Here is a 72,089-nt window from a genome sequence, read left to right on the forward strand (position 1 = left end):
ATTCTTTTACTTGACCAAGACAACAAGCGATGCCCATGGACATTTTGACTCAGTAGGATAACGACAAGTGTTCATGCCATAGTATTTGCAGACTGATTGTTCAAACCATCGGATTTCTCACCATCCGAACCAGCACTATGTTTACTGCTCCATTTAGTGACCTCTATCTCAGGGAGTGATAGGCTACCATCATCACACAAGGCAGGAGGGGAAGAATTGACCTCAGATTTGGAATTGCGTGATAATCGGTCATTTTGAATGGTGCTGATATCACTGTCTATATCCACAGTGGTTTCAACTGGTTTCATTTGGTTTACCAATTTGTTGTCTTTGACCTAAAGCTAACAACTTCACTCAGCCAAAAGTCCAACGGTTTCCTGGCATACTCTCGAATTTCTGATAATGGGCCTTCTTAGATTAGAACGGAAAGACTACCTACCACCAGATATGGACCCTCATACATCATTTGTAGTTTTGGGGCATACCCTTTCCTCCTGTTACTCATCCCTAGGCCTTACAATGTCACCAACTTAGTTTCATTCTTAGCAACATTAAGATAATAATTAAACTTCTGTCACCTCACCACAGCATTTGGCCGTTCATATGCATGCTCGCGTGTGTCTTGCAGTCTATATATCCTGTAAACTGATTACAAAATATTTGGGAATAACTTCCGTAGCATTGGGCATTTCAGCCACTAGCATTGCTTCAAGGCGGAATAAGTTTCCATCCTGAACATCAGCATATTAAGTATCTCTCCCGTAGATGTATGGGCAGTGTGCTAGCATGCTGATGTAGCCAGGACTCAGATTTTCATCCAAATAATATTTTCTCTCCTTATATATACACAACCAAAGAATGATTAAAGCGTTTTAGTTGGTCATCAATCTGTGGGTGACGAGTATTATACATCTTATGTGTTCCCAACAAAAAACACGTTTCCTTAAAGCCATTTCTTGGGTATAAATCGCAGCTTAATTTCAGTAGGCTCATTGCTTCGAATGACTGATACAACACGAGGCATAAATCTTTCCACGCAGATACATATATCTCTGTGCCATAAAAATACCTTTCATGAATACTTTGGACATAGCATACAGTGAGAGAAATACTGTCTATTTTACAGTTTCAAGTGAGTTATTAATGAAAAATTCGTTTCTGTACTCCGTCAGTGGCGTCGACAACATAGCCGTTGGCAATTTCAAACTGCTGTCATCACAAAGTGACGCGCAGAAGGTGCTAATGACCAAACATTTGCTGTGTTCACTGGATCACCTACAATAAACACAATACAAGAAAATCCTCAAATAAACATTAGTCAATTGGTACAAACCTGAAAACGGGCAAATGCACAATGCACTGCCGCGATTTAGTTATGATTTTTCCGTATTTTTAAGAGACTATGCTTGTGACAATGCGCATGAGGTAGAAGTCAGGTATGTGTGTACTCGCCTCCATGTCTACACTATGTCATAAGCTCGATTCTACCCGGTAGTGTGCAATCATTGGATCTCAGAGGCAGAACCCTAACTTTGTCGGTATACTATTTTTTGACCCCAAAATATGACTTTTATGGTTAATGTTATGATGGCTCATCAAAGGCCAACTGAATGAGACCACCTGTGATCGCCTCCAAAATAATATACACAAACCACGGCATGATCACAGTCGATCACGACCGGCAGAACAAAACTGGCTACTGTTCATCTCATCCACAGCACAGTCGTGACTTTGATCAACAGGATCTACGAATGTTTCAAGGCAACGGCCTCAAACAGCAGTGTCTTACAACATTACATTCAAGTCTGTTTGCGGCAGTGTACCTGGCTGGCATTGGACAGCTCAGTACTGTACACAACCATTTCTCAGTGTAATGTACATGACGGTAAAAACTACCGTATCTTTTTGTAATATCGTCTGTTTTGTTGCCTTATAGTATATATATATATTGTACTCAACTAAAACTGTCTGGATAAGTATTTCCTGCAAAATTGGGTTCTTATCGAAGCTAATACTGGCAGCAACACGATTTCAACATTGATTTGGCATCCATTATTGATTGCCAATTCTGAACCCTGGGATCACAAACGATGGGTTTAAACAGATTCGACACAAAATTCTATCCAAATCACTATGATACTCTACTGGTGAACCTGATGAAACTTTCCATCAAAACTTTTGGCAACTGTAGAAGCCTCCTTGTTAGGGACTGGGTAAGCCTCTATCCATTGGTGAAATAATCTCCCACTACAACAATCTTACAATTTCTAATCCTTGATTCGTGGAATGGACCAAATGAGCGACCCCTACGGTATAGATCTGAAATAGTGCACATTTAGAGACCTGTGAAGGCTTGTTACGAGAACACACATCACACTGTCTTATATACGCATGCACATCAACACTCATATCTAGCGAGTAGTACCCTCACCTGACTGTTTTGGGGTCCTCCAAATAGATATCAAATCAGGTCCAATAATCGTTATCATTCAAGGTAACTAAGAAATTTACCAGGTCCAAGGAACATATTGAAAATGACAAAGGCAATGGGGTCATCTTGAACCCACAAACTAGTGGTGGTACCATGTGTCTGGAATGGGTAAGCGTACCCTGCCAGCTAGCCGCACCCGTCAAGATTGACCCAAAGCAACAAATCCATTGTTATTTGGTGAATTCACCAAATTACTTTTGTGAGTCAAAATTTGGTATGCTGTCACTCATCATTTGAGTAACAGACAGGTCATATTTTGATACAACATCTCCGTATCTACCGTAGAACTTCTTAAATGATTTCACTTATCTACTTTCTGAGAATCCTTGCCTCACTAACTTTTGAGCTAATAGGCTGTGTCTAACTTGAAAGTCTTCATATGAATTGCATGCTCTACTGTATCTAAGGAGTTGTGAAATATACACACCATAAGCTGGAGATGATGGTATATTGCTTGACAAAAAGGGAAAGTTTATGATTTCAAAATTGAAATCGTCTCTTTTGTCATACAGCTTAGTATATAGTGTATTTTGTCTAATTTCAAACAATACGTCTAGGTATGAAGCCGAGTCCACACTTTCAGTTGTTTCTTTTATTTCTAAATCATCTGGGTAGATGTGGTGTAGACAATTGGATATACCAGGATTGTTTAAACTGATGAGATCATCGATATATCTATGGGTGTTGTTAAATCGCTTGGCAATCCTTTTACACCAAGATTTCTGAAGTGATTGTTTGAACTCTGATTCATACGAACACAAAAATAATTCTGCTAGAAGTGGGGCGCAGTTTGTGCCGATGGGAATGCCTATGGTTTGCCTGAATGTCATGCCAGCACACTTGATAAATATGTTGTCAATTAGGAAATATAGCATTTGAATCACTCAACATCACTGTATTTGAGTTTTAGCATCGCTGTTTTTGGTGAAATAGCCCAAGTTGCGCTTGATGGCAATGTATTCATACCTACGACTACCATTCTTGTAAAAGAAGGCTTTCTTCACGAGAGATGATAGCCTGTTTTTAAGTTTGTTATGTGGGATGGTTGTGTACAACGTTGAAAAATTAAATGTGTGGACTGAATTGTACATGTTTTTGTTATTTTGTAAAATATGTAACAATTCTTTGGGTTCTTTAATATCCACATTTCATTGACCCCACTAGTTTCATAAACTTTGTCACAATACCGTACCAAACCAGATTTAATGGTTGATAAAATGATGGTTAAAAGTTGTGACAAGCGTTTTGTTGTACACTAACTGGAACCAGCTATGAAACGTTGTTTATAGGGATTCTTATGGATCTTAGGAATCCAATATAGAATAGGTAATACCTTGTCATATTGCGCTAACATGATGCCAAATTCACTCAAAACTGTTGAATGGTTCTGCAATATTTCCTCTTCAGATAAGGTTGAAAGAGAGTATGTTGTGCTACTCTCATCATATGACTTAATCTGAAGTTCGTTCTTTAAACATTGAATGTTATATTGCTTGCAGACAAAAATGATATTGTTTGATGCTTTGTCTGCAGGCACAACAAATTATCGTGTAACATTTTGTTCATCGGGTCCTAAACGCTATTTTCTAAGTTTTCTAGACAAAGCATAAAGAAAATTTTCACTGGCGCTTTACACAGTGTTGCATGACTATGCTTTCTCAAAGAAGCAGGTCTTTGATGCTGAAGGAATATGACTAGAAAGCCTATTCCATAAGGAAGCAGCGGCATTCATCTGTGTAGTCGTAGCTCTCGTTTTTCTCCGACGAATATGGATTGCAAAGGGATACTCCGAGTCGTGCAACGGGAAAAAAAGTTTTCCGTCGCAACGTACGAGAGCTAGCTATGGCTGCTGCTACGGCGACATATGAGAAAGAACGATCATCATAATTTGAGTCTTGTTGGTTTAGTTTTAAGAGAAATTTCGTCAATTAAATAGAGAGATCTGAATTCTGGTTTATGAAATCGAAAACTTTAGTGTATACACAGTTCCTCATGACAAGACCAATTATTACGCTATTAATAACAAGTTATTAATAGCGTAAAACTGTCAGTAAAATTGTCTCGGGTTCATTGGAGGAGAAAGGAAAAAATTGAGCCGTGATTCTTGAAGTTGGCCGGCAATGTTAGCCGTAAATTGCGTACAGCCTCCGTGTGTTCCCGACGTTACACGGGCTAGCCTGCATATGAGCATTTTTTCAGTTTGTCTGTGAATAAGTCAGCATATCAAAATTAGACTACAGTATATCAAAATTGGACCCCATATATATCTCACATGGATATACTAGGCTTACATTAGATAAAAGATAAAAACAGTTAACCGCCAGCTAAGTACAAAGCAGGGATCGAGGTACAGGCCCGGGTACGGGCTGAGCGAATCCTTGTCCGAATCCTTGAACGCTAGCGCTTACAAACAGGCGAAGTTGGTCAGTTTTTGTTTTATTGTTATGTCCATTAGCCGAAATGTTCTGTGTCTGTGAATGCTGGCCGGACCCTTGTCCATAACAATGGAGAAAACATCAGTTTTGTAGTCATTCAAGTCACTTGAACTGGACCATTGATACATGTCATACCGTCGTACCGATCGACACGATTGCAAGCGTAACACTCGGAGCTTACGGACATAAGCAAGCGCGTTCATGTATGGCCGTGGTTTGAGGGACTGTGGGCTTAAATACTCGAAATTATCGTGTGTCGCAGCGCATTCTTTTTTATTTTCCACCAAAAATGATGACTTTGGTATTTTACATCATAAAATGCACTTTTAATAGTTTGCTAGTATCCGTTTCAACTCACATCGTTTGGTGTCACCATTCTCAACTACCGAAAATCCAGTTGTTGTGGATTCGCGAGGTAGGAATGCAGAGAAATACTTAGAAGAGCCAAGTGTAGAATTTGGGACTCAGTGGAGATAATTTGTTTGCGTTCCTGCCAGCCTTATCCTAAGCAGTCTTTGTAGTTTTATCGCCCTCGTTAACGCTGAATATTCATAGACGTGGGCACTATACGGTTCTCGAGGCCTTGACCGTATAGTGCCCACGTCAAAACTTGTATGGCCAAAGCTGGAATGCCCTGAAATCTCACTGACCAGCTCACATCTAGACACCAAGCACTCCAAACAATTACGGGCCACACTACAAGCTGCCTTATCACTGCCACCATGATCCCTACCAAATTGTTTACACGCCCTCAGAGGCATACAGCTCATGGTATCAGCATTCTGGTGTCGCTTACCAACTCTCTGCTCTATTTTGAAATCAAACTTCGAGCCAGTGAGCCAGCTGCTCTTCCAAGTTATTGAATAAAAACAACCATGTCAGCGAAGAATTGTCACACAACAAGTGGTCAGCTAGCAAATAGTGCTGAAATGCTTGACATAAGTCATAACCACCAATGATTCTCTGCAAGTAACAAAGAAGTTTCTCTCTCTTCTACGTAATATCAGGTCGTATAAGAAACATCTCTCAACTCTGTCTTTCATCTGACTCAATAATGCTTCCACATCTATCAAACTGGCATCCGTATCAAAGACAAACTGTCCTTTCAAAAAAGAGAATGCAAGTACAGGCACTGATGTAAGAGCCTCTTCAACCATTCAAAGGCTAACTTGCAGTCATTGGACCGCTGAAACAGCACTAACACGATTGGAACTAAATTGGGATAATTGGAATGGCAAAATTTCTCAAGAAGTTTAGAAATTTTTTCTAATATTACACCATATTAGCTTACCATCTTTAAATTTTATTCAAAATGTACGATGCTGTTGAAATGTTATTAGTAAGAATCAGTACATGATAGTATCTCATGCAATATTGTTCAAAACATATGAACAATATTCATATTTGAATGAAAATATGAGAATTTGTCTGTAGTTCCTTACTACTGAAACACTGGTAATAATCTCAGTTTGTCACTTTCCTCGACCAAAATGAAGTTGTTCAATTGATTTACAGTTAAGTCAGTCAGGGTCATATAAAATTTGCCGGGACTCAATTTAATTAGTATTTATGAAGCCCTAAATTCACGAAAAAGTCAGGGACATTTCAAAAGTGCCCTGACTCAAAAGTCGTAAATTTGGGAAATTCTAAGCATTTTGTCTCGTTTCTTTAGTACATTTACACCAAAATGAACCTTTTTCATGAAAATGAATCCGATGAAAGAGGTTTGCGATAATTGTTGTGTTTTCGTTGTTTTGTTCGATGAGAACAATATTTCAAACTTTACACTATTCTATCATTTTGTAAAATTGCAGCTGTAAAAATTTCGATTTCGTTACATTTTCCTAATATTTACTTTCATTCAAAAAAAGACCACTGCTGTTCTATACCATTATTCTTTCAATAAAAGCCCTATAAGGGGCAACCTTTATTCGTTTCACATCCCCTGTATTAATGTGTTGAGTCATAATATAAGTCATAAAAAGATTGGTGGAATTTTACTAAAGACATATGAATATGCAATTAACAACTCAGTGACCTTTTTCTTTTGTTCTACACTCACTAAATTCTTAACAAAGCGGTTATACAAGTCCTTCAAATGCGCTGGCACCAATGGTATTGTACTACTCTGTATTACTCTCTCCAGTGCAGCTACTGTCTCCTGCAAGCCACTACATTGGTCTCCTGAGTGGCACTCTCTGACCTATGCCTGTCAATGTCAACATGAAACAGAGACGGCTAATATCCAGGGCACTAACACGAACCAAACGCAATACAGCTAGTGTCTGTGCTTCCTTTATTCGGGTGTATATATATATATATATATATATATATAATTATATATATATATATATATATATATATATATATATATTATATATATATATTGTATATATATATATCAGAACCTGGGTTGCACACAAACAGGAAGTAACCTTATGACCTGGTTGTCACTAATATACCTGCAGTACAATTACCTATCTTAGAATGACGTATCCTGGTGGCGGGTTCTACAATTGGTGTCAACTCAGAGACAACTTCCTGTGGCATACCAGCCCCCTGTAGCTACTTGGCTGACCCCACTAACCGAGTCATTATACTCCTTATCTGTCCACTTAGAAAATGAGGAAATATTAACAGGGATGATTGCCTCATGACCTTGGGGTAAACACTCATACGAATCAACCTGTAAACAACGTCTATCCCTACTATCACTACACAGTTTCCCATCTTCATTACCCTCAAGATTTTTTCCATTTTCAGTACTATCGCAGGTCACAACCACAGGCTTAACTGTAGACTGTTTCCCGGGCTGAACGGCTACCTTATTGTCCAACCCTGTGGTATTTAAACCCTGGCTTTTATTTCTGGAGCACTCAAATCTCTCTTACCGGTATTTGGACACTTCTTACGAATATGCTACTGTGACCACAAAGCCCGCAACTAAATTTCTTACTAGAAACTCTCATTCTTTTCCTTTTCAAGTCAGCCACACCAACAACTACTTGTTCAATCAGGGAACGAAGGTCGCTGACCTCACCTTCAGCTTCAGCTGTTTTCTCAGTAACAGAACGATGACCAGTCACTCTATCTTCCCACACAATGACAAGTAGTTTTCTTCAGCTACAGCTGCTTTTACACAATCTTCCAGTTTGGATTTTGGGATCTCCCAGTTTTATTTTTTTTTCCTTTTAATGGTTTACTCCCCCACAGTATCAAAGTATACCTCAATACACGGTGGTTCCCACATCTTCCCCTTGCTTCCGGTTAGGCCTTCCAAACTGTTTCCCTAACAACCCGTGCAAAATTTTATAGTTGCTGCCCTAGTTGCCTACAGATATTATTAACGAAGATATCGTAAACCTGCTGGAATTTTTTCACTCAAACAACTCACACTGCCCATCAAAACTCAAATCGCCACCCTGGCCAATGTTGGTCGATGCCACCTTCAGTGCTATGCCCTTAATCTAGCCAGGTCTGTGTCGAAAGCATGAGGTAGCATGGGCTCATCTGTGTTATAGCTTCCAAGTGAACGTTAACGAGCGTGCCAGCCGTTCAGCAGGCTGAGTAATTTGGTCAGAATGGTATATCGTTTAGGACTGATACCAGAGTAATACTCTTTAAGTGTTTTTCTGATAATTGCAAAGATGTAACTTGTGTGCATTGATTAGTGAAAAATTGGGGATTTTAGCTTTGAAGAGCATGTTTTTGAGGTCATGAACAAATGCGAAGAGGGGCAGAACGACGTAGGCATACGGATGTTGAGACGTGTATGTAGTAGGTGACGATAAATTTACAAAAAAACAGCAACATCCGATCAACATTGGACAATATTGTGTTTACAAATGCTGTGGATACATGTTAGGCTTCATTTAGGCAGTTGCAAACGGGATCTTTAGACATAGAGAGACTGGTTAACGTGTTCAGTGCCTTATAATAACTAAAATAATGTTAACAGCTAGTTTCGTATGAATAACATACGTATTGTAAGATAAGGTGGACATTTGGCTTTGGTAAGGGACTGGACGTAAATTAGCAGGGGGGGAGGGCCGGGGGGATTTCGTAAGAGAGTGACCAAAAATTTATGACCCTCCCCCAAAGTAAGGCTGAAAAATTTATGACCCTCCCCCAAAGCAAGGCTGAAAAATTTGTGACCCTCCCCCAGTTTCAAAAAATAGAATATTACAAATTGACCGAATCTTCAACGATCAAAAATTGAGGTGGGGATTTACAACACAGGCAATATAGATCGATACCAGCAAGAGATGTCTGCAAATTTTTTATTTGCTTCTGCTTGTGACAAGAACAAGTCTAGAAATGGATGTCAGCCTTACCTAAGAATACTTTCAATGACATGTGTCAGTCCCATTTGACCAGCATGGGTAAAACTAATCTTGTAGAAAAATCTCGATAATTCTATGCTACAGATTTTTCAGTACTTTTAATGAAAGGAAACCCCTGATTTCTCTGCCTACACAATATGCATTTTGATTGTTATGATAATGGTTTAATATACTGTTTAACTCTTACACTGTTTAACCCTTTCACCACCATAGTTTTGCCCAATCCCATTGTTATCAATGGTGAGTGTGGACCTGTTTACAGGGAATTGGGGGTGAACAGGTTAACTTAGTAAACCAATCACAAGATAAAGGAGTACTGGTATTCTTGTTTCCAGTGTGGTATGGATGGATTGTTCTGGGGAACACCATAGGATAAACTCTATGATTAAATTAATCCATTGTTTGATTTTCTGAACAAGTTTGATGAAATGCTCTATTTTCCACTTTGTCAGCACACTAGTAAATGTGGAACAAACCACAAAAAACAGTTTAAGACTTCACTGGACACCAAAAAATGACACCACTGCTCAAGTGTCATCAAGCTAGGCTGACAAACTGAATCAATACAGAGCATATCATGCTAAAATACGGCAGCTAATACTGAAAAATTCTGAAATCTTATGAATTTATATAACTCTGACCTGCAAAGTAAACAACAAACCTAACATCTTGTCCATACACCATTGTTTCAAATAACAGTGATTGACAGGCAAAAATTACAAAACAGCAGACATGGAATTTAGCCATTTTCATTGGCCATTAAAGGGACAAAGTCACTCATTTTTGACAAAATTTTGGTCATTTTAATTTCCGTTGAATATATAATGCTTTTCTGCTGCTCACTGAAATGGGCTTAATTGCAATCTCTGGTTGTCACAGCTCAACTCATATGCATGCATGGATATAACATGTGGTCACTTAATAATTTAATTTAATTTAAGGTATGTACCAAAAATTGTCACAGTAAATTTCACATGTTAATGTGCTTTATAAAAAGTGAGAATTGAATTGCAATAACCAGAGAGTGAGCATATTTCAGTGAGAATTCAGTGAGAAATGTAAATGGCAAAATAATATCAATAATGAGCGACTTTGTCCCTTTAACTTGGTACATATCTAGTACAGATTCTTGTTATTCAAGTGTCAAGCAGCATGACCATTACACTATTGAAGTATTAAAATGGTGGCAATGAATATTTTTATAATTGTTGCATTGACAAGATAGTACTGTAAAATGTTGACAAAAATAGCTTTTGTCCAAAGTATCATAATATTAGCCATTTCTGAACAGGGATGTAAGATTACACCACCATGTGAACTCACAAATATTTCCAATATGAAAGTGCAGTCCTCTGCTGAGTGTTGAATCATGTACCGATATGTTGTACACCATGGAGGTAGACACCAAGCATAGCATTATGTGAAAGAGTTAGTCTTGGTACTCCCGTAGATGACCACTAAACAAGATTGGCAGTCCACTTGTTTCAAAGCTATTTAAAAACTTTCTTCTGGGCCTATTTCACATCAAACTTGACCCTCTGCACTTGACCTGCAAGCTTGGTACTTACATGTATTCTGGAAAATGACAGTAATTTCAACGTCATTTTAAGTCAGAGATTCGTCATGTAATTCATTAATTTCTCTCAATTATTTCTGTCCGTTCTTCCTGACTGTCAAAATTGATTGAGGTCTAAGTATTGAAAGTACTTAATTTAATGATGATTTTCACAAATATGTTTCACTTACAACTTGACTAAATTGTCACTACTTCCAAGTGTGACTGTGAACATCATTCTAAAAATATTCAAATACCTTCAATGCATACAAGTTTGTTTACAAGTTTCGCGCTGTACCAAGAAGTTCTCTGGACGTACACTGTACATTTTACCCTATCATTTTCAGGAAATAAAGGTCTGTATGTTTAAATGATTGACTTATTGGCTTGTGAAAAATATATTAAGGATGAGAAGGATAGTGATATTGCAATTCACAAGTCTCGGTGTTGTCTTCCCAAGCAGGAGTGTATCAGTATCACCATGGACCTAGCTCTGCATGGCAGGGCTGTGAGTTACCAGCGCGCGTTATACGGCCTCCTACCACAGGCCATATAACGCTGGTAACACACAGCCCTGCCTTGCAAAGCTAGGCTACCACACTCTTTTGGTAGTACCGTGGTATCATATATTGCTTTATGTAGCTGCAGTTCCGAAACTGAAGGGTTTGCCTTTTTTCGAGTTTAAGCTTTTAGATTTTAGGGTTTGATCAAGTTGACGTCCTACCTAAACAGCAGTCCAAATATTGAGGTACAACGGCAATATTGCTCTACGCTAGGAGGATATGTGTACCACCGTCGCTACGCAAAGACTACTTACCCAAAGAGCTCTCTCTCTACCGGGTGCATAGGCCTTCGCGTTGCGACTGTGGTTGCACCTGTGTGATGAGTATGCCGTTGTTGGAGGCAATCAAAGCAGCCAATAGTTGAATACTCTTACCATTCTCGTAGGGCTTAGACTACTACACCAAGTCAATGGCATTCATCATGCCAAGTAGGCAGTAAATATGTACCCTTTCACTTTGGCTTTGAACTGCAGATGTGGAATGTTATGATTCAACAGACTGTCCAATAATTCCAATAATGAATGCCCAAATTGGCTCATATTCATAATGGGATAGAGCACACTAATACTCCATTAAGAGTGATTGTGATAAGTAATGCTCTTCAAATGTTTTCTTTTATATTATAATTAATGCACATGCATGTGCCTGCCATTTTTTCTAAGGAATTATAATTTAATATTTATCAAAATATCAGTGAAATTCATAATTTTGGAATGCATCACATTGACAATTGAGGGAATACTGGAAACATAATGTGACACTGATCTCAATAACAATGATATATGGTCATGTACAATGTATTGAGCAGTTCAATCTCTACATGGGGAGCAAATATGGGAAAGTACAACATATGTTTAAAATGTGTTCCTGGTACAGATATAGAACTACATGTGTGCATGACCCCATTATTCACTGGATTTAATAATATTCCTGATAGACCTGTGTAGAGAACTGAAAATACCTGTACATGTGCTCATTGCACTCATATCAAATCCAGTTTTACAAAATGTACTATTGTGTTCCAGTAGACAATGAGAAGGTTTGGTCATGTTGCCCTGTTTGTGGAGAAAGGTCAACAGAAAGGCTATGCCTATTCAAGCAATAATTTAAGCAAACAATTCAAAGTATGGTCATGGATTGAATGCTATAGTGTGAAATTATGGTGTTTTAACATTGACAATACTTTGTCAATTTTTGTGCCCCGTTTCTTTGCATTTTAAACATATCACAGAAAGCAGCCTAGATAATAGGGGATAGACTGATCCTGATTTGACACAGAAGTGGCAAACACTATTTCATGACCAATCAAATCTCCATATTCTTAAATGACATTGGGATATAACCATATTTAATCAAGTTCAATCTGGATACGTGATCAACATGGCTGATTCACTGTATAAATTACCCACATTAAATTTCAACAAATGTCATACATCCTGCCAACACAACACAAATGAACATTATCCATTCCAAAGATAGCACCCACGTGGTAAAGCCAATATAAAATTGAAAAATGCCACAAGTAGCGATACCAATCAGATGACTGTACCTAAATATTTAAGTACACTAAAATCACTTTTCTGGAATCAAAATTATTAATTATCACTCCAAAGCTTACTCTTAATTTCAAACAACAGTATCTCTAAAAACTCAAATTCATGTACCTATAAAGTGACTGATGCAGGATGGAGCTTGGCCTTAAACTTTAAAGGGAAGTGGCTTATGAAAGAGAGGGAACTTTTGTTGATCAACAAAAAGTGGAATGAGAAATAATATTGTCAAATAGTTAGTTCAAGATTGACTACATCAGTGGAACAATGTAAGATATTGTGGTAATATCCAGCAGTGTTTTTGTTAAGGGCGGTACCTAGGTAAATGTTACAGGGGTTCCTCAGTCATTTTACCAGGGTTAGCCTTGGTATATCAGTGCAGTCATACGGGCGGACAACAGAAATTTTATGAGGGTTCCCAATGTTCCCCAATCTTAGCAAAAACACTGTCCAATGTTTATTAACGAAACACACTACATGTACACTGGGCAGCCAGAGTGCCACGGGTTAGCTGAGGAACAATATATAGATTGGATTTGCTATAAACTTAATGGCGATAAGAATAGCAACAAGAGAGACAATCCTATTTAAGATAATGGTGGGGAAGAGATGCACAGAGAGTTGGGAATGAGCACTTAATAGAAAGTAAGAGGCAGTGTGCGAGTGATGTCATGTGAGCATAATTGTCTATACAAACAATTTTGCTTTCTACCCTTAGTGCACCGACAACAAGCCCAAAAATTTGTGACCCTCCCCCTTAGAGGAGCTCAAAAAATTGTGACCCTCCCCCAAACAGAGGCTCAAAAATTTGTGACCCTCCCCCAAATCCCCCAGCCCTCCCCCCTGCTAATTTACGTCCAGTCCCTAATACTGACGTCTAAGATACGAGGTGACGCATTTCTAGACCTTACAGCGTGAGTTGTTATGCGTGCTCTTGCTGTCAGTTGGTGGGTTTGAAAAAAGCGCCATTGCAAATGCAAGAATTTAGTGCGCACACAAGTGGTGCGATCATGGTTGATTGGCTAGTTTTGATTAACGTATTCACCGTGGTAAATATAAAGCCTACTTGTCCTGAAGAGTTTGGTACATTGTCGATCTCTGTGTAGCAATAACGACTTTTCTATTGACATTACACATGTCCCTTATTTTATTATCCCACTTCTTGTTATTTCATTTGCTAATCAATAGCATCAAGCTTGTGGTCGATTTCCCTGACACTCATGCCCTACCATTCACGATTTCAACTTCAGATTAAGAGTAAGTCGTTATACCAATTGCAATTGGAGAAAGGTTCTGTCTTTAAGGACAAATTGATAGATAGCAAGACATGTCGCTATGACAATCTGGCCATCTCACTTATATTATGTATTTGTAAATTTCGTATATCTCACTTCTGCTTTCTATTTCGATATCTTCTTATCAAAGGAGGAAAAATGTGATAAAGAACGAGTCGATAGTGCATTAAAGACGGGAGCAGAGAAGCTTCAATCGGAATGGAATGAAGAAGAGTTAGCAAGGCAAAAGAGAGAAGAAGAGAATATTGTTCAGCAATACATTAGATTTGTTATAGATAAACGGCTCCCTGTTGTGAAAAACTACAAATTTGGTGATATGATTGGGGCAGAAGAATTCAAAAACAATGGACTTGACATAAGCGAAATAAAGAGTGCTCGCATAGGTTCGTAACATCTAATTCTTACTTAAAAACACTTGAGACAGATTGTGTATAAGCCATTAACTGAAAAATGTATAAAATTCTAGGTTTTAACACTGTTATGCAAAACAGCTTCTTAAGAAAATAGTTGGCGAAGAGGATTGAGGCAATACGCACTGGCTTTTTATGATATTTAAAAAGTTGTTTTGTTTTGTCTCATACAGTACAGTACAGTACAGTACAGTACAGTACAGTACAGTACAGTACAGTACAGTACAGTACAGTACAGTACAGTACAGTACAGTACAATACAGTACAGCACAGTACAGTGCAGTACAGTACAGTACAGTACAGTACCGTATAGTACAGTGAAGCACTTAACTGCAATGCACTGACTACAATGCACTGACTGCACTGAGCTGAACTGAACTGAACTGACCTGATCTGAATGTACTGTACTATACTGAACAGTAATGTACTGACTGTACTGTACTGTACTGTACTGTACTGTACTCTTCTTTGCTTTACTGTACTGTACTGTACTGTACTGTACTGTACTGTACTGTACTGTACTGTACTGTACTGTACTGTACTGTACTGTACTGTACTGTACTGTACTCTACTCTACTCTACTCTACTCTACTCTACTCTACTCTACTCTACTCTACTCTACTCTACTCTACTCTATTGCACTGTATTGTACTATAGAAATAACGGACGACGCGCTGACCATTAACGTTTATTTATGGGCATGGGCGAGAGGAAAGCCAAAAATTAACGGGCGAGGCTTGCCAAGCCCGTTAATTTGGTCAGCGCGGAGTCTGTCATTTCCATTATATTATCAATGAACCCCTAAAAACCGTAAAAATTAACGAAAATTTCCCGTGCGAACGACAACAGGGCCCCAGAACCTGTCAGTGAGTAGTGGGCGCGCTGCAAAAATTTTGTAAATCCTGAGAGTTTTTTGAATCAAGGGCTAAACTTGGCCCACAAGTTTGATTTTGAATTTTGTACAAATAACAGTTTTCGTTTTACCTGTAAAGTTACTATGTTTACGATATTATTTATATTCACGGGCATGAAAACAAACATTACTGTGTATTTGTGGGCAGGCGCATGGTTCAGCTTGAATTCAAAACAAGATGGACAATGCATGGTAATATAATGTAATATTATATACTCTACCTTCGTATAATAGTAGTTTGGGGGACAGGACCAAAGGCTCTACAAGAAGCGAGGGTATTATGCACATGTAAAATAGAGACAATATCTGGACGTTTTATTCCACTCTGCTTTACGCTCTTAAGCTTTCTGATTTAAGCAGCAGCAGTGAATGAACGATTCGGGCAATGCTGAGGCTTTGTTTTTTCTGGTCGTTATTCCCTTCTCCAAGTACAAGAAGTTAACATGTCTGACAAACAAAAGCCATCAGGCATTTTGCATCCAAGAACATGTTATATGTGCTGTTTAACATCTCACGATTACAGTGGCTATTGCTAATACTGTGCCAGTGGTTAGCACGCTAAGATAATCGCAATCATACCCATAATTATAAGCATAGACACAAAACAGCACTGAACAGGTAGTAAAGCACCAGTACACACAACAAAGATCAAATTCATGAAAGAAAAATATATGGACCTCTGGCCAAAAGGCCAGGAAGTGCTGTCAGGTGTTTCGAAAATAGTAAGCGTGTCCTGTCCTACTTGTGGCACCCGCCATATATCAATCTGTAAGTCAAATAGGAAGTGGTCACCAATTAAGATCCAATGTCACTGATGCCATAAGCAATCATTTGTCGAAGACATATAGCAGGTAAACTAAAAGATTCAAATAATTAGTGTTGCGAGGTAAGTATAGCGACGATGAGCAGTATTCGATAGAGGGGGACAGCTTGATAAGAGCGTTTTGGACACACGTCAGACCCAGATATAATATGTATTCAACTAATATATACATCATCTTAAAATTCTAAGTCGCATAAGAGTGCGAATATATGCAAATAAAATGTCAGGAGTGATTTCATCGATTGCAAAGATATAGAGATTAAGGATTGTTTACTACAAACGATACAGTAAAGGTCAGGTGTACATAAATTATCATTGTTGAAGTTATCCTCACTCAAATCGTCACATGTGCTGCATATTTGGATTCAAAGCTTTCAAACGGGCAAGTATTTTGACGTAAATGATAAACTGTCAATTACTGTTCATGTTTGCCAGTGTTACACAAGGAATAAAGTCTGCCTGTCTCACAAAAACCAAACAGGAGTGAAATTGCTCTCATTATTTCAGGGCACAGGACATGATGCATGTTTGGTCGACTATATCTGTTTGAACAAACGACAATACTCAATACTCGTTCTGAACGATCGTCTGTAGACAGTGCTATAACATTGTATAGGGATATACTTCATGAACTTATCGTTCACAATCGTTCATTCAATGATCATTCATTATGAATTGATTGTCACAGCGAGCGAGGCTGATTTTGCGACCGACATTACTGAACTCTTAACTGTGATCAAAAGAGCATTTGTCTGCTGGAAACAAGTAAGCTATGGTGTAAACATTCACAAATCCGCAATACATTAGACGAATAGACGACACGGTACACTCCTGTCATTCAAAGAATAATTGCAAAAAACAAACAGACCACATGTGTGACGGCATCCATACACTGGTGACCAGCGTTTTCACAGACCTAGCTAAGAAGAATTCTGAAATAATCATACAATTTTTCATGGCCACTGGTCCTTGAACAGGTTGATATAAATTCTTTTACCCGATACTTGTTGATTGTGCAGCCTCTTCAACGTCCATGAATACGTGTTTACGGTCCTTGTTTTTAATGCATAAAGTTATCGAGTTAGAATTTATAATGAAATGTATTGAAAATTTGCAATTAAGAGGATTAGACAATGTTATGATTAGCGAAGATGCAACTCTAGATTTATCCGCAGCTTAGGTGACATAAAGTTGCATAAGGATGTTCTTTAATCACCTTTATGGAGCATGAATCTGAAACTTTATGTACCCTTATGCTGGTGCATAAAAGGGTTATACAAGTGCATAAATACGCATATAGCACCACCACAGGCTTTCTGTTTACACACCTTTATGCACTGCATAAAGGTGCGTACAGAAACTGACCAACTTTAAGCACATTTATGCAATTGCATAAATAATGTCAAATTTGCGACCTCATCCTGAACCAAATTCCCACATTTCAAGAACCATTTAGTGGAATACTCACGGACTGTGTTTAGGCCTGCCACCAAAATATAGATCAATGAATGAGTTCATTTTGACAATAATGTGTGCATCCCCCACATTGTTCCCAGAAGCCATACAACTGAGAAACATAAAGGCAAAGACTATAGTGAGATCTTTAGTCATATTTTTCACTTTATTTGGCCTTCCTAAATGTGTCCAGTCCGATCAAGGCTCTAACTTTATGTCTGGAATTTTCATTAAGTCATAAATCAGCTAGCATTAACAGGTGCCGCCAACTAAGCTGTTCGTGCAAAAAGGTGTTCGTGCGAAGTTCTTCAGCGGGCGGGTAATTTACAAACTAATCAGCGGGCGGGAAGAAAATATCGATATTTACTGTGGGCGGGGAAGAAATTTCATTACTTTCAGCGGGCGGGGAGAAATTCTTGACAATGGGCACCGGAAAATACGAAGAGGGAGGGGAAAGCGGCGCGGTTGATAGAACTTGAGCAGAAATTAATCACCTAACTTAGAGGGGAGCAATGTTCCAAGTATACTGCTAACTACTGTCATGGTTTTGTGTTAATCCAGGTTGCCTAGTCGGCATATAGTTGACAATGCGGAATTTTAGTAGTGGGAGAGGGAAGCGGGGAGCTTGTATTGTTGTGGGGAGTGGGAGCGGGCAGACTGCATCAAAATTCAATGGGAGGGCATATTTTCCGTGTATGCCAGTGGGAGGGCAGTAACGAACAGCTCTACTTTCCCCTCCAAATTTGGGTCAAGGTCAAAATTAAGAAAAATCAGTATATCAGCCTTCGATCAAAACATGTTTTTGTGATGATTTTGTGAAATTCATGAAATTTACCAGTTGGCGGCACCTGCATTAAACAGTATCGGTCCTCTGCCTAAACGTCAGAGTGCTCTACGGTGTACCATAGGGATCGGTACTCGGGCAAATCCTTTTCACACTATATACATCACCTTTGGAGGTAATCATCGGAGGATATGGTCTTGATTGTATGATATACGGAGACGACATCCAAGTCTATGTTATTTGCAGACAACTAGATTACGTAGATTTCTATCTTCAGGAATGCATCGATGATGTACGTGGCTGGATGATGTCAAATCTACTCATTTTGAACGATGGCAAAACGGACGTTGTCCATTTCTCGTCACGATCAAAATCTGATGCGACGAGACAGTCTAGCCTAAGGGTCGGCGACATTGATATCATCACTTCGAACTCTGTCCGTAATATTGACAGTATTTTAAACAGGAATGGTACTATGTCTGATTACATAACCCACATAGCCACTACTCATTATATAGAATTTAGTAAACTTCTAGATAAGGACACTACTGAGGCATTGATACACGCATTTTTAACATCTCAGTTAGATTATTGTAATAGTCTCTTGAATGGAATTAACAAAGATCAGCTTCCCGTTTGCAATCTCTTCAAAATGCCGCAGCACGTTTATTTAGCCGTTCTTGCAAATTTGATCACATTACACCATTTGATTTACATTGGCTGCCTGTTGAAGCACGTATTTAGTTCAAGATTACGTTAATTACTTTAAAATTAATTAGAGGCTTTCACCTGTGTAATTGACAGAGCTTATAGAGCAGTATGTTCCCACCAGAGATCTCAGTTCTGCAGACAAGTTACGTCTGATTCCACCTCGCAGGAAATTCAGTAAAGCGTACGGCCAGAGGGCCTTTTCAGTGTGTGCGCCATCGTTGTGGAATATGTTGCCTGTAGAGATTCGTACTGCAAGAAATGTTGAGTCTTTTAAACCCGGTTTGAAAACTTATTTTCTATCTGTATTCTCAGTGATTTTTATGCTTTGCGGTACATTTGCCTTATCGCAGGACTGCTCGTGTGGTGCGTTTTATCCCTGACACTTGCATCAAGTATTTTGTAAATTTGCATATTCTTTTGTGTGTTCTGTACAGCGCACTGTGACGTATGTGTAGTGCGTTTTTTAAGAAATTTCAATAATAATAATAATAATAATAATAATAATAATAATATAATAATAATAATAAGAGGTTATTACCCAATATCGCCTGTTCCTGTGTCGTATCAGCATGTGCGTCATTTGTGCTGCGACAGACACGAGACGAAGTAGAGTGTCTGATTTATCATATACCCATGCCCATAATTTTAGGGATTTTACTAATAGAACGAAAAACCTTAAATTTTGAGGCTTTACTTTATTACGCCTTGCGCATAAATATCAGAATGTTTATGTAAACAGGCTTCATTCATAAAGTATACGACAAAACTGTCAACATCACGCGCGACATCGCTGCTCGTCGTCCGTATCTCAATGAAACTCAAGAAGAAATACACCGGGATACAAAAATCGTCATACAGAAGGAACTTTTTAAGGTGCAATATGCTATTACAATTGTAACCGATCAAAAACTGTGCTCAGCTTTAAATCTATCCTGATTCGATCGCCGTACGGCATGGAGCATGCGCGGAGAGGGGACGCCATTTTGTTAGTTTACCCTGAGAGTTGCCATGTCAACAGTCCTCGCGTGCGCGACATCGCTGTCCCGCCTCGCGCTCACTACCTATTCGGGTAAGACCGTGCACAGAATGTTTGCTAGAACTTGACCCAAAAAATACCATGCGAAAACATTTCAAGACTCAACATGTTATTTCTGTATTTTGCAACCAGAAATACCCATATTCCTCGAAGCCCTTCAAGTTTTTTACGTCGGCGGCAGCCATTTTGTTGTTCACGTTGTTTACCAACAAACTGCTAATGTAGTTCGGGAAAACTCTAAAACCGATGACGTTCATCGTGCATATCTAACGTTTACTATGAAATATCACGGCTGATATTTTACGGTGAACGTCACTAGGATGTAGCAATATGGGCATGGGTATATAATTATAACAACAACAACAACAACAACAACAACAACAACACAAACAATAATAATAATAATAATAATAATAATAATAGACGTATAGTTGACAAAATGTGGCAAAGAGACAATGGAAATGTTAACAAGTGAATTGAACATAAAAATGCTAAATATCGAACCAAATTTTATTTGTTATAGACGTTGTTTTGCTTCTCGAAAATGTGAAAAAAACATCTGAAAGTCATTGACTTGATCAAATGAATCTAAATTTTTATTAAAAATGTTAGGAAAATCAATGAAAAATATCACTTGTAGTTAAAAAACGATATCAGGTTATACACAAAATATCGGAATTTATGTTCCTAAAGTTTAGGAATTGACCAAGACGTGTAACGACGACGAAAATACCGAGGCGTTCAATGTACGAAGACACGAGTTCCCGTATTTTGTGAATAACTTTTTTATGTATACACCTTTTCAAGTCAAGTGTACTTGAATAGTAAAATATAGTATTTTAGAATGTATCGTCGTAAACTGTTTCGCGCAATGGTGAGGAGGACTAGGTATGCATTCAGTGGGTCCGCTTGCGCACACAATGGAAATTCAATTCGAGCAGTGCGGGGCACGTGCTTGAAATTGTACTTTGGCAGTGTAATTTCACATAAATCCAAAGTCTTAGTTGTGTTGACCTTCATTTTCCATCATATTTTTCCTGTAGTCGTATTTGGTCCAACTGGGTCTGGAAAATCTTCATTCATAGCTATGGCTCAACATATAATGTTAGAAAAGCCGTTCAATGCGGTTGAAACGCAAAGTGCAGGAGGTGAAGGTAATCGGCACCTTGAAAAGTATCTTCATGATATGAACTTTCATCTTCTTGACACCCGCGGGTATTTCGATACCGGAGAAGATTTCTCTCTGGAACTTCAGAATATATTGTCAGGTAAGTAAATGTCCTTGTTCAAAACAATAAATGACATTAATTCTCAAGCTCTTATTAGTTCTTTATCTTTATTACTTGCAAATCTCTAATGAAAATATCAAATTCAAATTTTAAAGTTGAAAGCAGCGTTGGTGGAGCCAAGCGTTTGGCATGGTTACAAGTACTTATACTGGTGATACTATGTGCAAAATTAGAGCTTCACATGGTCTTTTTAATCATCTTGTGACTATTGTAGGTTTGATTCTGTAAAACATTGTCGCAGCAAAACACGTGAGCGACCTAAATGTGCTTTGCATACTTTATAGTAACTAAGGATGACGAGTAAAATATCAGTTCACATGGTGTGTTGTTGTGGCAAAGCATATTTATAAGGCTTAAATTGGTATTCTTTGGAAATCCAATATGGCCGCCAAACCACGTAACACATCCATCTGCCTTTTGCAAACTCGAAAGTACTGCAACAAGGGATGATACCAGCAAAATTGTTCTGGAAAAGAAGAATTTTAATATTATTCGCCGGTAGTCATAGGTTTTCAACAAAACCGAATATGGCCACCAAACCACAAAACTGATGTAAATGCCTTTCGCAAACTTGACAGTACTCATACCAAGGATGTACAATTGAAATTTATCATTAACTGGACGTTGTTTCTGAAGACGAAAATGTTTTAAAGATGAAATTGGAATTTTCGAAAATTGTATTTGGCCACCAAACCACACGAACGACCCATTTACCTTTTGTAAGCTTGCAAGTACTGACGCCTTGGATGATATCGAAAAATTTCAGTTCAAATGGTGCTATGATTCTAGAGAAGTAGATTTTGGAAAATTATTAGCAGGTTATAGTACGTTGTTTTCAAAAACTAATATAGCCAAGAATCCACATTACAAATAGAAATGCGTTTTGCAAACTTGATAGTACTCACGCTAAATTTCTATATAAATAGTGTGTTCTGCCTGGAGAGAAAGATTTGTAGAGCTTAAATTCGAATCTTTTAAAATCCAATATTGCCACCAAACCACTTGTAAGTGCTCATACTAAGGGTGATACGTGAAAAATTCCAGTTGATATGTTGCGTTGATTCTGAAGAAGAAGATTGTTGAACAGTTTTGTTTGTTATCGTAGGTTTTCCACAAAAACCAGTATGACCACCAAATCATGTGACCAATCGAAATGCTTGTCACAAACGTGAATATATCACACTATCGATGATAAAGTTAATTCAAATTAAATTGTGTGCTGATTCTGGAGAAAAAAAATTAAAGATAAAGTTTAGATTTTCGCTGATTTAATGTTGCAGCAAAGGTCACGTGACCGCTCAATATGTTCATTTCAAAGTTCAATGAATGGGCGTCATGCTTGCTAAACAGACATTAAAATTGACGAGACCCTGTAGGCTTGGGTTGCTAAGACTTAAAACGTGGATCGTGAATGTAATGTCGCATTTACAAGCATTGTGGAATTGAAGTGTTAGCCAAGTGTGGCCATCTTCTGCAGCCTGCCCTTTGAGCTAAAGGGATTGCGAGTGGTCAAGTTACTTTGCTGCCATATTAAATTCACAAATCTTTTTTGAGAACCGATCAACTATTTGAGCTCAAATTTCAGTCATCATGTCGCAGGTCTGAGTACTTCCAAGTTTTTAAAATACATTTTAACCTGTTGTGTGGTTAAGTGGCACTATTGGTAATTATGCAACAAAGTTACAAAAACAAGAAAATAGTATTAAAGCCGCTTCTCGTCAGGAACAAAATGTTGCTTATGTATTTGTCAGTGCAAGTACTTTTAAATTCCCTTTTAATGGCCATACTGAAATTTGATTTAAAAAGTGATACAACTTCCTGTGGCAACAATACAAAATCGTCTCCTCCGGAACCAAAAGTCTTGAGCTGAAATTGTCTTCATATCTTTGGTTATTTTACTGCAGCATTTCGAAAGAGGTTTCCAATTGGTCATGTGGTTATGGAGCCAAATTGATATTGCAAACGAACACATGATAATAGTGAAGTTATTCTTACTAGACAAAATGCTTCATATACGTTTAGTACCATTATGTATATATTGACGTGTATTGAACACAATGTTAATTGTATACGTAACGTATATCTTTGTATACGGAACATTGCAATACATCGATATGCGTAGCGTATATGTATGCCGATCAAGAGTATACAGCGACTTTCGGATAGAGTTGTCACGATCAGACGAACCTTGCCAAAATATAGCTTCATCCTCCAAACCCGGAAAATAAAGAATCGGTAGTTCTGATCGCAAATATGTTCGCATGGTTCATTTCCGATATGTTTTTTCTCTGAAACTGAGTAAACAGCAATTTTCAGGGCAGTCACCTCCTCCAAAAGAGAACTATCGTAAACGCACAATGTTCAATACTAATCACACGGATTTCCCACGGATTTATTTTGTCCGCATCGGCAATTCTGTGCAAGGGCGAATCAGAAATATACAATGTTTAAAGATCATTCAACTGTCCACTGATCCAGCTGATGAGGCTGCAGGTGTGAACAACGACTTATTTGGCCTTTCATTGTTTGACTGGATGCTTTTCACTGATACTTGTCTTCTCTTGTCATCAAAGTAAATTAGCAACTCACAAAATACTGGCAACATACCCTATTTCCAAAAAAACATGTAATCGGAACAACACAGTTCTTCATTTGGCTTATAAGGAACTGCCACCTCCCTTTAAAGTTTTCCACAAGTCATTGACAAAGACATAGTCCCAGCTTGTAATTTGGAATTAGTCAGTGAAAGTAACTAAATTGAAGTTAACATAATCGACATGAGGGTATTTAAGACAAGTAAACATTAGTATAAATGGCATGGGGTTATGTACTTTGACTAAGTTGGACAGAACTCGGTATGCCATGTAAAATTGAACTACTCTGCAGGAAACTGTTGAAGACTTGTCTGAGTAATTGGTCTTAGCATTACAAATATCGGAACGCAAGATATGAACCAAATGTCCCTATGTTCACTACAGAGGAGACTTGCTAAAAGTAGTTATTGATACTGCTATGAATTTCTTGACTGTTAAATCTTTTGTATTATCAACATCGGCAGCGCGTTTCATCACATTTAGTGCTGTCATTAAAGGTATAGATCACCTTATTGAAAACACTCTCTCCCTGTTAAGAAACCAGCTTTTCTACAAAATACACGGGGGTTGGTCCATACCTTGATGGTGAAACTGTCAAGCCACTCTGGACTGCTTCCATAATTATGAATAGTATTAATTATTGGAGAACAATGGGAGCGTCGCACAGTGCAGATGTGTAATAGTCAGCTCCGTAACTTTGTCCAGACACATGTCTCAAAAAGTTTCTTTGGTGGTGTTTTAAGTTGCCTAAACATCAAATATACCTGTTTGAAATACTCTCAGGGAAATGGGGATTGCCACGGAACAGTATCGCGTGAAAATTGGGAAATTTGCTGGCGGCGACCCGACACGTCAGCAAACTCTCCCAAAGATGGCCGCTCTGTAGATACCTCTGGTCAACTGCAAGCTGTCGTGGACTATAAAGCTTTGCCTTCTCAGTCTACTTGTCATCGGCGGAAACTAATTTCCATTCCGGTAATCCGAGCACAGGTTCGGAAGAAGATTCTGCTACAAAAAATGATATCGCAGGTATCGTAGAAAGACTCGATAAACTTCTCTATGATAAGAGGGAAATGAATGCTGAACTCGACAGATTGCAGTCTCCAATGGACAATATAGAAGATGAAATGAACGAATTACGAGAGTCGACTGACCATAACAGAGCAAAAATGTTTGAACTCGAATCAAAAATGAAATCTTACGATGAATTCAAAGAAGTCAATTGCAGGTCTGAAACGAGAAAATGAACAAATCCAACGAGACAAAGACAATCTTGAGAACCGGAGTCGAAGGAACAATTTATTGTTCTACGGCTTGGAACAAGGAAACGCACATGAAACTTGGGAAGAAGCTGAGGAGAAAGTTAAAGAAGTGCTGAAAAAGAGCTGGAAATTTCAGACGATATTCAGTTCGAAAGGTGCCACCGTTCGCACTATGCACCGTTAACACGTGGAGCAAGGCCGGTCATAGCAATGCTGACAAAGTTCAAAGACAAAGTCCTCATTCTTTCGAAGGCAAGTAAACTACGCAACTCTGGTATCAGTATTGGAGAAGACTTCATGAAGAGAGTCTGTAATATTCGTGCCAAATTGCTGACCCACCGAAAAATCCTGCTAGACGAAACATGTTGGTTATAAAGCTCTCGTCCGTTTTGATAAACTGATTCATACCACAGTTAACGGCCAGAGACCATTTATAAAGTCGATGAATCAACCAGAGAGGACGTTCGAGTGGGGGAAGTACGGTTTACGTTCACCGTAATATTGCAAACAATGTCAAGGAAATAAAGAGTTCTAATGTGTCACGGTCCTCGCTGTCAACCACAACCCGACACTCAAATGCATTTCACTAGTGATAGCGTTTATTACTGAAAATGGAACACAGAGACATTGTCAGTTCCTTGTATGCTGCCTGTCCGGCTACAGAGGTGAACTGAACAAAATTACACGAGTGCAAAATTTACAGAAATTCATGTACACCAAAATACAGCAATTACATACACTAAATACAGCAGTAACAATGCAACAAAATACATAGTGAATACTCCAAACTACCGTACAATTAATGTAGTCAAAGAAAAGAAACTAACCTGAAAATGGAACACAGAGACATTGTCAGTTCCTTGTATGCTGCCTGTCCGGCTACAGAGGTGAACTGAACCAAATTATGCGTGGAGTGCTTTTATATTGGCAATCCACGTGGTAATGCCAGGTTAGCTTTATTGATTGGTTGAATTAAAACATCCAGGTGATTGCAAATGAACGAGAGCAACAATAAGAGGTAAGTTTTTATTGGTTGAATAAAACATCCAGGTGATTTCATATGAGCGAGAGGAACAATAAAAGGTAAGTTTCTATTGGTTAAATAAAACATCCAGGTGATTTCATGTGAGCGAGGGGTAACAATACAAGGTAAGTTCTATTGGTTGAATGAGAGTGTACGAATCAAAGTCATGAATAATGCTAGTATATTAAGAAAACTCAAAATACTGGCACAGCACACAAAACGAGAAACACAATCAACAGAAAACACACCAAAATCCCATTAGGCCGTTACATCCACCCCTGCGAGGAAAAAATGGCGTCCTCGCCATGGACATTCTGAAAACAAATTTATTCACATTTGCAATCAATAAAAGGTATATTAGAGAATGTTGTATGAACAAAATGTTTTGCTCCCCATGGAGCTGGATTATATCTGTCTGGAGGTTGTCTCTGGCGTGTTGGGTAACGTGGTTCAGTTTGTGTACTAAAACTTGAGTCTGTTGAAATAGGGTCGGTTGCAGTGCTGACATCTCCATTTTTGGGCAATGAACCATCAGTATGTTGACTTTGACTCTCCTCATCTGATGTGATTGTAGAGGTTAGTAGTTGATAGTCGTCTTCAATATCCGTACTAGCTGATATTGTAGCATTATCCATTGGGGCTCTTACATTCTTGGATGGGATAAATTCTGCAGCAGCAGGATTTAGACATTGAGGTTCTGAAGGTATGTTGACCATTGAAATTAGTTGCAAATTACCACTACCAGTATCATCATCATCCACTTCATCCTCATCAGCATTATCAAATTTGTCTGGTCCACTATGTCTAACATCGATGTTAGAATCATTGAAATCATGGTATTCATCAGGAAGTATTGGTATTGGTAGTAGTAGGTTTCGATGTAGGGTTCTCTTTCTTCCACCCTTAACTTGTTTTTGAACCACATACACAGGGATACCCTCTGTTGGCTGTGAAAGTACCGTATATAGATCCTTCTCCCATTGGTCTGCCAATTTGTAATTTTCCTTAGGTCCAGTATTCTTTACCAACACAGTATCTCCAGGTTTTATTATTGCCCCTTCACTTGTCTATCATACAATTTCTTCTGCCATTCACCAGACTTGATAGACCGTTCAGTTGCTAGTTTATAAGCATAATCCAACCTCTCTCCAAGTTTTGTTACATAGTCCGAGACTGTTCCACCATGTTGTAGGTAAATCTGGTCAGTATGCACCAACACATCAATAGGCAGTTTTGGTTCACGACCAAACATCAGAAAGAAAGGTGAATATCCAGTGCTTTCATGCCTAGTGGTATTATAGGCGTTAACCATTGTGTTCACATGAAGGGACCAACATGACTTGTTTTCTTCAGACATGGTCCCCAGCATCTGTAGCAGAGTCTGATTAAAACGCTTGCACATTCCATTTCCTTTGCGGTGGTATGGGCTGGTCCTGAGCTTCCTGATATTAGCATTTCTGAAAAGCTCTTGAATTGCTGATGATTCAAAACTTCTCCTCTGATCACTGTGCAATCTTCCAGGAAAGCCATAATGTAGGAACAGATGTTCAAATAGTGCCTTGGCAGTTGTTCTCGCAGATTGATTCTTTGTGGGCACTGCCATCGCCTATCTAGTGAAGTGGTCTGTCATCACTAATATGTTGTTGTATCCTCTATCTGGGGTTGGCATATGGAGAAAGTCAATGCAAACCATTTCCATTGGTGGTGATGTATAAATATTCACAAGTGGACTTCTGGGTGCGGAACTTGAAGTTTTCTGACGAATACAAGGTAAGCAATCTTCCACTTTCTTTTGAACATCCATTGCCATTCTAGGCCAGTAGAATCTCCGTCGTACGAGGTCCAAGGTTTTATCTTGACCAAAATGTCCAAATTTATCATGTAGCTCCTCCAAGACATATTTTCTATGTTGTTCTGGCAGTACAAGTTGCAAGTGTTCCACATCATCAATTAAACATTTCCTGTACAAGACACCATTCTTCAAAACAAGACATTTCCATTCACGTAAAAGTAATCTGACATCCTCTGTATGACCATTTACGATTGGTTTGTAGCCCTTCTTCAACTCATCAATGATATACCTCATCGCTGTATCCTTGGACTGTTCTGTCTTCCAGTCAACTTTACCTCCACCTTGAACTTCTACTGATCCCTCAACATCTGCTATCATTCCGAGTGATTCTACATATGGAACTTCTGTTGCATGACACAGTGCCTGGACTACCTTGGGCCCCAAAATAGTTTCCTCTTCTGAGTTCTCTCAATTCCATGGGATCCTTGATGAAGCGTCGGCCTCTATATTCTTCTTACCACTCCAGTAAACAATAGAGAAGTCATACAAAGACAAATCCGACAGCCATCGTGTCCAACTGCATCAAGTTTTGCAGAAGTCAATACGTATGTCAATGGATTGTTGTCAGTATTCACCATGAATTTGCTTCCGTATAGGTAGTCACTGAATTTCTTTGTGACAGCCCATTTCAGTGCCAAAAATTCTAATTTGTGAGCAGGATAGTTACTTTCAGATTTAGTCAGTCCTCTGCTTGCATAGGCGATCACCCGGAGGATACCTTTTTGACGTTGGTATAGTACAGCTCCAAGACCTTTTGAGCTTGCATCAGTATGGAGTTCAAATGGTAGTGTGTAGTCCGCAAAAGCTAATATTGGTGAAGCCATCAGGATTTCTCTAAGTGAATCAAAGGCTTGCTGTTCATGTTGTCCCCATTGGAGTTTTTGAAATCTCCCAGCTTTATTTCTTGATTGTCTTCCACACAACAAGTCATTCAGTGGCTTAGCAATCTTACTGTAGTTTTGTATGTATCTTCTGTAGTATCCAGCAAACCCAAGAAATTGCCTAAGTTCCATTACATTGGTTGGTACTGGCCAGTTCTGTAGAGCTGGTACCTTATCTGGATCAGTTGAAATCCCATCAGCAGATACTATGTGTCCCAGGTATTTCACTTTCCTCTGGAATAGAGCACATTTACTTGCCTTCAATTTCAGACCATTTGACTCCAAACACCGGAATACACGCTCTAATCTCACAAGATGGTCCTCAAAGGTTTTAGAAAAAATGATAAGATCATCCAGATATATGCAGCATTCTCTGAAGGCCAGTTCTCCAAAACAACTTTCCATGAGACGCTGGAATGTTGCAGGCGCATTGGTTAGTCCCATTGCCATGTGGTTGAATTCAAATAGGCCCAAGTTTCCAACTGTGAAGGCTGTTTTCTGTTTGTCATCTTCTGCCATCTCTACCTGGAAATATCCCGAACAGAGATCTAGTGATAAAAACCATTCCACCCCACTAAGGTTCTCAAGTGTATCCAGAACTCTGGGAAGTGCATACGCATCCTTGATTGTTTTGGAATTCAGGCATCTATAGCCAATGCATATCCTCAGCTTTCCATCGGATTTCCTTATGCAAACTACATTTGATGACCATGGGCTGTTTGACTCTCTAATCACACCACTCTGTAGCATTTCATTCAAGTACTGTTGTAACTCCTCGTACATACCAGGTGGAATTCTACGGTATTTTTCCTTAAAGGGTGTTTCATCTGTTAACTTTATAGTATGAGTTACCAATGTTGTGCATCCTAAATCCATTTCACCCTTGGAGAACACATTTTGCCATTTTCCAATAACAGTTAGGGCTTGTTCTTTTTGGATATCAGATAATTTGGCACCTGCCTCTTCTAACTCCAGATCTCGCATCAACCATTCAGGTATCTTTTGTAAAGTGGCGTCCTTAGAGTGTGCATCAATATCCTCTCCATATGGATCTAAAGGCTGTGAGACATTGGATGCCAAGCTGATGTTGTCTAAGGTGCTTTTCAGGGGGACTGTAACTGCTCGTGCTCCAAGATTTGTCACTACTACTGGTGTCCGGCATGATTTTCCCTGAGGCTCTAACTTCAACACTGCTGGAGTAACAAGTAAGCCAACAGATAAAAGTTTATCATTCTCTGGTTCCACCACAACAGTTGATCCACAATTCCTTATGTCCGCCCTACAAAATCCATGGATGACTGTGCGTTCATATGACCGACTGTTAAAGGTTTAGTAGTGGTGACTGGAAATGTCCTAGCTTCAATCTTCTGTCTATGGATAATTGCTTGGTACGTAAATCTCCATTCTGGTAACAGTTCTGGTTTAGATTGTACTTCTTCCGGCTCAACAACAAAGTGTCAGAGAACATTGTGCCTATAACAGGTGGTACTGATCTATTATATTCTGTGTCTTCAACCAAAGCAAAAGAATATCTTTGGATATTTTCCATCCATGACTATCAGGCAAACGTGCTTCGACTTCAATATAACAAATATAAGGAACTTCTTTACCAATAGCCCCTTCTACCCTCACTATGTTGTTCAATTCCTGGATTGGCTTCTGTAGCTTATCTCTGTTGAAGGTTTCAGAAACAGTAGATACCATTGATCCTCTGTCTATGAGAGCTACACAAGGGAATCTTCCAAGCATGATCTCACTTTTGTTGGAATCACCTACCAAGGAATCAATTATGTTAGAGGGACTGCTTCCTTCCCGGCCTAGTACATGTCCCTCCTTATGCCTGGCCGCTCCCCATTGAAAGGACAGTCTGCTTTCTTGTGTCCAAGTTCACCGCACTGGAAGCACTTACCAATAAAAGCTTGCTTAGGTTGAGAATTATTGTTGTACGCCGTCCCTGGGCATCTCCGTCGTTACCACATCGACGGGGAGTGGATTGTGTTTTTGTTGAAGTTTGCTTCTCCAATTCAGCAACCTTTTCGGATAACCTTGTCAGACTTTTGGTGATCTCATCCATTTTGGCCAGCATATCCTTGTCAGCCACACGTCTCTGGTGAACACGTGTGATGGTCTCCTTATTTACCTATAGCTTCCTAGCAGCAAGTAATAACTCGGGGTAACTTTCACCAGTATCATACCTGTGTCGTATAGCACTCTTAACTTGATCATCTGACAGACCAGAAAAGAACTTGGTTCTGAGCATGGTTTCCTCTGCATCTTTAGTCACAGATTGACTTGATCTCAGCTCATCCAACAGCCCTTCAATGCGACATGCCCATTTGGCTAACTTTTCTGTCTTGCCTTGTCGTGCTGTATAAAATTTTTCCAAAACTGCTTCAGGGGGCAACACTTTCCCAAAAACCATATCCATCTTCTCGATCAATCTCGACACAGTGATGTCTTCACCCATATGCAATAGGACTTCGGCAGCAGAGGATCGTAATGATTTCCGGACAGCCTGCATTATTATAGCCTCAGGAAACACATTTTCCCTCTGTAGTGCCCGAACTTCGTAGCGCCACATTTCATAAGTGACATCACCCTTACCTGAGAAAACAACTATTCCTGGGAATTCCACTGAATGAAAGGCAGTTGGGTTTGTGACTGGCTGTGTAGCAACTGCTTCAGCAGGTGACAACGCAATAATCGGAGACGACCCTGGAACAGAGGTAGGTATTGATGCTGCTAATGATGGAAATGGGATTGGTTTTGGCACAGTTGTGGGTATTTCTGGCTTTGCTTTTGGCTTCAATGAAATGGGAGTTAAGGCCTGCACCACTGCTTTCTTATCGTCTTCAGATAGTAAACTCAGCATTCTTATAATTTCCTGTACATCTCCCGATTTTGGTTTGGTATGCTGTTGTGTAGCACTCTGCTTGACCTCTTCCATTAGTGTCCCAGTTCCAACACTCGACTTGATATCATATGACTTGCCCGTAACCTACATTCCTTAAATGTGCTTTTGTGTATGACTGGCAAAGCAGCTGGTGATAGATTCTACATCCTCAAAAATGATAAAAGCGGAATCTTCACCAGAAATATAAATTTGCTCAAGATTTCCCACTCCAAGCTGCTGTTCTAAGAATTCTTTGACACTTTCGACAGTGACATGCAATGGGCAAATGTTGAACATAAATGCCTCGCTCTTGAATCGATACGTTGCAAGCCATTTTATGAAAATTGTAAGTCTATCTTCGGATAGATACAGTAAAATGAGAAGGCACTGAAAAGGGAACTGCTTCTAATTACATTAATGTGGATTCTGAAACAAGTGCAAGTTGGGATATATAGAACAAAAATAGCTACGTGTTCTTAGGAATATGATCAAGTCAAAACTACACAATGACAAATATCAACATGCAAAGAATATATATATCTCAACAAATATATAGCACGAGACTGTATGATGACTAAAATGTTAAAGGTTCTTCAGACCAAGGTGTGACATGAATGGATATTATAATTTATATACCGTACAGATAATATCTAACAAAATAAATTAAATGCTCAAAATTTACAAAAAATACTTAGCACCGACTTTTTTTTGAACATTGAATACTTCAAATATATCTACACTAACGTAGTGTTAGACCAAACTCAATGCTCGGAGAAATTTAATAAATCAATAAATACTAAATTAGTGGGAAAGTTCAAAAAATACTAGGCAATATGCAATATTAACGAATCAACAATGACTTAATAGAAAATTTCAACAAAATCAACTAATAATTACTAAATTTCCAATAAAAATTCGAAAAATCATTGTTCACATATCTTCCAGTAGTTTTGAACTTGAAACTAATTAATTAATTATTTTATAGTCCAGCAACTAACCCAAATTACCATGTCTATGAACCATGTTTTTTAAGTCGTGAGCAAAAATTTTTTTTTTACAAACAGGTGTCTAATACTTCAGTCACAATTGTAACTTGAAATCAACTTGTTTACAGAAAACACTGAAAATTTCTGATTTAAAAATTAACAAATATTACATGACATTTACGCTATAGAACACTACATAGGTCAGGTTGTAACAGCGAATAACCGAAGAGTTTAACAATATTTCATTTGCAAAAAAACACCCAGTCCGGGCAGTTCATAGTCAAAGTTATCGCTGACGGAAAAAAAAATAATTCACATGGAAAAAATACTGTCAAGTTCTGGGCACACAATACCTTGAATACAATGATGAACACTTCTCACAAAACGGTTCCGGCCCGGACAACAGTTCTGTAGCTTCAACACTTGGTACTCTGCGCAGAGAATTTTCCTCACCGTCGACGTACGGACCTGGCTCCCCATCTGTATGCAGTCCGGGTGACTCACAAAGACATCCAACGGAATAAAGACATACACCTGGTTTGGCGTGGTCTGCTGCCCAGACACTTCTGACCAGTTGTGACGTGGCACTTGTCACTATCTTCCGCTCACCATTCATCCTAAAACACTAGGAAAAGGACTAGGACTTGCCAATCCTGCCGACTACGCCATTTGTCACGGTCCTCGCTGTCAACCACAACCCGACACTCAAATGCATTTAACTAGTGATATCGTTTTTTACTGAAAATGGAACACAGAGACATTGTCAGTTCCTTGTATGCTGCCTGTCCGGCTACAGAGGTGAACTGAACAAAATTACACGAGTGCAAAATTTACAGAAATTCATGTACACCAAAATACAGCACTTACATACACTAAAATAGAGCAGTAATAATGCAACAAAATACATAGTGAATACTCCAAACTACCGTACAATTAATGTAGTCAAAGAAAAGAAACTAACCTGAAAATGAAACACAGAGACATTGTCAGTTCCTTGTATGCTGCCTGTCCGTCTACAGAGGCGAACTGAACCAAATTATGCGTGGAGTGCTTTTATATTGGCAATCCACGTGGTAATGCCAGCTTAGCTTTATTCATTGGTTGAATTAAAACATCCAGGTGATTTCATATGAGCGAGAGGAACAATAAAAGGTAAGTTTCTATTGGTTGAATAAAACATCCAGGTGATTTCATGTGAGCGAGGGGTAACAATACAAGGTAAGTTCTATTGGTTGAATGAGAGTGTACGAATCAAAGTCATGAATAATGCTAGTATATTTAGAAAACTCAAAATACTGGCACAGCACACAAAACGAGAAACACAATCAACAGAAAACACACCAAAATCCCATTAGGCCATTACAAATAAAAATTGCATTTTTCTTCATCTCAATAAAACGCTATTCCACTTGCGGTGAATTTCACATGTATGGAGTGCGGCGGTCGGCAGTAAGTTTCTCCCGGATTCATCGGCATCTTTTCCAGCAATAACTCCAGTACGTTGCAAACAGTAAAAAAACAAAACTTGCGATTTCACTCTTACATCGCATTCACCAAATTATTTGGACCAAGTCTAAGCGCCATTGCTAACTGAAAGAAATCTTGGTGCATGATGTTCTTTGCATCAATTGAGGGCGGAAAAATCACAATGATTGTAAAAAGGTGAATAAAACGGGCGACGTACGGATTTCCCATCGCACCATCTATTTCATTAGCGCTAAACTTGATGGTCATAACATTTGCTGACATGCAGTATGCCTTGTGGCTTGTAAGGCGGGCTCACGATGCAATTTAGTTTTATAGACAATGCCCATTTTTTGAAATAGTTAGCCTGAAAATGACTCCAAGTGTATTCCGATTAATTGTTAGCTAGAGGGCATAGGAGTTAACAATCAAACGTAAGAGCAAACTTGTGACTTTTCAGGTGTCATTAGTATGATAGCGGAAAGGTAATGTAAACTTGTTGTGATAGAAATAGAAGATTCGATACATGACTAATTGAGTTGCAACTACACTATTTGATGTTGTTCATAGAATTAAAGGGACAAAGTCGCCCATTTTTCATGAATTTTTGTTTGATACGAGATACTACATATTGTTTGACATGTTGAAAGATACTGAATGAACGGGTGACCATGCATATATTCGACCCCGGTTTTAGGCACGATAAATGAAACCATCACGAAAATGAATTTTCGTGCTTGTTTCATTTAATTTGTCTAAAACAAAGGTCGAATATATCCATGGTCACCCGTTCATCAGTATCTTTCAACATGTCAAACAATATAAGTAATATCTCGTATCAAACAAAATTCATGAAAAACTAGCGACTTTGTCCCTTTAACTTATTAAAAAGAAAAAAGGAAGACTCTAGTTAAAAAGAAAATGTGTTGCCCAGAATAGAATTTAAGTAAGTATGTATAGTCCTTGGTTGTTAAAAGCTCCTCTAATGGTGAAGTTTAAGTCTTTAGAAGTAGGATTCGTCAAAAATTATTTTAAAATGTTTGTTAGAGCTAATTTCCGGAGCACCCTGAGAAGGCGCACACCTCTATATACATACTGTCATACTATTTATGTCCAGCGCTATTAACATGCTTAAATCATTTAATCCTATTCACGGAGATTACAATATACACTCCTTTTAGGAAAAAAGTGAATTTACAAAGAAAATGGTGTAAGGCAACCATTGTATAAGGCATGCTTTGCTAAACACATATCGCACGTTCCTCGCTAAAATATTGTTACAAGTTCTAGTACAAGCAATCTATTCTTTGTTTGAAGAGAATAGCTGTTATGTCAGTTTGGTATTCAAGCAAGGTTTGTGTGGAAAAAGTCAGCAATGATGTTTGAAGCAGTATAAACAAATACATGAAGATAACCTTTAGTGCAAAAATTGATATTCAAGCCATATTTTCACATAACGTTTTGTGGGTATCGAGATTTATACCACTCATGGTCATGTGACACATTGTTCTCACGTACGTTTATTATCGCAACACCAATTGCTCTTAAGCAAATAAGTAAACCAATACGGTTCATTGATATGGAAATTAGTAAACCTTAGAGTTTAATGAATAGACTTCATTATCATATGAATACAGACGTAGGGTCTCCTACTTTCCATATCAATGTACGCGCAAAGGTTTACTAATCTACATACAAACAAAAATCAAACATCTGACAGATTGTACACATGGCAACTTTTAATGAACTAGCGAAATTACATTTCAATGACGACTTATCACCGTGTTGATTTTGAATGAAAATATGGCCTGATGAACTTGTGTACGAGGTTATTAAACGTAGTCGTATCTGACAAGTGGCACGGAGAATGGTACTCTTCAACTTTTACATCAAATTTTGTCACAGGTTGTCGGGATTGTAAAGCGTTAGAAACGGTTTTCTGCAGGAAATTGCTGATATGCAGTGTACGTGCGAAATTCTTCATCAGGACGATGACCAGTGCATGCTTTAAATAGTTGTTCATCGAAGCCCTTATTCATACAAAGAAGTTGCTGCAACAACCTGAATCTAATGAAAATAAACAATAATTGAAAAATATTGCCGTCGAAAAGGAATGATATTTGAGCGGAAAGTAATGGAATCCCACACTTGAAACTCCATTCAAATGACAACACTCAGCGGGCGGGGTAGACCTACTTCATCAAACGTTTCAAATATTATCTATGTCATATTAAACTGGCCTTTCAAAAACACGATGGAAGAAACAATAACGATAACGGTCACGCCGGGAAAATGTAAGAAAATAATTGAAACTAACCTGCCCGAATGGCCGGTATAATATCCAGATATTCCACACATTCACAAATGAATATTTCGCTGCTTTTAACTGCAGTTGTTCTAAGTTTCTCGCTTGGGGTACGTCCCCATGCATCCGACACTGACACGCCTGATCCGTTAGACTTGCGTGTATTTGAAGTACGCGAGATCCTTGTATTTCAGTCAATTGTGCACTGTTCACGGCAGCAGAAAATCTTTCCCTTTCATGTTTGCCGTCAGGTAAAATCCTCTCTGTCATCCAGTGGTATAGCGTTATCAAACTGCGAGCAAAACCGTTCCACTTCGCTTGATTACATTGTGTCGGAGATATACAAGTATAGGTCCATACTGGTGGCGTGGCCGATACACAGTGACATGCACATGCATCATACCACGTGGCAAATTGATGTGCACCTGGATCAGTGCAGTCAGTTTGTTAGCCAATGAGAAAGCTGTATTAAACTATGCTATTGTGTCAGAATTTCAATCCCTAATGACACCAGGTGTTTTAAGGCGCAATGCAAATTGATCATTCTGATAGCACCGCACAACTAGGTCATGATATTTTTCAAATTTCCTCTTTTTTTTCGTGGTATAAGTAGGTAATTGTACAGGTTGTCGTGTGTTTCGGCCTCGTGCGGTTTGCAACATGCCAGCTGAAGCCGTGAGGTTTAGAATTGTAAACCCAATCGAACCCGTACAATTACCTATACTTATTCACATTCCGGGTCAACCATTCACTGATGGATGTCAATTCGGTAGAAGGAATAATATGTTTATTGACAAAATACCGGGATTTATGTCTTAATGCGGCATATGCTCCACTGCATGAGAACCCAATAATTCAGATAAATTCACATCAATGAGTTGCCTGTATTATAGTATAATACACATGAATTCAGGCTTGCGGAATACAAAAAATGGATTATTGACTATATTCATCTGTATATCCACTCTTCAGATAAAATACAGGCAATAATCAATGTTAATACAGTAAGTATTATAGGGTTTTCATGCAGTGTTCCGCTTCGGACAATACCTCAGCTTCACGATATACTCGGACCTAAATCCCGGTATTTGTGAATAACCTTATTAATATACACATTTTTAGTCCGAATTAAGACAGAAAAATGGGCGTTTGAATTAAATGTCTGTCGCGCGCTGCACTGAGCGAGTGTGATCAGACTGGGAACGCTTTCAGCGCCTCCGGATAGAATGAAATTTCAACAAATGCACAAAATTTGTAAGTCAGTATGAAAGCCGTAAGGGACATTTTTTGTGAGGAAAAAAAATATTATTTCGTGCGCACAAGATACTATCTTGTGCGCACGTGAATGTATAAGGTGCGCACGTGATAGTATCTGGTGCGCACGTGATAGTATCTCGTGGCCAATACGTGGATAGTATCTAGTGCGCACGAGATAGTTCTAGTGCGCAAGAGATACTATCTGTGCGCACCTGATAATATCTGGTGGCCACGAGAAACTATCTCGTGGCCACGAGATACTATCACGTGCACACCAGATACTATCACGTGCGCACGAGAAACTATCTCGTGGCCACGAGAAAGTATCTGGTGCGCACCTGATACTATCTGGTGCGCACCAGATACTTTCACGTGCGCACAAGATAGTATCTCGTGCGCACTAGATACTAACACGTGCGCACCAGATAGTTATCGAATCTTTTATTGCCTTGCTAAGGTGCCCACATTTCTAATTAGTCATTCATTGGCCATATCGGTTCTCTTTTATGTTTGTTGTGCATTTGAAAATAAATTATGAAGCAAATATTGAACTTAATTCTACCTCTCGTTTATCATTTGGCTGACTTGTTGCGCAATACGCCTTGATAATGTGTAATCAATTTATGGTTAAAATTTAGATTTGTATTGTTTCATTTTTTGTTTGAACAAATCGAATTATTAATTGCTACTTAAAAATTATTCCTCAGTTCCGACATGGTTGAAACAACCATCATGTTTGCGTAAATGTACCATGCCGGACTAAATTTGCCAATTAGACGTCCTTTCTTACTAATACCTTCCGATGTATTTGATGCATATCAAGACTTTCGATTTAGCCGATATCCTGTCCTCTTAATGAAGAAAATGAATCTTGTAAATGAACTGTCATAACATTATTAGTCGTGCTGCAAAGCTATCAGTTTTGTGTAAAATGTTTCAACATATTTGTCGTCTGATTTTTACTAGCCGTATTTTATGTTAATATCGTCTAATTAGCTTTGCATGACAATAATTTTTATAGCACGGTTTGTGATATTTGTGTGGGATGCCAGGTCTGATATCGCGTAATCTTCATTTTTGTAAAACAATACATTCCGACCACGCTGATGTTCAATGGTCAATGTAATACAGCAATACTTTTTATGTATGGTATCGGGAATGCATACCGCTTCATTTCAGCGATGGTTGCAAAACGATTTTATTCTCATCCACCCCTCTTTGTTCGATGTCTGGTCGAATATAGCCACATCATTGCCTGTTTTATTTTCATGATGAAAATACACCTCACCACTTTCGGTATAATATAGGGTTATTCACAAAATACGGCCCTGTATGGACGAGGGCTCAGTGAGTGACGTATTGGACGAGCGCGAAGGCGAGTCCAATACGTCACTTACTGAGCCCGAGTCCATACAGGGCCGTATTTTGTGTATAACCCTATTATTATACACCTCCCTCCATTAATCGTCCGTTATAAAGTAATTCTATGCTAAATTTTGATGGATGCGGCACGCGCGATATGAGTGGAACGCGCGCGATCTACTGCTCCGTAGTACAAGTCCCTTGCGTTGGCACGAAGCCAATTAATTTTCAGTGCAGTACAAGCAAACTTCGCTGAATGTTTTCAATTTAATTAGTTTTTTAAAATAAAAATCAATTGAATTTAGACTCAGTTTTGTGTTTAGCGTGTTTTAAACCTTATACTTCGAATACATTTTGGTGGAAGTTGTTATTATGTCTATAACTCACCGTAAAATAGTTTGTTTACATCCGATAATCGCTAGGTCAAAGGTCAAACAGGCGCGTCGCGCGTCTCCGTATTCGGGACTCCGCGTACTATACAAAATACGGAAAGTTATTGACGGTCAACTCCCATAGGTTACGGCAGTAGGTGTATAATAATGTATTTTATTGATAAACTTTGTCTCATTATTACTTGTATGTTCGAGGGGACGAATAGTTACTGATGCGAGGCTATTATGACGAAAATAAACCATCCTACTCTGTTTACAAGATGTAGATTGTCATGAGTAACACTCCTCATGTATAAACTGCGGAAACACATTTGGAAAAATTCTACCGTTTCCGATCATCATGAGTTAAACCTACTCAAACATTTAATTTTGGATGTGCAACCTCACTGGTTGAGCTCAGCATCTTGCACTTGATATCTCAATAGAGCAATTAAGTAAATTGTCCTTCATCTCGTGTGTATGAATAGTTTTCAAAGACATTATTCTTTTTGTCTACCAGTCCGTACTGGACGGTGCGCGGAGATGTTGGATTCGTTTGGAAAAAATAAAATAAATCCTTTGAGTATGTTGATACAACAACTTCGAACCTCTCGTTTCCATCAATGCTGCAGTAGACGACTGTAGTCTTTCTATGGAATATTAGTACACGTGTAGTTCAAAGACGTTGCGTGACGACCATTTCACTTTTCAATCAAAATCATTACAGAAAAAAGGGTACTACATGTACATCCTTTCAAGAACAACAGCTTCTTCTTATCACGTATTACCCGAGCACAAACAACAAGTCTTCCCATCGATTCTAAAACCTGTTAAAATAGTTAAACGATGTTTCAAGCACTTTACTGTGATGCTTAATTTGTCTCATTATAAAGTGATAATATATGATAACTTCCTGTTGCTTTCCGAGTGTGTCATAGAAAAGAAGGATGCAATGATGCATATTCTGTTGTAACTTTGACCTTCTAGTAACAGCAATAACAATAACAATAACAATAGTAATAGTTTATTCGGTAATGTAGGCACGGGCCTTTTTTACAATACAGGAAAATAAACAGAGACAAACTTGGGCCTACACATAGATTTGTTTGACAATATGACATTAAACTGGTCCAGTAATCATTTCCATTCAAGGTATATATAACCACGTCCATGGGATGGGGGACAATTGTGATTTACAAATTTAAGTAGGACCATCCTGAACAATAAATAAACATTGTAAGTATTACTGGAAAGGTATATTTACAGTAAATTTTCTCAATGTACAAAACTGTACAAAATATATTTTATCATATTTTAATATTGTACGATGTTGTGGAGAAATCATCAGATTTATAAATTTCCTGAGAGTTGGTATTTCATAATAATATGGTGAAAGAAAACGTTTTCTCAAATCAGTGTAAACAGGACACACCAAACAGAAGTGAAACTCATTTTCAACTTGATGCATATCACATAAAAGGCATAGTCTGTCTTCCCTTGTCATGTTCTCAAATCGACCACTTTCTATGCGGAGATAATGGTTTGAAACTTTGAGTTTACAAAGTGCCCTCTAAATATATCAATATTTACAACACACAAATATTTCTCGAAATGTCATCAACATTAAACAAACGACGAGAAAGTTCAGAGCCTGCTGGACTCCTGATGTATAGTTAATACTATCTGGTGTGCACTAGATACTGTCTAGTGAAAACCAGATACTATCTCGTGCGCATTGACGCGACAAATAGTATCTGGTGCGCACAAGATACTATCACGTGCGCACCAGATAGTATCTCGTGCGCACCAGATACTATCTCGTGCGCACGAGATACTATCTCGTGCGCACGAGATACTATCTGGTGCGCACCAGATACTATCTGGCGCGCACCTGATACTATCTGGTGCGCACCAGTTAGCACCAGATACCATCTCACGCGCACCTGATAGTAAGACTTACGAAAGTGTTAGTATAGCTAGTGCCCAAGATAAGATATTTTCTCATGAGCACAGGATATTAACATATTATTCAGTAATGTAGGCCACAGGCCTTTTTACAATACAGGAAAATAAAAAGAGACAAACTTTGGGCTTACACATAGACTTGTTTGACAATAAAACAACATTGTAAGTATTGGTGGAAAGGTATATTTACAGTAAATTTTCTCCATGTACAAAACTGTACAAAATATACCTTGATATATTAATTATTGTACGATGTTGTGGAGAAATCATCAGATTTATAAATTTCCTGAGAGTTGTTATTTCATAATAATATGGTGAAAGAAAACGTTTTCTCAAATCAGTGTAAATAGGACACACCAAACAGAAGTGAAACTCATTTTCAACTTGGATGCATATCACATAACAGGCATAGTCTGTCCTCCCCTTGGCATTTTAAATCGACCACTTTCTATGCGGAGATAATGGTTTGAAACTCTGAGTTTACAAAGTGCCCTCCTAAATATATCAATATTTACAATACATAAATATTTCTCGACAACAACGTTATTTTTATACAGTCGATAAGTATTCAGCCTAGAGACAGTATCAAAATTCATTTTCCATCGCTAGGAAGCAATATCAGAGGATCTTTGTTTGAAAACAGAAAGAAAAGTGACCTCATTACCTACGGTTTGCATTACCCAAACAATACTAAACAGAAACAAAATAAAAGGTCTCTAACGTTTTTAGCCCAGCAACAGTACCCCTTTTCTGCCAAATCAAATGGATAATTATAACATTGTTTAATATTATGTAGCATTGTAACTACGTAACAATTTAAGCCAGTATTTAATAATACGAGGCAATCTCACCAATTGTAATGGCAATCGACCAAGTTCTCCCCAAATAGCTGAGTTACATGTTCTTGTACTAACTTTAAGGACGTACTTACAAAATTAGTCATGAACTTTTTCAATATAAAAGCCTTTATGAAACCCCACACTTCACATCAATACATGAGAATTAGTATTACTTTACAGTCAAATATTCTTAAAGTTATATTAATATCAAGATAATTGTATATATGCAACTTTTATTTAATATTATACACTGCTTTTTTACCCTCTATGGCCAAGTTTTCTTGGGCACTTGTCCAGATATCTGAGCAGGCAATATTAAACCAAGGTAATTAAAATAAGAAACTAGTAACTTCCACCTGTGTTCCTTCCAAATACCATTTTTCATAATTTTTCAACCTCCCTACATTTCTAAAACATAACATTTGTTTTGCTTGCATTAATTTTTAACTTCAATTTCTTACAGTAATTGCTAAGTTTATCTAGTTGTCGTTTCAACCCAATAACCTTACGGGACAAATGATTAAATCTTCAGCAAATAATCAATACAATAGTATTAGTATTAGTATCTCGTGCACACGTGATAGTATCTGGTGCGCACCAGATACTATCTCGTACGAGAAAGTATCGCACGAGATACTATTGGTGCGCACCAGATACTATCTCGTGCGCACCAGATACTTTCTGGTGCGCACCAAATAGTATCTCATACGTGTCAGTCTGTATCGGCCACCATTGTGGTTCCTACATCAGTACGGAAACTGTCACTGTAGCTTTCACAACTCTTTCCTTTCCATGTAATATCTGAATTTGATTGACAGACATGCTTTTTAACTAATCTTAAAATTGCCTTGTGAACTTTGAGATCATGTTGCTGGGCAATTTTGATGAAACCAGTGAGAAAACATTTATTAGAGCCAGAACACTATGCCTTTGAGGTAGTCAAGTCTACTGATGATTCCTCAGACTGACATTTTCTTATTAACAAAATTCAAAAGCTCACAAAACACTTATTGAAATTTGCACATCTTCTTACGGTATAATATTGGTCGAAGGTACTTTTTATTTTCAATATGTGACATCGGTAATTTCTCTCAGTGTCAAACATTCGATATGAATAACATATATTGCCATAAAGGATGGAGGAAGTATACTTTCATTTAAAAATCCGACATCGGCAATGTGTCGTTTAATGGGGATTGCTCATACAATGTCAACTGAGTCAGAAAGGATAGTTTCAACATGAAATAAAACATGCATCACATCGATAAATATTTCAGAAACCAGACGTAAATTGAATAGCTTTGTTTTGAATTAAATACACGGATAAAAAGAGTTTAAAACCAAATTTTCTTTAAAAATGATTGAGGAGATGATATTCCTTCAGTACAATTATTCTTGAGCACTAAGGGTGATTGCTACTCATTGAACAAATTGCAAAAGGAGAACAAGAAAGAGGTTTAACCTTCAAATCGGCAAAGTGTGACCAGGTGAATAAATTGAACTGTCAATGAGATGCAAGCTTGATGAGATGCAATTATCAACATCCGATTTGCTCTGGCAAAAATAAACTAATACAAACTCTACAGTTCCCATTGTTTACCGTCTTTACTTTCTGTACTTTGTTAAGCATAAAGGCAGAGCAAACCACTCAGTGAGATTATAAACAAATGGTAGAACAAAGTTCAATGGTTGCTTCAAACTTTGCTGCCAATGCTTAAGAACATAGAAGAAAACCAATATGGCCAACGAATGACCAATCAGAAATTCGGACACCTTAGCTAGGATTTAGAAGGTTCAATAACTATCACGTGCGCACCAGATACCACCACGTGGGCACGAGAAACTTCCTATCACGTGCCCACCAGATACTATCTCGTGGCCACGAGATACTTTCACATGCGCACCAGATAATATCACTTGTGCACGAAAAACTCTTTCGTGGCCACGAGAAAGTATCTGGTGCGCACGAGATTCTATCTGGTACGCACCAGATACTTCTACGTGCGCACAAGATCGTATCTCGTGCGCACGAGATAATATTTTTTTTCTCACAAAAAATGTCCCTTACAGGCTTTCATAGGTCAGCGGCATAATTTCACTAAAATGCAAGGTTTTGGAATGACTATCATTCACTATGTGATATGCTGAATGTTTCGAAGTATGTTAAATCTTCTCTTGATTTCACCCGAGTTGACGTAAAGGTGTTGTGAGATCAAAGGTAAAACACCCAAAGTTATTGTATTCCCGCGTCAAAGTTATCGGACTCCATGTTGTCTGATACCGAAATTACTGTGCGACGAAACCCTATATTTTATTATAGCAGGTGTATAGTAATTATTGTTATTCCGAGTTCTCTTCTTTGTAATTACGTTATATAAATTCTCTTTCATACGTGTTTTCTTAATTACAAAATTTGATTACAAATTTTGAAATCTCGTCCTAAAGAGTTTTTGATACTCATTATAGTGTCTTTTTATTCTCGTAATCACGAAACCATCAAGTTTTCTCAACTATAATACTCATAAATCAAGTTGGAGAAATGAATACTTTTGACGCTTTATTCGGACTAGACCTTTGTCTTCCGATTTACGATGTTTTTGTCCTCTTTGATATATTATATAAATTGCTGTTATTTAATCATGATTAATCCATCATAAGAGTTTTGCTTCATTTACAGGGCGCCTGAAAGATGACGAAGAAATCGATAGGGAAGGAGACATAGCAATGCGTATATCCAAACTCGAAGAAGGAAAGCTAAGTGAAAAGGGCCACTGCCTTATTGCCATACTCGATATTGATGATGCTAGGTTCGATCAATACAAATCAGAAATGGAGAAGTATCGAAAGTTTTTCAAAGAAAAAGGTACAGACCTACTTTGTTAATACAATATACTCATTCTTTCAAACTATCCAAGACACTAGCTATCCCATTTTACATTGTATTGTTATCTTAAAGAGAAAATCTGGCCTATAAATTATTTTTTAAGTCAATTACCATGAGCAAAGTGATTGTTCAAAAAAATGCTTAAGCGTAATTTGTTAGCTCAAAATGTTGCAACGAAATAAAAGGAAAACAAGTTATCTAGCCCTATCACCCTTTAATTAGGTATGGATACAATTCATGAGGTAAAATTCTACGTCACACCAAATGTTTAAAAAATACTTATCGTCAAAATATGAATAGAAGCTGTCAATTTTTCTTTCAAATAAATTATTAAACGCGTATGAATAATACACAGAAAGTTGTTTTGTGTCCGTGTGATCGCATTTTATTGGCTCACGTGTTCACACACTTGGGTTAATGTCGCAGCGATTTCTGTGTGTCTATGTGTCTGTGTGTGTGTTGTGTCTGTTTGTCTGTGCGCTCGATATGTCAAAAACGGTTCATCAGATCAGAATCAAACCTAGTACATAGATTCAGTTTACAAATGGCAAGAACTGATTATTTTTATGGTTGGTGTGGCTTGTTTACTTTGCTCATTTGCATAATTTCGGGGTTTAGAAAAAACGGATATACATTGAGAACGACTGCACAGAAGCGATTTGCTACAAATGTTCACTACACCAAGATATATCAGTCATGAGAGGCCGTGACATGAAAGAAAGTTGCCGATTTCATATTTAAAGAATTCATAATTAGGGACATATATCTGATTTGACTTGATAAAAAGACAAAAAACTTTTCATATAATTGAAATTACTATTATTTAACATCATTGAAAGTTGATGATACTTGCAACAAATATCGATCAGATATATATCTAATTATACCTCGGAAGCATCGGACAGTGTCAAGTTAACAAATAGCTCAATTGCATATTTTATGAAGTTTTGTAATTAGTCATATAACTCCGATATAACTGCACCAAATGTTATGAAATCTGCTGCAGATACTGATCCGACTGATATCTAACTGTGGTGTAAAGCATTTAGTAGTGTGAAGTTAATTAAGGGTTCATTTGCATATTTAATGAACTTTGTAATTAGGTATATAACTCTAAAATTACGGCACCGAAGTCAGTGAAATCGGGTACAGATATTGATCTGATAAATATCTAATTGTACTGACAAGCATTTGGCAGTGTCAAGTTAACAAATAGCTCATTTGCATATTTTGTGAAGTTTTGTAATTAGTCATATAACTCCGAAATAACTGGACCAAATGTGATGAAATCTACTGCAGATACTGATCAGACAGATAGCTAATTGTGGTGTAAAGCATTTAGTTGTGTGGAGTTAATTAAGGGTTCATTTGCATATTCAATGAACTTTGTAATTAGTGATATTACTCCAAAATTACAGCATTACATTTGATGAAACTTGCTACAGATATTGATCTGATACATATTCAATTGTACTGAGAAGCATTGGGCGTGTCAAGTTAATAATCAGCTCATTTACATATTAAATAAAGTTTTCTAATTAGTGATTTAACTCTGAGAGTACTGTGCGAATGTACGTATAATGATATAACAGATATCTGACTGTTCTTATTACACGCCTCACACAGGTGTCGATTATATTGCATGAATTTGGTTTATTGACAGCAATATTGAAAAATATAATACAATAAATTCTCGTAAGAGATAATTACTGTAGCAGTAGACCGTATACACGTCTAATCTTATCAGAAATCTGTCTTCCACTCCGCGTCGTGTGCTCAATTGAACTGCTGTCAGAATATACAATGTCTGTCTTTGTTCTTGTGTTTGGTTAGTGATTATCCTGAGGTCAGCAAAAATTGCATAACACCTCCTTGCTCGTTGATTTGTCACTTTTATATAAGACAGGTCAAAGGTACTATTGTTTTACACAACTTCACAACAGTAAACAAGTATGCAGTAATTCATATCATACTTTATTATTATATGCGTTCAGTAGTGTCTGATAAATGTCAATACATGTAGAGTCATCAGCATTCAATTTCAATGCTTGATAACTAAGATGGTAATTTTGTCATACTCAAAGTCATTCCTTTTATTCATGGGTCACATTTGTTCTGTGAGTAAATGCTCAAATTTCCTAGTTTGTTTACTGACTATTAATGAACCTGTTGTAAAACACGTGAGCATATTTAGTTCATATCTGGTTTTAAATACATACGTAATACAAAAATACATAATATGTGCTGATTTTACAAAAAGTAAGTAATCTTAAAACAACACTACGTACACATAAACAAAATAAAATATCATTAAAATCTCTACTTCCACCAACATATACACAACGTTGCCAAGCTGGCTCGCCACAAGTGTGGCGGGCTCCATGCAAGGCTTTCCCCTGCAACAGCCATTTAAAACATACATTCCACGCTTGCAAGGGGATTATATTTTTCTTCTAGCTCACCATATAATGATAAAATAAATATTAGCATCAAGTTTTGAAAATGGAGATACAAGCGAGAAATAATACAGTTTTGAAGATATCACGGCTGAGCATAGAGGACGTTAAACGTTTACATGTTAAACGTTTGTCCGAAAGACAAATCACGCCCTCATTATCATATCATCGTATGAACAAGAACAACGATTTCTTGGTAACAGCATATATATTGTAGCCAAATTAAATATGTTTCTCGAAATAGCCTTTTGGCATCAGGATCGAATTTCGTGTATAGGCAATAATCTGTTTACCGGTCCAGAGGTAATGCAATTGCATGCTAGCTCATGATTATAATTGCGATGGACGTTCTCAAAACCCGGCAGATTTCTTCGAAACATTTATTTTACGATGGTTTGTGTGGGGTATTAGGATAGGTTGGAAATTACCAAATAATGAGGTTGCTTATTGTCGTCTTTAGATTTATTTTATTGCAGAAACCATGCGTCTTAGAGAAAGGCGAGGGTAGGGAAGTTAGAGTGACGCCTAGCATTGGCGAGGTTAGGGAAGTTTGAGGGACGCTTAGCATTCATGAGTAACATTGTCTCTTCTGTAAAGAAGATTGTCTAAAAATTATTCATAATTTTGAAAGGTTTCTAGAAAACGCCAATATGTATGCTAAACCAGACATTGGATTCAAATGACTTTCGCAAACGTAAACATACTGACATAAAATGTGACTTCAACAAAATCTAACTTGAATGGTATTCCGGCTATTGAGAAGTAGATTTTGAGCATGAAATTCGAGTGTTTGAAAATATAACATGACAGCTAAGCACACGTTTCCATTGACGATTTTATAAGCTACCTTTTGTTGGAAAAGTGTTAAATTCTACACAAAAATGCCCTTGATTTGCTCTTAAGTTTTTCAGAAGGAACTGTCTAGTGGTTTTCAGAAAGTCAATCATGAATATGTGACAAATTGTTTTTTTCAAGCCTCCCGTGCACGAGTACTCATGTGACCCCGCTATACGCCCTGCATTTTTGAATGTAAATGTAACGTTTCTTAAATTCTAGGACGACAAAGAACTTGCTGAAGGAAAATAAATCTAGGTACCCACGCTCAGTTAGCTCATGCGCTCCACAAGTGTAAGCAGATTTTCGTCTCCCTTGGTCTGCTATTCCTTCACCTCACTCTGCCAAATGTGTACGCAGGTGATTTGTCACTTGAAGGTGAACAGAAATGTGTCATACCAGCGCAAATGACAACATCGGATACTGAGATCAATTTTATTCGTATTTAAAAAGGACAGTATTTTATTTCTATGCAGAGAAAGTGGCCGACCTTCATTCAGAGTGGCAGATATCAGATTTGAACTGAAAATGTTTTATAGTTTGAGTGTAGGCAGAATGTCACGTTTTCTGGTGGAACTATTGTAATGTGGCTTGGTCGATGGTAGTTTGGTCGAAATCGTTCCGGTACGTATATTGTTCGTGGTGGTCTGTTCTATGCCGAGTTCTTGTACGGGGGTCCGGTAATAACACACATACAGGCGAGTGGTACATCATGACTTGGTTACTTTAATCACGATACGTGTACATGATTACAATATTCAGAAAGTTCGCTCGTCAACAAGACGTGGTCAACCATAGTCAAACAGACAGGTCTTCTCACTGAAGCCAGTACGTCAATTTTCAGAGCGTCTACATCTCTGTACTGCAATACGTCAAGAAGTGAAGTGTCTCTCTGTCTAAAGAGTGTACAACTTGATAGTCTCTAAATCTGCATATTGTCATGCCTTTGGTATGCACCTATAATTATCTAAAGAATTAAAGGAAGACAGTCCGCAGGAGTGAAAGGACAGGAAGGTCGCTCCCATTAGTACATCTGCAAACATAGGGCAGGAGGTCCAGCTTAAGTGTCGATGATAATGACTTTAGCTGTTGTCGAAACAATACATTCACTAAGCACAAGACCGGTTACATCAAAGTCTGGAAGATAAACAAGGGAATCATTCTTACGATGTTCCACCTGTAGAAGGGGTTACTATAGGTCAGAGCATTGTCACTGGTAAAAGCTAAATTCAAGTGATAAATATAAATAATATGTGTTAACGCTTATTGAAAAAGGAATTCATGTGAATGGTTATGATATTGCTTTAGGTACCAACTTAATGCACTTCTGCAAAAAATCAGTCAACGTACAAGGAAGAACATTATAAACATTAACAATTTTTAAAGGAATTAAAATCAACAATTCATTAAAACAGAAATTAATACACGGCCTTGTTCTCAAGCAATTTTGACTTGCACTTCAGGCTATTGCATAATAAAACTGATATCTTAACTCACGTAATTTAGAGGTCAGTTAACTTTATGCTGCAATTTCGATTCTTACAGGTGTGACATATTAGTGAGCGCTCTCTCTATAACACTGTTAGAATATTGCTAATGGACCTTGGATCCTCATGTTCCATGCATTGTGGCGTTTGACTTCAGTTTTTTACGTTAACAAATGCAGTGTTTACAGTTGAATGTCTCAATTTCGAATGAATAATGCGTGGCTGTACTATTATATAATCAGCCCAATATGAAGACAGGAAACAATTTACATTACAAAGCAAAGGCAAAGGTCAGCTTATTTGTCTTGGCTTGTGTACATGTACACAAGCAATGACAAAATTAATGATACAATGGATATTGTATACACCTTATGTTAGTATTTTTGAGGGCAGCCTGAAAAAGATTTAAGCATTACTCTTGATCGTCAATTATAATCATAATCAAAATCTCAATCTTCATATCATGCCAGAAAATCCCAAGACAGTTGACCGGTTGACCTCGCTGTTAATTTATGCAGGAAATTACAATAACAATGCTTGTCGAATGACGCAGTGCCTTGAGGGTGGGATCGCCAGTGGTATAGGGGGAGGAGTACCTTCCCGATGGTGATAAGTGGTGCGGATTACCGTCGCCTAGGTGACTGGCGTTGCAAATACCTGGACTGAACCCACGCGTGGACTGAACCATATGGTTTTTTGTGGGTGTCGGTGGTACTTTGACAATAAAAGTAAAGATGCACCGATATTGAGTTTATTGTCTTGTTTATGAGCGGCCAGTATTTCCAACAGCATGAATTACGTGCATTTGCCCTAGAAGAAATAAATAATTTCGAATAAAACATCGCGAATATAACCACATTCCTTAAGCTCGAGGTACCCCAAAGAACCATGAAATCACCCGACTTTCGATGAAGAGATGAGTTTTGCCAAACCACGTATACAGAAAAAGTGGCAGATGACTTTATTTTTAGAATCATAGACAGTATAGCGAGATGTAAAAAATGTGAAAGAGGCTCCCCATCTAACTATCCTAAATGTTTTTGTGTCGAGTTTGTGTTTGATTCGTTTCGAAAATGTGTTCCTACATTCTTATCCGATTGTGTGTGTTAATAAAAATTTTGTTTAACTTTGGATATTTGTAGAGAAGTTTGGATTAGTGTGTACGGTAATGTTAGTTTGTGTGGGGAAAGCTTATGGCGAGACGCAGCCGGACCTATGTTGTTACAAAAGTTGATAGAGTCGCCCTTTGACGCTTGCGTTTCGAAACCCGGGTGTGGTTTCTCATCAGTCGCGGTGTAGATTCTTTCCTTAGTTTGTGTTTGTGAAAATTTATTTTAATGCATTTTAGTGGTCTTGCTTTTCGATTAGCGAGGCAAGTATATTAATTTTTTGTCTCATTGTGAGTCCGTTTGGCGGTTCGGTTTGTTTGTTCTATGTTTCTTTACTTCGGTAATTTTGTTTTGACTGGTGTGTCTTTTAGATTTTTGCGGGGGTTTGTGAATTTTTAGGCAATAAGTACCACTGGGGGTACGGATTTTATGTTTATTGGATCAAGATACTCACAAGTATCCTGGTTGAAGTGCTTGTTCTCGTACATTTTGATTCATAGTTCGTTTACTTTGTTTACTGTTTGTTCTGGCTTGTTGTGTATAATACTGAGTGTTGCGTAATTGCCTTTCGCATTCGAGTACGTAATCGTTTGTGTTTACAATAACGAAAACCCGACCCTTGTCGAGGGGTTTTTTCCCGAAATTTGTCTATTGTTTGCAAGCTGGTTTATCCCGATTCTTTTAGCACGCGACATGTTTTGTTTCCTTGTTTGAAAGGGTATCTCTAGAAGTGCGAGTTTAGCAGCTTCAGATAGCTTTCAAGTTTTTGGTTTTGTTGTTTGTGGAGCCCAATTTGACTTTTCTTTGAATTTGTGTTGTTGTGATTGTTTGTGTCTCACGATGTAGCGTAGTCACATTTTACGACTTAATTTGTTCATAGACCCTCGAGAAAAACGGGACAGGCAACTGCTGAGGTTTCTTAAGCTTTGTGCGATCTATCTTTGAATACATTAAAGTTTATTTGCCAAGCGGTCCCTGACAACAATACTTCGTACTTAACACTGAATCTCATTAACGATCAAACTGACGTTCTGAATATGTACACTTTGCTCTTGAATGGCACGTTCCGAGTAATGACACAGAGAATTTTGAGGGTTTTTTGATACTAGTCATGGTGAATGTTCTGGTAACGATGAAGATCACATTTTGGATTCAAGCCGAAGCCAACGGGAAAAAACTAGACGATAAAAACTGTGTACATTTAGCCATAGACGCTACAGAAAACTCTTGCTAGATATCTACAATATAAGTTTACATTCCTACCAACCATAAAAATCACCGATAACAAGAAACATTTACAAGTTAGAGAGGTTTACACTTTCCCAGTCCTGCGAAACGAAAATCTGACCTTTATTTCATCTGTCACGCAACATTTGACGAAAATCAGGGAACACAAAAAATGACTACTCCATCGGAGCTCAAATACACGACCTCTAACATTTTGGTACTGTTTTAGCCTAAAGAAACACCAAAGTTCGGATAAGCTACACGTGTTTACATCCGCAAAGTACTAGAAAATACATTTGTAACACTGACTTTCGCTGTCAGGAGAAACTTCGTGATAAATCGGGACTATCCATCGGTTGATGGATTCAGAAGCAGTAAGGTAGACATGCATTTACACAAAGCTGAACGCTGTCCTCGTAAATTTGGCCGTTCACAGTTTTCAAATAACAACATTTCAGTAGTTAACATACATACTTTACCAAATCATGGAGCACTCCTCGCACAGAAAATATTCCGACGGTTAAAAAACTGCAAAAACGAGGGGAAATTCGAAGCTACACGGACGATTGCGGAATGTAAACAACTCTGTGATGTCAACTGCTGTCAAGTCTCGAACTGCAGCGGTATGTGTTTCGGATTTCTATTCGAAACTTTGTCACTTTACAGCAACATACTGACTCCCTGCAGACTTCTAGTTGCGTCGAATCTCGCTACCAATATGTAAAAAGTACTTTAAAACCATTTTGACGAATCCTTCTCAAAGTAGTTGTAACACTTTTATTTCTAAAAATGGACTTGCGGGTAATCTGAAATAACTTGTAATCCGAAAACATTATTACCGTATACCCGCATGCACGTGTCTATGAACGGACCTTGTGCAGTCCCCGACCCATTAACACCTCTTAATTAGTCAAAGATAGATCGCAAGCTGCTAATCCCATAGACCCTTTGTTCTCTATCGCAGTTGCCTGTCCCGTTTTTCTCGAGGGTCTATGATTTGTTGAAATCCTGAGGTGGTTTTATTCTGTTTGGTTTTGTTGGCGTCCGAATTAATTTTAAGGCCTTTGCCTAGTACTATTTTTTTTTAGTTTCATAGTTTGAGCGATGATAGGTTGTTGTTGAATTTCATGTTGTTGTCGGCTTTTCATTGGAAATAGCTGATTTATTTCCACGGCCATTTTTTCTGTTACGTTATTTTTATGTGTACGATTTTTGTTATTTCTTTTAAGTGTTTGTGTGTTCCATGTCATTTTATGTTTTTTTTGGTAGTTCTCTTTTTGGAGTATTTGGTGGCCCTGAAAAGGGCCGCTTGGTATGGGTTTTTGTTAGTGCTTGGCGGGTTTGTTTTGGCGATGAGCCTATAGCTTTTTTATGCTTCTTTTCGCCGATTCGATGTGCTTGGTAAGTAGGTGTTTGCCGCCTTCTTGTCACTGTGTGTGCGTACATGGACAGTCTGCATAGCCCTTGAATGTGGTCTCGATTTTGATCAAACTTACAATTTAGGAGTATATATCAAAACTGATAAATGATTTATGTTTTCACATGGGTTCACAAAAAGTTTCGCCCCGGTGTTCATTTTTGGCCCAGGAATTCCATCTACCCACCCTTTACAGAGTAGTAAGCTTATGGGGCAAGTAAACATGGATGCGCCGGTGCGATTCAACGATCAACCTGTATATCGCATCGAAAGTCAACAATTTTACGGCACGGACTATGATTTTATAAGTTTATACACAGTCCCTCGTGGATAGAGAGACTGTGGTTTATATAAAAATTATAAGGCGCGGGGTATTATATATTGACTGATTACTGTAGCTATAGAAAGACTACATTCAGGACGGGCAGCGACGGGCAGTAATTAGTAGGCAAAACAGGTGGTTTTCACCGTGGGCAGAACTCGGTGCAATGATACTGAACATTAATAGTAAGCCTGTCACCTTGAAGGTAATACTGTAGGTGAAACAAGGACTTCAAACGCACGATGGTACAGACAACACCACAAGTGAAACGTACACATAGAAATACACGCGTTCCTACGTTGTGCCCATCCGGGCCACGCGATTAAAATATGACTGATACTGCTGGATAGTGTTAATTGGGTCAGTAAACAGTCAATTAATAGTTTAATTGACTACCTGGGTGATTGGCAGGTCGTGTATAACGACGCATATGCAAAGCAGGCCAAAAGACAAAAGCCCCCAAAGATATTGACAGCTGGCCAGGGTCACCATGAATACGTAATGACGCTTCACTACGCAGAAACTGCGTAGTCAAGCCCTTCTTAACCGGTAAAACTCTCTTGGCCTTTTCCCTCATGTCATATACAAAGAATCTCATATAGAAATAAGTTAATGCATTTATATTAAATTGGCAGAAAATAAAATAAAAAATGTAAATAAAAGCAAAACCTATGTTTCAGACTTATATTGGTGATATAAAAGGAATTAAGTTTTCTTGTTGTGTGATTTTTTTAGGATTCTCACCTGTATCGGTAGTTACATACAAAACCAAGGGTGTACCAGATGAACAATCGAAGATGAAAAAGACAATGGAAGCTGCTAGCATATTTGGAGCAGCTATTGATCGATCATTTATATTACGTAATCACATAGCTGACGGAGATAAAACAGTCATTGATGAAAGTAAGGTGACAGTCACGAGAATCCTTGAAACTGCTTTGATAGGCGCAGAAATGTACATCAAAATACAGATGTTGCAGGCTGCGGGTGGTGAAGGGGATGAAGAAAACAGTAGTAAGTAAATTATCTGTACTGTTTGCGATATAATTGCATTGGCCAAGTAAATCATTGATGATTTGGGAGATAATCACTTGAATTTAACAATGTTGGTGGCTATACCAATGTTTCCAACTGTGTTGAGTCTATTTCCAATGTTTATTTTGTGATATTGTCCACTCTTGAGCCACAAATTTCTCTGCCAGTGAATAACAGTACAAAAAGTACGTTGTGGGGCAGGATGCGCTTACTATTTTCGAAACACCTGACATCACTTCTTGGCCTTTTGGCAAGAGGTCTATATATCTTTCTTTCATGAATTCGACTTTGTTGTGTGAAACGGTGCTTTACTGTCTGTTCCGAGCTGTGTGTATCTATGTTTATAACTAGTGTATTTCGAATTTTTACCTAGTGTTATGGATTACGTATGGGTACAGTAGCGACTATTTTAATGTGTTAAAAAACTCAAACTTAAATTGTAAAAAAAGATCTACACTTCCCAACCACTCTTTATGCCATTTTGGTGTCTGTATGTCTGCAAGTGTATTTAGTTTACATCAGGCGATGGTGAAAAATGTAAAATGGTAATTATATTACCATGCCCTGTCCATTGCGTTTTAATTGGTCGAGCTGAACCACGTGACTGCCCACAAATACACAGTAATGGTTTGTTTTCATGCCCGTGAATATGAATAATATCGTAAACACAGTAACTTTACGGCTAAAACGAAAATTGTGATTCGTACAAAGATCATAATCAACCACAAAATAAAATGGAGCATTTGTGGGCCAAGTTTAGACGCTTTTTTTTCAAAAAATCTGCGGATTTGCAAAATTTTTGCAGCGCGCGCACTACTCACTGACAGGTTCAAGGGCCACATTGTCGTTCGCACGTCGTAAATTTGACGGTTTTTCGGGGTTCGTCGATAATATAATTGAAATGACAGACAGCGCGTCGTCCTTAATTTCTATACTAACTAGCCCTATTATCCGTTAGTTAGTTGCACTTCAATTGACAGGATCAGAGCCAGCCTTGGTGAGCTGGACAAGTGATTAAAGGACTACCTTTGTCAGTGAGTGGATCAAAGTAGTTCTTATTAATCGATATTGCTTTGACCCTAGTCATGTGATCTGGACCCCCAGGAAAACAGTTTTATGTTTGTGTGATTCGTCTTAATAATCGCAATCATACCGATCCATAATCCAATGACATTAGGTCAGAATTCGTAAGATAATAGTTGTAAACATAGACACAAAACAGCACAGAGCAGACAGTAAATAGACAAACAAAGTCATATTCATGAAAGAAAGATATATGGACCTCTGGCCAGAAGACCAAGAAGTGATGTCAGGTGTTTCGAAAATAGTAAGCGCATCCTGCCCCACATGTGGCACCCGCCATATATCAATCTGTAAGTCAGATAGGTAATGGTAATTGGGGTCCCTTCATCAATTGCTCGAATAGTTTGTATTCCGAGTTGTTTAGTTTGACATTAGCCATTGTTTATCAAAAAGATGTACTAGAATCTTTATCTTGTGGTCTGGCTGTTGCGTGGTTTGTTGCTCAGACCATTCGTTTCAATTGTGCTTGTGCTTGGTTTTTCTTGAAAGAGAATGACTTTTATGTTTTTATTCCTTTTCTATGCTTTGATAATTTTTCGGAAAAACTGTGACCCGTGTTCGATAGCCCGTAATTATTTTAAGTTTCTTATTAAATATTTTTTGATTAGGATGGTTTTGATAAATGGACTAGAGGTTGTTGTGTGGAAAGGTTTTATTGCAACATTGTTCTTATCTTTGTCAATGAGGTGTAGCTGACGTTTTGTTAATTTCTTTCCTGATACAAAATATTTATGTTTTTCTGTAATCTCGTTGTTGAAGGTTTCGTGTGAAGAAATAGACCCTTTTATGAAGTCCACATTGCTGTTGCATGTGTGAGCATATCTAAAGAATTCACCTTGAACAAATCCTTTAAAATATTGATCGGCGGCAGAAAGATCTTAATAATTATTAGAACTTGTCAGTCGATTTTGTGTGGGATTTAAAATGTAGCCAATCTACCTCCACATATTTGTTTATAGAATTCTCTGTTGAGAATTCAAATATATTGTGTTTGAGAATAATCGACAGTAGGGCTTTCATACAGTTTTTTTGTGGGTTTTTTAATCGTTTGTTTTGAGTGGTGCTATTTTAAAGTCCATTGTCACGATCACTGCGTTCATGGCGTCCTTTGTGGTGTCTTTGTGTACATTGATACCACGTCTAATGATATCAAAATTGGGTTTCCTGGTATTTTTATTCTAGTTTGTTAAAGTAGCCTTTTGTGTCCTGTACATTTGTTGATTGTCTTTGGACTATTGTTTTTATGATATAGTCTAGAAATTCCGAGATTTGATTTTTGGGCTGGAAACAGCCACTAATAATAAAACATCATATAAAGTTGTTCCTTTCGTTGGGATTTTGTGTATTTTGGTAGAAGATGCCATTAAAGTGTGCATATTGTTTTGGTTGTGTGATAGAGGAAACTGTAAGTTGCCTCCTCAATGATTTTACTATCACACATGTTTCGAAGTTCTTTTCCCGTGTCCACGTATGGTTAATGTCGCCTTGTGTTGCTTTACGGAAATAGTTTGTAATTTGAAGCTTTCTTTTGCTTTCTTTAATATTATCTATCGTATTCACAATTACCATTCCTTTTCCTTCATCCAGAGCTTTATTGTTTTTTTTTATACAGATTTTTCAGATTGTTCTTTCCTGCCCGAGGTATGTTGCTTCTGATTTAGGTTTCAAAAGGAATTTCTGCTATATAATGATCTCATTTGCTTCCAGATAGTCTCCCTGTTTGGGTTATTCATTGTCAGAAGTGACCACGTGAACTTATCAAGATGTTTGATTGATTGATTCTCATGATTGATACACATGATATAACGCAACGCAATCTCATGATGAGTATAAATATGTTGATATCCCGTAAGAGTTTTTTTTCTATGTGGGTATTTCGGAGTGGGAATATATTTCAAGCCTTTGCTTAATATTTTGATTCAAAATTAGTCAACATTTTATTTGAAAGGTTTTTGATATATTTGAGGTTTTTCCCAGTTCTTTTTGTTTAACCTTCCATTCGTTTTAATGGGCTCCTTGTCGTTTTTGTTTTCATTTTGGGTTTTGCTTTCTTTGTTTGAGAAGTCTTTTTTTCATTAGTTGAATGTTCTGTTTTTATATTTTGGTGTGTGCGATGCCGGACACGTTGTTTAGCTCTGGTTGAATTTTGTTGAAAAGCTCCCCGTTTTTCACCTTATTTTGCTGTTTAGTCAATACTTTTGCTATACCTTATTGACAAATAAATGAGTAAAGACATAACAGCTTAAATTATCTACGCAACAACCATAAAAGCATCCTACTCGAAAAATGTTTGATAAGAAACTGGAAAATTGTGCAATCAAACACTTGGCCAAATTTTCCAGAAAAACCTATCACAGTATGCAAAAGGCATAAAAAAACATAAAATACATCTTCGTTCGAGCAAAATCAAACGTGAGGACCCTTTAAACGAACGGTCTGAGCAAACTACGCAAAAATCAAACCACAACATAACGATACCAGCACCTCTCTTTGATGAACAATGGCTACCACCAAACTGAACATGATGGGATACAAAACCATTCGAGCGACTGATGAAGGGACCTCCCTTTTGTCCTGAAAAAGCATTTACACGAATCATACAAACATAAAACCGTTTGTCCGGAGACCCACATCACATATTGAGAGTCAAAGCACAATCGATTTACTTGTGTCTTACCATGTGTACCGTTGTCATGAAACCACATTGATTTACTCTAATACCATATCACAATATGTGTTGCCATCATTTCCTGTTCCATACGGTATCTGCTTTCCAAGGGAAGGGAAAAAATCTGCATGGTACTCATGGAATGTCATTTTGGATATCTCTGACACCCTGCGAACACTAATTCAACAACCGGCATCAGTCATTGATGGGGATCTTGCAGTTTTAGAAAAGTTTCTTGAATATATTTAGGATAGATTGAGCACAGCTATATATGTGAATGATGCAATATTGGATCTATTTGCAAGCAGAAACGACCATGCGATCTAATTCCTCCAAAGGTGATGCATATCAGGTAGGTCATATATGGGGAAAGGAAATGTATAATTCGCCTAGTAGACCTATACACCAAGAGAATTGGGATAGGAATAACAAGGTGAATCTAGGCGCTTCCATATCATATTGCTAAAAGATGTCAAGAGTTGACCAAATATGGCTGTATAATAGAGAATGTGCCGATAGATGTAGGTGTTATCGCAGTGGTCTGATTTGCACAGTACCCTATTTTGAAGTTTTCTGTCTAAGCTAATCACGTTAGTGTTGACAAGGTAAAGTTTTAGTATTTGGTCTGAAGAAGTACGCAACAGGTTTTTGAAAGTTGGCTATGGTTCCATGAGTGCTAGTTAAATAGTAAAATTTTAAATGTTTTTCTATTTTCGAGATTACAAATTACAAAATATACCTTTAAAACCTTAAAGAACAGTCTTAGGCATATCAAAACATACAATTTGTCACTAGATTTACTTAAATCGGTAATGAATTGTGAATTTAGGCCCTATAAAATACAGTATATAGTTATGCTTAGAAGCTATTGGACGTCTTGGAAAATAGCCACCATACAGCCATCATCTTAGATAAACACCATATATGAAGTGAATGTGCTCACGTGCTATAGAACAGGTTCATTAATAGTAGTACGCTTCACAGAATGTTGGATATCCAGTTCACAGTCTAGAAAATTTTAGCATGTACTCAACAGAACATCTTGACCTACTAATGTGACCCCTTAGTGGAAGGAATGACTTTGAGTTTGACAAAATTACAAACTTAGTTAATCAGCATTGAAATTGACTGCTGATGACTCGACATGCTTTGACATTTATCAGACACTACTAGACGCATGAAATAATACACAAGGATTACTGCATACTTTTTGACTGTTATGAAGTTGTGTAAAACAATTGCACCTTTGACCTCTCTAATATTAAAGTGACAAAAGAACGAGCAAGGAGATCTTACGCAACATTTGCAGACCTCAGGATAATCACTAGACAAAACACAAGAACAAAGACAGACATTGTATATTCTGACAGCAGTTCAATTGAGCACACGACGCGGAGTGGAAGACAGACTTCTGATAAGACAAGACGTGTATACCGTCTACTGCAAGAAAAGACCGATGAATTATTGTATTATGTTTTGAATATTGCTGTCAATAAACCACATTCATACCAATATAACCGACACCCGTGTGAGGCGTGTAATAAGAATAATCAGATATCTGTTATATCATTATACTCAGTAGGTTTCATCAACCTTTGCACGGTACTATCAGAGTTAAATGACTAATTACAAAACTTTATTAAATATGTAAATGAGGTAATTATTTACTTGACAAACCCATTGCTTCTCAGTACAGTTAAATATATATCAGATCAATATCTGTAGCAAGTTAAGCAAACGTAATGCTGTAATTTTGGAGTAATCGCACTAATTATAAGTTAATTAAATATGCAAATGGACCCTTAATTAACCGTTGTACGGAAACCATTGTACGAAAAAAAGATATTGAATAACTTCATTAATATGCAAGCCAGACTAACAAAAATCTAATGAGTTCTCACAAGAAGCATATTAGTCGGCTGAAAATATGGTTTGACCCCCAAAAATTGCTACAAAACGTTTTCAACGACTTTTTATAGAGTCAAATGTGCTTAAAGCCGCACTTTTCAATCCCTGGTTCTCGCATTAGTGGAGTTCTCCTCCCAGTCAAACAAATGGCCAGTACGATGTTTGATTTCTATAACATTAATTACACAAACTGATTTCAATCTTTTGTCACCTTTTGCTAATCCTGCAAACAGAGCTTATATAATCGTTTGATTGACGGTCGGTTCAAATTGCCAACGGTCATTTATTCCCCAGCACCACACTCGAATTTCCTTAATAAACGTCTTCCAGTCACGTTAGAATTCGAATATAACCATTGAGTTCGATCGGCAGCAGCTTCGTGCTGACCGCTTGGCAGTCTGTCAGCGTTTTTGCGGTCGGAAAAAACTAAAAAAGTGGCATTTTCTGGAGCGTGTGCCCTCTTGTTACCTGCGTGGTGTCCACTCACACAATGAACGCCGCCATAGGTTGGTGCCCTTTTAAGGGAGGCTCCGCCTTTAATAGCATAGTAAAAGTCTACCAAAATCTGACCACCGGAAACGTGTCATTTTCAAGATGGCGTCCAAGATGGCCACCATATACTTAAAATGGCCATAACCACTTAAATATTAAACCTAGACTAGTGATGTCTGTGTCTACCACCATGTTTAAGTGGTTTAGGAATCCACGTACCATATCTAGATTATAAGCAAGTGATTATAAGTCCCATAATATGCATATTCATACATGTTTAACAATAATCACTGTCACATGCTTCGTCCAGAACATTTTGCTCATGTGGATTTTCACAATTTCCGAGGTTAGGTAGTAAAGGGAAAGCAACTCCACACATCGTTCATATTTGGGTTGTTTGCGTTTTGTGTATGAAATTGTGTATAATATAAGTGTATATCATGTTTGGCTGTTTTATGTAAAATGTAGCTTAGCAATGGCGAGACGTACACGTAATCTACGCGTCTTGATGTTACTCCGCACTTGGAGCGGAGAGACCAGTGTGACACTGCGATCATTTGGCGCTACGTTTCGAAAACAGAGTGTTCTTCATCAGTCGCTTAATATTCATTCTTGATTGGTTGTCGCGTTTGTGAAGTCTAGCGCTTATAAGTGTATCGCCTATATTCTGTTCCTTCTACATGTGATTATTGGTTGATTTTGGATAAGTTTTTTTAGTGTTTCGTCTTTTTCAAGTTGACTCCAGTTTTCTGTCAGGGCTTACTTGATTTTGTCGTTTCGAGGCGCGGGCTATAAGTTGTTATGAAGACTACTGTATTGTTGGTGGCGTTCTTTCTTTCTTTTTGTTGTTCAAGTTGTCTTTTTCGCTTTTATGATCTGTTTCTCTGATAATGCGTTCTATTTCATTCTTTTATATTGTCGGTCTTGTAATTTTTCATTAAATTGTGTGGCTTTTTGTGTAAAATCGGTTTTCGTTGTTGCATGTTCTGATGTATCGCAATGTTTCACCTTTGATCAGACCTTTGAATGTTGCTGCCGGATGGCATGAGTTTCTTTGTAAGAACTGGAATGTATCTGTTGGTTTTGTGTGTGTCTTGGTGTCGAGAATGTTCTCTTTGTTGTATTGATGACCTTTGTAGATAGTCAGGTCTAAATATGTGATTTCTTGAGAGGAGCTTTCAAACGAAAATTTGAAATTAGGATGCATTTTGTTGATGTTTGATATGAAATTCATTGAGTTCGTGTTGTGTTCCGATGAAAATCAGAAAAACATCGTCCCTGAACCTCAGCCAGGTCGGTATTTGTTGTTTGTGTTTCTGTATTATTCTCATTTCTGTCTTGTGAAATGTAATATCTGCTATTTCCGGAGACGAGAGAGACCCCATAGAGCACCCCATATTTGCCGGTAGAATTCATCGTTGAATTCAAATGTGTTGTTTTTTAAGATAATTTCTAGCAGAGCTATCATGTATTTCGTTGGTGGCTGCTTGATTATGTAATTGTTTGATGATCTTTCCTGATTTAATGCTCTGCCGACTGATTCAACTGCCTCATTATGTGGTGTATTCGTGTACATTGAAATTACATCTAGTGTTACTAGTGTCGCATTGGCCGGAACTTTGATTGTCTCAATTTTCCGTATAAAGTCTGTTGTATCTTTGATGTATGTTGGTTGTTTCTTGACGATTTGTTTGAGAAAGTGGTCAATGAATTCTGATATGTGAAATGTTGGACTGGAGCATCCACTTATAATTGGCCGTCCTACGAGCTTAGTTCCTGGTGGTGGCATTTTATGTATTTTCGGTAGAAGGTACCAAAGTGGTGTCTTATTTTTCTATTGACTGGATTCAAATATTCATATATGGGATAGTCAATGTGTTTTTCATTGTACATTTCTGTTGTGAGATTGTGTATGTCTTCTATTGTAGTGTTTGTGTCACTGTTGCCGATTTTGTGTATATCGTTGATCGCTAAGTTGATGTTGGCATTCTCTTATGTAATAATCAGTGTTTAAAACTGCGTCCCCCGTCCTTTATCAAACGGTTTGATGGTTATCTTCTTGCTTTGCGAAAGCGTTTTCAACGCTATTGTTCTGCATGTGTCATATTGTTTTTGTGTTTCGAATAGGTGTGTTCACAATAGCCAATTTTGTCGCTTCCAAATGATTTTCTAGTTTTGAGTTCTCAGTTGTATGTGGTTCTCTCTGTGGCCTCTCCGCTAGGCGACTGATGCCGTATGTTGTGGGTTCGAACCCGATTGAAAACTAGCCGTATTTTCTACCCTGGTTTGATAGCTCTGCTGGTGGACTAAATTGTCCCCGAGGTTATAGTTCGCCCAGTTAAAGCAATGTATCCGTTGCTTTGCTTCGATAAAGTTTGTATGTGCGATGTGTGATAGTGAGCGTGCGTGCGTGAGTGCTTCACGAACTCTACAACGTATGGAGCGGTCTCAGTCAGGGGAAAAAATGTAACAACTTAGCCGGCTATTGAACCACTCTTTTTGGGAGTGGAGATTTAGCCGAGCGGTTCTCTCTGTGGCCTCTCCGCTAGGCGACTGATGCCGTATGTTGTGGGTTCGAACCCGATTGAAAACTAGCCGTATTTTCTACCCTGGTTTGATAGCTCTTTTGAAAAGTCAAGCAGCGTAGTGTTTGTCATGCCAATCCTACTGAGAAAGCTTGATTCTAACTACAAAGTCAACTGCTGACAAAGTTAACATTTGAATGATTAGAAGTGAGCTACACAAGAAACTCTTGCATTGTAATGCTACTTTAAATATTTACACATGTGAACAAAAGATGAACGGGAAGTCAAAGATTAGTCATCAAAATGTGAGGTACAAGCATGACAAGTTGAAAAGATATCTGTGAACTGGTAGGTGTACCACAAAATGAAAGTTCATCGACAGTTCAACGGCACACTACAGTCCTTTCATCTTCTCGTTAATAATATTTTACAGTTCATATGGAAGTAAATTGAAATAATAACTCGTGGTATCACTTAAACATCGGATAGCAATGTGCAGGGTAGTTCCTGTTAACGCAGCCCCCTCATGCATAGGTACACAGATATTACATGTCTTGGTGCCTATCACCATGTAATGTCCTTCCATTCTGATTTCCACGTAAAACACATTGAAATGATCTTTATTTTTGTGTTGAACTCTGTAACAAGGTAAGCAGGGGAATATTTTTTCAAGGCCTCTTTTCGTTGAGACAGCTTTAAAGTCACAGAACAGTTGACTTTTCACATAGTAGTGTTTGAAATTATCGACAATAATAACGACTGAAATGGAACGCTGTTTATTATCTTACTCGACCTATCAAGCATATGAAGAAAAATAAGAAGGAATTGAAAGATAGGTTAACACAAACTGTGAGTAAAAATTACCAGTTAAAATATCTGTAAGTAAGGCACACGGAAAAGGAAATGAAAATATATCAATAGGTCAGCTGTATAATAATGCCTGCTGTACTTTAGATATAGGAATGTCGTCCCTGAAGAAAAATTAAGACGATATCAAATAATATAATTTTGAATTCAGATTGCAATGTCAAGGGTACTTCATGATTATACAAACTTTTAATGCATTGCTACACAAAAGTTATGTGTCCTGGTGCCTATCAGATTTGAGTTGCCTTTGTAACTGGATTGGACGTATATCACCTACAATTAATCTTCCCTTTTTCTGTTTACATGTCTAACAAGTTAAGCAGCATAGTTTTTATCATGCCAATCGTACTAAGAAAACTTGTTTTATCTGCAAAGTCAACCACTTATTTAACAGTTATGGTTAAATTTATAATGACTTATCCATACCTCAAACTCGTTAAACTCGGTACAAGGATGACAAGTAATTGGAAAGATATCTGTAAATTTGTACGTGCACCACAAAATGAAAGTTCGTCAATAGGTCATCAGCACTTTACCGTCCCTCAACAAATTCTACAAGAGAAACTAGTTCATGAGTACAAAGTTAACTGCTGAAAGAGTTCATGTTTAATACAGTACAGGGGAGCAACCGAAGAAAATCGAGCAAATCACTACTTTGCCTTTATCAATATGAGAACAAAAGATCAACAGGTAGTGAAAGATCAGTTATCGAAATTTGAGGTACAAGAATCATAAGTTGAAAAATATCTTTAAACTAGTACGTGCACCACAAAATGAAAATGAAAGTTCATCAATAGTTCACCTGCTCATTCACGTCCCTTGCTTTTCACATTAACATTATGTTTAAATCATTTAGAAGGAAATTGAACTAATAAATCACTTTGAATGTCGGGCAGCTATGTGCATGGTAGTTCATGTTCATGAAGCCCTGTCTTGCATTAGTACAGAGAAATTACGTGTCTGGATGCATTGAAATATGGGGTAAAAGCATCACAAGTTGACAAGATAAGCTTATCTGTAAACTGTTACGTGCAACACACCAAAACGAAAATTCATTTATAGTTCACTAGCTTATTACCGTCCCTGGCTCTTTTCCTTTATAATACTGCACAGTCATATCAAAGAAAATTTAAATGAAAACTCGTGGCATCAAATTCAGTTAGCGATGTGGAGGGCATTTTTCGTTTAGACAATCCAATCATGTCATCCTCTATTGGAATAGTATGTATTGGTGAATATCTTTTTCATACCCTTTGATTATGAATTGCGCGAAAATCACGTTGAAATAATCTTCCTTTTTCTGTTTAAATGTTTGAAAAGTTAAGCAGCGTAGTGTTTGTCATGCCAATCCCACTGAGAAAGCTTGATTTTAACTACAAAATCAACTGCTGACAAAGTTAACATTTGAATGATGAGAAGTGAGCTACACAAGAAACTCCTGCAATGTAATGCTACTTTGCATATTTACACATGTGAACAAAAGATGAAAGGCAGTCAAAGATTAGTCATTAATATGAGAGGCACAAGCATGACAAGTTTAAATGATATCTGTGAACTGGTACGTGTCCCACAAAATAAAAGTTCATCGATAGTTCACCGGCACAGTGCAGTCCTTCCATCTTCTCGTCAATAATATTTGACAGGTCACATAGAAGTAAAGATAATAACTCGTGGTAACACTTCAAAATCAGATAGCAATGTGCATGGTAGTTCTTGTTTACGCAACCCCCTCATGCATTGGTACACAGAAATTACATGTCTTGGTCCTATCACCATGCAACGTCCTTCCATTCTGATTTCCACGTAAAGCACATTGAAATGATCTTTATTTTTGTGTTGAACTCTGTAACAAGGTAAGCAGGGGAATATTTTTTGAAGCCTCTTTTAGTGTGGACAGCTTTAAAGTCACAGAACAGTTGACTTTTCACATAGTAGTGTTTGAAATTATCGAGAGTAATGACTACTGAAATGGAACGCTATTTTACGTACTCGACCTTTTAAGCATACGAAGAAAAATAAGAAGGAATTGAAAGATAGGTTAACACAAACTGTAAGTAAAAATTACCAGTAAAAATATCTGTAAGTAAGGCATACGGAAAAGGAAATGAAAATATATCAATAGATCAGCTGTATGATAATGCCTGCTGTACTTCAGATATTGAAATGTCGTCGCAGAAGAAAAATTAAGACGATATCAAATAATATCATTTTGAATTCCGATTGCCATGTCAAAGGTACTTCATGATTGCACAAACTTTTAATGCATTGCTACACAAAAGTTATGTGTCCTGGTGCCTATCAGATTTGAATTGCCTTTGTAACTGGATTGGACGTATATCACCTACAATTAATCTTCCCTTTTTCTGTTTACATGTCTAACAAGTTAAGCAGCATAGTTTTTATCATGCCAATCGTACTAAGAAAACTTGTTTTATCTGCAAAGTCAACCACTTATTAAACAATTATGGTTTAATTTATAATGAGTTATCCATACCTCAAACTCGTTAAACTCGGTACAATAATGACAAGTTGGAAAGATGTCTGTAAATTTGTACGTGCACCACAAAATGGAAGTTCGTCAATAGGTCATCAGCACTTTACCGTCACTCAACAAAGCCTACTAGAGAAACTAGTTCATGAGTACAAAGTTAACTGCTGAAAGAGTTCATGTTTAATACAGCACAGGGCAGCAACCGAAGAAAGTCGAGCAATTCACTTCTTTGCCTTTATCAATATGAGAACAAAAGATCAACAGGTAGTGAAAGATCAGTTATCGAAATTGAGGTACAAGAATCATAATTTGAAAAAAATATCTTAAAACTAGTACCTGCACCACAAAATGAAAATGAAAGTTCATCGATAGTTCACCTGCTCATGCACGTCCCTTGCTTTTCACATTAACATTATGTTTAAATCATTAGAAGGAAATTGAACTAATAAATCACTGTGAATGTCGGGCAGCTATGTGCATGGTAGTTCATTTTTATGGAGCCCTGTCTTGCATTGGTACAGAGAAATTACGTGTCTGGATGCATTGAATATGGGGTAAAAGCATCACAAGTTGACAAGATAAGCTTATCTATAAACTGTTACGTGCAACACACCAAAACGAAAGTTCATTTATAGTTCACCAGCTTATTACCGTCCATGGCGCTTTTCCTTTATAATACTGCACAGTCATATCAAAGAACATTTAAATGAAAACTCGTGGCATCAAATTCAGTTAGCGATGTGGAGGGCATTTTTCGTTTACACAATCTAATCATGTCATCCTATATTGGAATAGTATGTATTGGTGAATATCTTTTTCATGCCCTTTGATTATGAATTGCGCCAAAATCGCGTTGACATAGTCTTCTTTTTCCTGTTCATATGTTTGAAAAGGTAAGCAGCGTAGTGTTTGTCATGCCAATCCCACTGAGAAAGCTTGATTTCAACTACAAAGTCAACTGCTGACAAAGTGAACATTTGAATGATGAGAAGTGTGCTACACAAGAAACTCCTGCAATGTAATGCTACTTTGCATATTTACACATTCGATCAAAAGATGAACATGCAGTCAAAGATCAGTCATCAAACTGTGAGGTACAAGCATGACAAGTTGAAATGATGGCGCGTGTACCACAAATGAAAGTTCATGAATAGGTCATTAGCACTTTACCGTCCCTCAACAAATCCTACTAGAGAAACTAGATCATGAGTATAAAGTTAAGTGCTGAAAGAGTTCATGTTTAATACAGCACAGGGGAGCAACCGAAGAAAGTTGGGCAATTCACTACTTTAAAACTAGTACATGCACCACAAAATGAAAATGAAAGTTGACGTTCACCTGCTCATGCATGTCCCTTGCTTATCACATTAACATTTATTTTTAAATCATTTAGAAGAAAACTGAACTAATAAATCACTTTGAATGTCGGGCAGCTATGTGCATGGTAGTTCATGTTTATGGAGCCCTGTCTTGCATTGGTACAGAGAAATTACTTGTCTGGATGCATTGAAATATAGGATAAAAGCATCAGAAGTTGAGAATATAAGCTTAACGTGCAACACACCAAACCGAAAGTTCATTTCTAGTTCACCAGCTTATTACGGTGCCTGGCTCTTTTCCTTTATAATACTGCACAGTCATATCAAAGAAAATTTAAATGAAAACTCGTGCATCAAATTCAGTTAGCGATGTGGAGGGCATTTTTCGTTTAGACAATCTAATCATGTCATCCTATATTGGAATAGTATGTATTGGTGAATATCTTTTTCATGCCCTTTGATTATGAATTGCGCCAAAATCGCGTTGACATGGTCTTCCTTTTCCTGTTCATATGTTTGAAAAGGTAAGCAGCGTAGTGTTTGTCATGCCAATCCCACTGAGAAAGCTTGATTTCAACTACAAAGTCAACTGCTGACAAAGTGAACATTTGAATGATGAGAAGTGTGCTACACAAGAAACTCCTGCAATGTAATGCTACTTTGCATATTTACACATTCGATCAAAAGATGAACATGCAGTCAAAGATCAGTCATCAAACTGTGAGGTACAAGCATGACAAGTTGAAATGATGGTGCGTGTACCACAAAATGAAAGTTCATGAATAGGTCATCAGCACTTTACCGTCCCTCAACAAATCCTACTAGAGAAACTAGATCATGAGTATAAAGTTAAGTGCTGAAAGAGTTCATGTTTAATACAGCACAGGGAGCAACCGAAGAAAGTTGGGCAATTCACTACTTTAAAACTAGTACATGCACCACAAAATGAAAATGAAAGTTGACGTTCACCTGCTCATGCACGTCCCTTGCTTTTCACATTAACATTATTTTTAAATCATTTAGAAGAAAATTGAACTAATAAATCACTTTGAATGTCGGGCAGCTATGTGCATGGTAGTTCATGTTAATGGAGCTCTGTCTTGCATTGGTACAGAGAAATTACGTGTCTGGATGCATTGAAATATGGGATAAAAGCATTACAAGTTGACAAGATAAGCTTATCTATAAACTGTTACGTGCAACACACCAAAACGAAAGTTCATTTATAGTTCAACAGCTTATTACCGTCCATGGCTCTTTTCCTTTATAATACTGCACAGTCATATCAACCAAAACGAAAGTTCATTTATAGTTCAACAGCTTATTACCGTCAATGGCTCTTTTCTTTATAATACTGCACAGTCATATCAAAAAAAATTTAAATGAAAACTCGTGGCATCAAATTCAGTTAGCGATGTGGAGGGCATTTTTCGTTTAGACAATCTAATCATATCATCCTATATTGGAATAGTATGTATTGGTGAATATCTTTTACATGCCCTTGATTATGAATTGCGGCACAATCGCGTTGACATAGTCTTCCTTTTCCTGTTCATATGTTTGAAAAGGTAAGCAGCGTAGTGTTTGTCATGCCAATCCCACTGAGAAAACTTGATTTCAACTACAAAGTCAACTGCTGACAAAGTGAACATTTGAATGATGAGAAGTGTGCTACACAAGAAACTCCTGCATTGTAATGCTACTTTGCATATTTACACATTCGACCAAAGATAAACAGGCAGTCAAAGATCAGTCATCAAACTTTGAGGTACAAGCATGACAAGTTGAAATGATATCTGTGAACTGGTACGTGTCCCACAAAATGAAAGTTCTCGATAGTTCACCGGCACAGTGCAGTCCTTCCATCTTCTCGTCAATAATATTTGACAGGTCACAAAGAAGTAATTGAGATAATAACTCGTGGTAACACTTAAAAATCAGATAGCAATGTGCATGATAGTTCTTGTATACGCAACCCCCTCATGCATTGGTACACAGAAATTACATGTCTTGGTCCTATCACCATGTAACGTCCTTCCATTCTGATTTCCACGTAAAGCACATTGAAATGATCTTTATTTTTGTGTTGAACTCTGTAACAAGGTAAGCAGGGGAATATTTTTGAAGGCCTCTTTTAGTGTGGACAGCTTTAAAGTCACAGAACAGTTGACTTTTCACATAGTAGTGTTTGAAATTATCGAGAGTAATGACTACTGAAATGGAACGCTGTTTTACGTACTCGACCTTTTGAGCATACGAAGAAAAATAAGAAGGAATTGAAAGATAGGTTAACACAAACTGTAAGTAAAAATTACCAGTAAAAATATCTGTAAGTAAGGCATACGGAAAAGAAAATGAAAATATATCAATAGATCAGCTGTATGATAATGCCTGCTGTACTTCAGATATTGAAATGTCGTCGCAGAAGAAAAATTAAGACGATATCAAATAATATCATTTTGAATTCCGATTGCCATGTCAAAGGTACTTCATGATTGCACAAACTTTTAATGCATTGCTACACAAAAGTTATGTGTCCTGGTGCCTATCAGATTTGAGTTGCCTTTGTAACTGGATTGGACGTATATCACCTACAATTAATCTTCCCTTTTTCTGTTTACATGTCTAACAAGTTAAGCAGCATAGTTTTTATCATGCCAATCGTACTAAGAAAACTGTTTTATCTGCAAAGTCAACCACTTATTAAACAATTATGGTTTAATTTATAATGAGTTATCCATACCTCAAACTCGTTAAACTCGGTACAATAATGACAAGTTGGAAAGATGTATGTAAATTTGTACGTGCACCACAAAATGAAAGTTCGTCAATAGGTCATCAGCACTTTACCGTCACTCAACAAAGCCTACTAGAGAAACTAGTTCATGAGTACAAAGTTAACTGCTGAAAGAGTTCATGTTAAACGCACAGGAGCAATGTTTAATACAGCACAGGGGAGCAACCGAAGAAAGTCGAGCAATTCACTACTTTGCCTTTATCAATATGAGAACAAAAGATCAACAGGTAGTGAAAGATCAGTTATCGAAATTGAGGTACAAGAATCATAATTTGAAAAAATATCTTAAAACTAGTACCTGCACCACAAAATGAAAATGAAAGTTCATCAATAGTTCACCTGCTCATGCACGTCCCTTGCTTTTCACATTAACATTATTTTTAAATCATTAGAAGGAAATTGAACTAATAAATCACTGTGAATGTCGGGCAGCTATGTGCATGGTAGTTCATGTTTATGG

The 72,089-nt window shown here is 37.7% G+C and overlaps 1 protein-coding gene across 1 annotated transcript; it reads left to right on the forward strand.

Annotated features, from left to right (window-relative positions):
* Positions 1-1,658: 1,658 nt before the first annotated feature.
* On the forward strand, positions 1,659-55,466 carry LOC139130576 (uncharacterized). Its single transcript, XM_070696324.1, has 6 exons — positions 1,659-1,850; positions 2,495-2,599; positions 14,363-14,615; positions 21,408-21,632; positions 45,386-45,571; positions 55,180-55,466. Exons 1-6 carry the CDS (start codon positions 1,659-1,661, stop codon positions 55,464-55,466), a joined length of 1,248 nt encoding a protein of 415 aa, XP_070552425.1.
* The last annotated feature ends 16,623 nt before the right edge of the window (positions 55,467-72,089 follow it).

This window comes from Ptychodera flava, chromosome 4, assembly GCF_041260155.1.
Source record: "Ptychodera flava strain L36383 chromosome 4, AS_Pfla_20210202, whole genome shotgun sequence".
Taxonomy (NCBI): domain Eukaryota; kingdom Metazoa; phylum Hemichordata; class Enteropneusta; family Ptychoderidae; genus Ptychodera; species Ptychodera flava.

Bases quoted from the DNA above. Each gene is read 5' to 3' on its own strand.
- LOC139130576 (XM_070696324.1), top strand. From the start codon at position 1,659: ATGATCACAGTCGATCACGACCGGCAGAACAAAACTGGCTACTGTTCA. The intron at 1,851-2,494 runs GTACACAACCAT...TTATCATTCAAG, and splicing joins GCATTGGACAGCTCAGTACT to GTAACTAAGAAATTTACCAG. The intron at 21,633-45,385 runs GTAAGTAAATGT...CTTCATTTACAG, and splicing joins ACTTCAGAATATATTGTCAG to GGCGCCTGAAAGATGACGAA.